The sequence below is a fragment of the Cuculus canorus genome, chromosome 4 (assembly GCF_017976375.1).
Source record: "Cuculus canorus isolate bCucCan1 chromosome 4, bCucCan1.pri, whole genome shotgun sequence".
NCBI lineage: Eukaryota > Metazoa > Chordata > Aves > Cuculiformes > Cuculidae > Cuculus > Cuculus canorus.
Window position 1 is genome coordinate 26,665,681 of NC_071404.1, and position 72,089 is coordinate 26,737,769.

The 72,089-nt window shown below is 38.1% G+C and overlaps 1 protein-coding gene across 1 annotated transcript; it reads left to right on the top strand.

The window, feature by feature from the left end:
* Positions 1-14,319: 14,319 nt before the first annotated feature.
* GRXCR1 (glutaredoxin and cysteine rich domain containing 1) lies at positions 14,320-52,104 on the top strand. The gene is made up of 5 exons (XM_054066076.1): positions 14,320-14,727; positions 26,603-26,609; positions 42,078-42,301; positions 49,544-49,609; positions 51,925-52,104. The coding sequence occupies exons 1-5, from the start codon at positions 14,320-14,322 to the stop codon at positions 52,102-52,104; spliced, it is 885 nt and encodes a 294-aa protein (XP_053922051.1).
* Positions 52,105-72,089: the final 19,985 nt, after the last annotated feature.

Below are 72,089 nucleotides of genomic sequence, written 5' to 3' on the forward strand. Positions count from 1 at the left end.
TGCTATGGTTTCCAAAGGAGGTATAGTGCAGATCAATTACCTCAAGATGCCAGATGGTGCTGAATAATTCTTGAATAAATGCCCCATCACCTCTGCCCCTCCTACATTTGCATAGTAAACAAAACATTGATAAAGTGGAGGGTGAGAATGCAGTGATTTCCCTTTATAGGTCTCCACAGGCCTCTGTTTGCCCTGAGCATATTTATGTTCTTCTGACTTTATTGTTTAATTTTCTCCAGTATGTGCAAAGATCCTAATGAACGAACTGCAAACAAACATGTAAGAAGACTCTGCTTCTGGACATCTTGACTGCAAATGCCTTATCTGACTATACCAGCAATTTTTTTACTGCCTGTCATAGCTGCGCCGAGGTCATGTTGGATCGAAAGATGCCTGATCCTGCCCACAGGGCAAGGAAGCTATAAGAGATGCTTTAAGCACTGTCTAGACCCAAGATTTCCCTTTAGCCTAAAAACTCACCACTTTGTGGATCATGGGGATATCCTACAGTGCAGCAGTGTAGATGAACATCTGTTTGGACTTTAGACCTGACCTATAGGGTACTTCACATAGCAGTACATACAATCATAGGTATTTAAAAAAATTGCAAATCTTAAAGGCAGTGAAGTTTGAGGTCACTCAGTCTTAGAGACGAGGCTTTCTTGTGGGTCTGTGCCTGACCATGTCTGCTTTCTTTTTCTTCTCTTTCAGTGGTCAATAGGTTAGTTAGGTGTTTGCAAACTCTTCCATTATACAGCCTGGGAGGCAGATAAATAGATAAACAGAACTCTAGGTCTGTACATGTAGTAAGTATTGAAGTATAACTTTACCATCAGGGGATACAAAACAATATGAGGCCACAAAAGAAAGTCTTTGGGATAATGTGGCACAGAGACACATGCCTTAGTCCAAAAATTCTGGATGTCTTGAATATTAGCCCCAAACCTTGTATCAGCATCAGGTCAAAACAAGTAAGTCAGGCTCTGGGTACAGGCTTTTGTTCCCTACTTTTGCTTAGCAGTGTAATAGGGTTGCCAACTCACTGCCCTAAGAAACAGCCTTTTAATTTAGTATAAACCCCACTCAGAGTTTAAATTCAGGTTCGTGATGTGGTTGGTCTAGGAAAACAGCCATAAAAACCCAGAAAAACAAATGTTTCTTTTCCAAATTCAGAACTTGCCTATACAGAATTTGCCTAGGCTTTCCTAGGTATTTGGTGTTATCTAATGGACATCTCCCCCCTACACAATTTCAAGAGCTTGCTTGTCTGTAAGTTGGTCCGAGCTGTTGGAGGTCTAGGTTTTCTAGCTTCTCAATGGGGTTTCAGTGATTCCTGTTGTAGGGACTCTCATAAGTACAGGCAACAGAGCCGTTTGTACGTCAGTTCTGCTTTGGAAACTGCTGGACTGTCTGGGGATAAAGTCCAGGATCACTGGCAAATGCCTGGGAAGCCTCTGAGAAACCTTAAGGATGCCTGCTGCTGTTGGTAAAGACGAGGAAAGGGGAGACACCAGGGTGTGATTGCAAGGAAGATCTAGCAGTTTCTAGCAAGCACGATTAGCTACCCTTGACCCGCAGTGACTGAAGCCTTTGTTGCAGCTGCAACCAGTTAGGAAGCATCCTTTTAGCTGGTGCCTGAGACAGGCCTGTATAAGGGCTAGTTGTCTACTAGTGGTGATGACACTTGGTAGAGCAGTTTCCCCAGGAAGTGTCTGGGTAGCTTGCCGTGAGAGGACAGAGGCTGTGGTATAGGCTGAGCTTCAGGTTGTAGATGGGAATTGTAGATGGAGTTCTACAATTCCCAGGTTGCAGAGGGTGCCTGGGGCCTCTCTCTGATGTCAGGAGAGATGGCCTTCTGTTCTGTAGGAGATGTGCCACCACTTGGAAGAGCTGTGCTGTGCAGCACTGGAGAAGAGAGCATCCTCTCTGACTTGCATCAGCTTGAATAGCCCTGGACCCTAACTGCAAGCAGAGAAGCAGGCAGTATCCACACCTAGTCTTAAGGTAAGTACAACCTTAGAAGAAGGGGAAAGATGGACATTGCTGACCTCTGGTACCAAGAGGAAGAATCCTGCCCCATCTAAAGGCTTACAAGTACAAAATAAGTCTCCTACACTCAAAGTTGAAGAGAAGCCACGTGTGCCCTTTAAACAAAGGATAATAGTCCACCTTTGGTCTGTACAGAAGAGTTTAGTCAGAGGAAAGGAATTTCAAGAATGGCAAAGAGGTAGCTCTCTATAAGTAGTAAATTGGGAATAAGGTGTAAAATCAGGCAAGGAGCACAGGAGGGGGTGAATTTCCTGAGGCTAGGAGCATAGATGTCTACTAATGAAGCTGACTTGTGGACTGGGATGCTGGCACATTTTGTAAGTGCTGGAGGGAGCTCTCTTAGATAACCCACTAAACTTTCCATCACGTCTATGTCTGAAAGGCTTGGTGTGGGGTATAGTGAAGGTGAATGGGCTTGCAGCTCAGCAGTGAGTGATGGGGGGAGGAGAGGGTGATAGAACTGTAATTCAATAGTAGCTGTACGTGTGTTTCATAGTACTTGAATGATAATAGCTTTATAATTGTATGAAATAATTACGCAAAATTATATAACTCAATCAGTAGTAGTGACACACTTATTTAATTATATTACTAGGCAATTACTTTCTTAGTAGAGTATTGCTTAATCAGTAAATGCTTAATCATTGTAGTTTCTTACATTAGTATTTTTTCAAGTCTGCAGGTTAGAGGGTTTGAACTAGACCTGTGAAATAACAATGTCCAAAGAAGGATATACTTAAAGCAGCAAATTAGTAAGTAAAACTCATACTTTTTTGTGATGTTGAACCTTGAGTAGAAAAATGGCTGCCTCATCAGATTGTTTAAATACTTAAACAAGAAATTATTTTCATCAATGTGAATTGCAGATTTTGCCTCAGCTCAAGGTCCCTTTCAAAAGATCTTTTAATTTCTTATTCCTTGCTTGATTGCAAAGGAAATAATAGTTGAAATACCCAGGTCAAGTGAAATACTATACTTCTTCCCTTGAAGTACTGGCTTCTTAGAAACCCTGAAAGCAGACTGCTTTCTCAAGTCACAGATTTTGAAAATAAAGTATTGTTAAAGCATCAGCCAGATCAGTTTAAATATGTTAATAAAAAAAGGGAAACCAGAAATAATGTTGGCCTATTGCTTGATGGACATGGATAACTCAAACAGGGATATAGACAAAACAGAGATATTTAATGCTTTTTTTTTTTTTTTTTTTTTTCCTCTGTCTTAAATACCGATGATGGGGTCACTCCCCTCCCTCCACTGCAGAGTCCTGGGCTAGAGGACCAAGACTGTGCAAATTATAACCCCCAATCAACTCTGAACTTCTGTGGGGTTTGCTACTCCATCTGGATCCCTGTAAGTCAGTGGTGCCTGATGGTACTTACGGTGGCGCATGTCATAGCAAGACCTCTCTCAATAATTTTTTTCAATGCTCTTGGGAATCTGGAGAGGTACCAGTGGACTAGAAGCTGGAAAATGTTGTCCTGGTCTTTAAGAAGGGCAGCAGAGATGACCCGAGTAACTACAAGCCTGTTAATCTCACTTCAGTGCATGCTAAGATTATGGAGAATATTATTCTGGAAACTATTGAAAAACATTTGAAAGACAATGCAGTCATTGGTCCCTAACAGCACGGATTTATAAAGGGAAGGTCCTTCCTGACAGACTTAATTTCCTTCTATGACAAGGTTCCCCACCTAGTCGACCAAGGAAAACCTGTTGATTATAATTTTTCTGGTTTTCAGAAAGACCTTTGATACTGTCTCTCACAGTATCCTCCTAACCAAAATGTCCAGAATACAGCTGGGTAAACACATAATGCAATGGGTGAACAGTTGGCTGACAGGTTAGGCTCAAAGGGTTACGTAGAGCTGGTGACCAGTCACTAGTGGTGTTCCACAGGGATCCATCTTAGAACTAATATTCTTTAATATCTTCATAAATCACCTGGATGCAGGACTTGAAGGTTTACTAACCAAGTTTGCTGATGACACGAGATTGGGGGGAGTTGGTGACATTCTTGAGAGCAAAGAGGCCCTGCAGAGGAATCTAGATAAATTGGAGAGCTGGGAAATCACTGACTACATTAAGTTTAACAAGGGCAAGTACCAGATTTTGCACATGGCACATGGCAACTCTGGATACACATAAGAGAGGCTGGGGAGAGAGAGGCTGGAGAGCAGCCCTGCAGAAAGGGGTCTAGTCGACAGCAAGTTGAACGTGAGCCGGCAGTAGCTGGGCGAGAGAGGTGCTTATCCTGCACTACTCTGCACTGGTGCAGCCCCATCCTGAGTACTGTACTGTGTGCAGTTTAGGGCACCACAGTATACAAAGGATATCAAGCTACTTAGGAGCATCTGGAGGAGGGCCACAAAGGGTCTAGAGGGGAAATTGTATGGGGGGGGGGAGTGCTAAAACCACTTGATCTGTTCAGCCTGGAGGAGGCTGAGGGGAGAACCTTGTAGCAGTTTATTGCTTCTTCACAACAGAAGGAGGAAAAGCTGCTCTTGTCTCTCTGGTGACCAGTGACAGGACCCGAGGGTATGTATGGCTGGAAGATGTGCCAGGGGAGGCTGAATATTAGGAAAAGGCTCTTCATTCAGAGGGTGGTGGGGCACTGCAAAAGGCTCCCCTGGGAAGTAGTCATATTGCCAAGTCTAACAATATTCAAGAAGCGTTTGGACAATGCTGTCAGACACATGGTAAATCTTGAGGTTGTCTTTTGCGGGGATAGGAGTTGAACTTGATCCTTGAGAGTCCCTTCCAACTAAGATAATTCTGTGATTTTTAGGAGTATGTGTTTCCTGAGATAACATTCAGCTGTACAATTTGTTTGAGGATAATACGTATAATTCTGGTATCATGAAATTATTTCATTATAGGAGCCAGAGAGGTATGAAATCACTTCTTGCATTACACCATCGTGAAACAGCAAATCACATAGTTTGATAATTTGTTAGGGACTGACTAGGCTGTATTCTATCTTGTTGCAGTCATAGGAACTATGTATTTTACGTATAGAGATAATAAACCAGGACTCTTCTGAACACAAATATTTATACTACTGAAAGTTTACCAGCTAGACATTCTAAATAATAATATTTTTTTTTGTTGTAAAAAGTAGTGTAGAGATTTAACTCCTGCAAGGAAGGATCCGAGAAAGTCAGAAATGGAAGGCAGGTGCATCAATGAGGCAGGTGAATGGTAGAGGAGGCAGGCTGAGCAAAGGACCAGAAAAATGGAGAAAATCAAAACCAAAACTGCAGAAGCTTTGCTTGATATACAAAAAGATTTCTGCGCTGACTGCTCTCTTTGCCATGACTTTTGGATTTGATTAAATGACTTTTAGAAAATTGGTCATAACAAAAAAATTTACTTCTAATGAAATTACTACATATGAAACTAAAACAAATTATTATACAAATTAATGTTTTTCTCATTCTGCTGTAGTTTCTAGTTCATCGTGCTTCAAAGTTAAAGGAAAATGTTTCAGGTTGGGAGAAGCTTGGACAGAGAAAGGGAAGTGCAAGGACAGCAACTATGGCACTGAAATGGGAACACTAAACACAAATACTTTGTCAGATCAAACAACATATGATGAAGTGATGTACACATGAAATATCAATATGTGTTTTTGCCTTTTTTTTCCTTTAAAAAAAAAAAAAGCAAGATCACCACCATTAATTTACTTTGAGGTAAAGTGATACTGTTCTGACTCCAGCCGATGACACCAAATTCAATTACTGTGCACCAAGGAAACTTACCAGCTCTTGAAATCAGCCTTCTCATTCATATTGCCTAGTGCGGTCTTATGAGATAAGGGTTAGAACAATGCACCAACGTGGAGGAAACAATTTTCCTTTTTGTCCTAAAAAAGAAAATAACAAAACAGATTAAGGCAATTCATTCCAGTGAGTGTGCATGTACTCCAGGTATAGGCAGACAACCAAAATTTTGACTTAAATTTCATGTTTGTTCCAATCTAGTGTTTATCACTATGAAGAAGCAATTTTACTATATGTATATATTTTCAGTATTACAATTATGTAACCTGTATCATCACACTATATGTCTGCTTTTATACCACAATGAACAATTTTCAGACCTATGAAGCATATTACATAATAGGTAGTGTCCTAAGTAGCAGAAATTTACGTAATAAATGGTGTACAAATTTCTATTTTTTTCAGATACGGTGTTTGCTTAAAGTAATCTCTGTATAATTGTGGGCATAATTCATGTAAGAATTAACATCCTTAAGTCTCAAAAATAGTCAATCTGCATTGCATGGGCAATTAATGGTCATAGAGCTTGTAAAAACATGGAAAGGCATTCTGTGAGAATTTCTTCATTTTTGCTCTAAGGTAGACAAATTGCTGCTTGCTTTTAGTGTTCCTGACATGACCTTTTTCCTATTTGCTCGTGCAAATACCTCAGTTCCCTGCTGCACCCTTTATTGCCTTCCAGTGTCAAACTGCCTAAGGGAGAGAGGAGAAAAAGTCTCTTGACCCACTCTTGTTTCAGTATGGCTTTAACTTTGTCTTATTGTGTGCTTCTGTTATCTTTAAAGGAAATCAAGACTGAAACAACGAAAATACAATTTGACAGGTGATCTAGAGCACGATCCTTTCATCAAGAAAGACTGCAACAGCCATTTGAGCTGTAATGGTGGGCCAGTTCAGGCCATACACTAGAACACTTGCTGTGCAGTTTGTCTTTTTGCTGTTCAGGAACTCCAGTTCCTGTCCGTGAGACTTTGAAATTGAAACAAGAAAATGAGGGTCTGGGTAATGGCATAACATATATAATTACTTTAAGATCAGAGTGTTTCTGCCATTATCTACTGACATCTGTATTGCATTTGGACCCATGTTCACAAATTCCATCTGCCCTTGTAAGCAGGCCTGCTGAAACAGGCCTGTACTGACCTGGTCTGTAATGAAATATCAAAATACTATCACTAAAATGCCAGTAGGACAATTAAGGCCATGCAGACTAGAGGTGCTGTTGTGTTCAGCACCTGTAAATAAGCTCACTACTGAGGTCACCCCAAAATTCAAGTCCTCCCACTGAACTGGGTGAGGACTTGTTCCCACTGCTGGAATTGGTGGCTCTCCAGAGATTAAGCAATAGGCATGACTGATGAACCACACTTTTGCACCCCGCAGAAGCATTGTGAAGCACCTGATCTTCTGCAAAAGATTTGTGAGGTGCTCAAATGCTGCAGTAACGGGGAACAGGTAAAAGCTGTCAGTAGAAAGCCCTGTAGGCAAGTGGCTGATGGATTAGCAGATACCAGGTTTTGGGGGCTCTTCACTAAAAAGAATAACATTTGATGTGTAACTTAATGACTAAATCTTCTACTACCCTGTAGCTTAGACAATAGACTGTACTGAGAATGTTCAAAAGATGCAAGGTGCTATATGCACCTGACCCTAAGAGAGTGCATTTACTAATCCTTGCAGTTTTTCTGTGTGTGTCACTACAACTCTCTTCAGCAAAAAAACCAAAAATTTAGAGGCATTCAAAACCTGACTAGACAGGGTCCTGGGCAAATGCACAACTCCTGAAAGAAAAGGATTGCATGAAAATCTCACTTTCCATAAAAAATGTGATTGCTTTCCATGTTTTTGCAGGGGAAGGTTTGAAAATACCAGAGGACTGCAATAACAGGATCAAGACCAAAGAGAAAATAAATATGCATATTTTAAACTCGCACAATGTTTACCCAGTCTGAAGATTTTAGGGGACCTTATTTATGTTTTTTTGAGATTTAGGAAATATCATTAGTGAGTAAGGTTCATTCTGGTCACTCCCTAAGACATCCTTAAATAGTCTGATACCTGTGCTAGAGCTAAAGCATGAAAATGCTTCACTTATTTAAACAGAATCTTCATCTGCCCAGCTCAGTTGTCTTTCATCTGGGATTTTGTTGCTGAACAAAAAAAACCTCCTGCAGAAAAGCTGAAAATCTATCTCAGAAAATGTAAGATGCAGAAACCTCACAAATTACCTCATCTGGAAACAAAGTGCCATCAGAATGGCAGAAGAGATATTTTTATTCCAATAAATGTAAGTCTTTGGAGACCACAATAAAATAGCATCCTAGTGACAGTACATGTCTATGAAAATTCACTGCAGTATCAGACATCCCAGGTGCCTATTTTATCAGGAATTGTTATGCTGCTCAGTGTTCCGAGAACAGTTCTCGACAATTTAGTAACTTTTGCATTCAAAAAGGTGACATTTAGTCACCGGGCATTTAGCTGTTGGGCATTAAGGCCACTGTTTGTGAAAAAGGTTTGTTTGAAAGAACGAAGCGCATATGTGTTTTATTAACTGGATACTAAGGGTAAGCTCTTTAATTAAGTATGCTACGGCTCAGTCAATACATTTTGCTCAACATCATTAATGAGGGAGTGAAGGGGAGGTCTGAGCTCCTCCTGACCTTAGGGTTAGGATTGCTAGTGAACCTTGTCAAAGATTTGGATTGAATTCTTGCCTTTGTGAATATGTATTTCAAATGTAAGAATCTAATAAAACAAGAGTGTGCATTTGAATTTGCCTCTGATGAATACACACCACAGAGGAAATAGTCATTTATACATGAGCATTCAACTGAAAGTTGCATCCTTTGGGGACTGATGTAATTCAGCAGTCTCATCAGCTCTAGTGAGCAAAGAAATAAGAAACAGTAAGCAAACCAATATGAATAAAAGTGAAAAAAAAAGGTGCAAAATAAAATGCCCCTCTGAAAGAGATTCTGATCTGAAAACCATTTTATAAATTAAGGACTCTAGCATTCATGGGAAGAATTTTCCAACTAAAAGGTGTAACTACCACGTGGTCAGTAATAATGTTATGGGGGTGAGCACACTGAAAAGCTCTGTCAGGCAGGCTCAATACACAGCCTTTACATATGCCTGCTGGAAAATCAATGTTTTATACTCTCACTGTCCCTCAGCTGTGACAAATAGTGGTAGAGGTAGGAAGGGAGAGATACAGAGAGAGAAAGACATATTTTTTTTGCTTTGAAATAGCTTTAAGATGAATTGGGGAAAAAAGTGTGACTTAGCATAAAAGCCTGTTGGCAAGTCAGTAATTATTTGTAGATTTGACCAGGAAGCCTACACAGAAATTCACATGCAATTTGATATTTACTAGAGAAAAAAAGCATTACAATTTTCCTTTTGTTTTCTTTTCCCCTTCCTTTACCTGTTTGGTCCTATTTTGGATCACAGGTATGAGAAAGCAGACTGATGCTGCACCAGTAGCTGCTGAGGTTTTTAAACCCAGAGACTGTTCTGACATTAAGGATTCCTGTGGAGACCCGCTATCTTCCCCTTTCATTTGCAGTCTGGTTAATGAGCCTGTAAATTGAATTAGCTCAGTCTAAGTACTCAAAACCCAAGCTGAAATGAAAAGAAAACAAGATTAGAATAGCTTATGGAGGCTATACTTGTTCTGGAGCCTTTGGTTTCATGAAGAAAGCAGTAAGACTGAAAAAAAAATAAGAATAGAAAACGAATACGTGACTGAAGACATGATTCATTGTAATATACAAACTAACCTATTAAACTAGGTTCATGTATCAGAATGATGGGTACTCAGCTAGCAAGTCAATGTTTCCCGGCTCCAAAGAGATTAAGGGTAGCTAAAGGAGAATTCATCATATTTCTATTTCCATCTTGATTTTAATACATTTTAATATATATAAATATTTCCTTAACAAAAAGCGATAATCTGCTGTATCTTTAATTAAAAATAGCACAGCAATCCAGGGATTGGATGACTTTTCTCGTCAGCCAGCGGCTGTATAGGAAGTCACAGTGCATGAAGATCATCTTCCTTATAGAGGAGTCAGTCTGCTGTTACATACATGAGCAGCAGTTGGAAAAAAAACAACTTCACAAGATTTTGGAGTCTGTTTTTTCTCAGCAATGATCTGAAGACATGGAGAACAATCAACATATAAGGATTTATCAAATTTTGAATAAAAGAAAACCAGAGAAAGAATGCTACCAGTAACATTAGCTAGTAACAATGAAACTAAATTAAAGTTGTTTATCTTACTTTCATCTTTCTTATTCCTATGTGTGAAATAAGAGCTAAGCTGCATTATTATATGTTGTTTATCTCTAGACTATGTATTTTCTACAATCACATGATTGGTTTCCTAACGATGTCGTTTCTAACAATTTGGTTTTCTAAGGAGAAAAAAAAGTGATAGGAAGAAAACACCAAGTATGGTTTTCTCCTGTGAAATCCAGAGAAGCAAAAATAAACCCAAAACCTCAATCGCTTGTAGTCATATTTTTGGCTCAAAAATATATGTCAAAAATACTATATAGTGGAAAGTTTGAGAGAGGCATGCAAGTTCTCTGATTCAAGTGACGTATAGGGTTTTGGTTGATATTTGCATGCTCAGCAGCAGAATTTCCATACAGTCTGTGTGAAGTGACTTGTACATACTCCCACAGAGGAATAAATCTGACAAAAAAAGGACCATTGTCATGTTGTTAGCATTGATCTCCTCAGAAATAAGGTCCCAAAATAAATATTACCCATCCAAAAAACCACAAGTTGGATATAAAATGACCTGAAAACCATATTCATCATCTAAGAATAAAATTTCAAAATTGTAAGCCTACTCAAAGTATTTATAAATTCTTTCAATTTATGAGATTCTCAGAGTGATTCCAGTAAGAATATAAAATTATAGAATTAAATTAAATAAAATTAAATCTTTCTTGTCTCCAAGGAACATCTAAGACATACGTTTAAATAAGGTCACTTAACTAATGAAATGTTAACAGCTCAGTAATAGGACTCAGCAGCTGTTTAACAGAACATAGAAATGTCAGTGGAAGACAACCACATCCAAAACTTAACAATGCTGCATGCAGTGATCTAGTTAGAATTTGTCCTGCTTTATTGAAAGCAACGTGTAGGCCTAACATACTTACCTTATAAAAAGGGCTATAATGATTTCGTGTCTGATATACATATGAATATTTGTATTTATGAGTCAAAAGATGACAGAAGTTTTATATAATTTGTTTTAAATGTTATTTAGTAGGTATTACTCATTTTCAAAGAAATGGCTGTGAATTTCAAGTTAAAGATATTGACTACCTTTCTGGATACAGTGTAGATCATTTCTCCCTAGAGAGGCTGGAAATGGAGGCTTTCTGCTACTCTTGGCAAAAAGGGTAGCAGAAAGATCCCATGTGTTCTCCTACCTCCTTGTACACTCCTGTGCTTGGCCTGAAATGTCTTGATGTCCTCATTCATTTAATTCATTCATTATTTAAATTGAAGAAATAACACCCTCAACTCACTATTATAAACAGAAATACAGACACAGAAACTCCATCAGTGTGTCTAACAATTTTTTAACTGAAGTTAAATGAAATCCATAAATAAAATGAAATGGCAGTGTAAAGCATTTGTCATATGAATAACTAGACATAATAGCAACGGCACGTTTAGTCTGTTCTCATCTGTAGTATTTTTGTTTAGCTGCTGGTATGCCTGACAAACAACTGCCAGACCCGAGAGTTCCCTGATGGGTACCCGAACACACTCCGTGTCCTCCTGAACTTTACTACAGTTAAAATGTAATTCTGGACCTGCAAGAAAGTAGACAGATGTTTAGCCAGCATTGCAAATGGAAATGCTTCTCTGAACAACTGGGAAATGCACTAAATCTGTCTCAGCTAGACACATGTTTAGCATTTACTGCTAATAATCTGGTTTTGTAATCTCTACAGTATAGAACATTTTTTTCACAAACTTTACTTACTTTTTTTTTTTTTTTTTAAGGAGTACTTCTTTTTTCAGGAGAGATCTCCATACAGACAACTTATTTTCTCTGTGTGCTTTGATTTTAATGCTTATTGGACTCCTAGCCTTGAATTAATCAGTGGCAGAACATCAGGACCAAAACATGCAGAAACAAAACCTAATAATAGCCAAGTGATTCAGGAAGAGTTATTATTATAGGTAAGAAATATCTAATTACTGCAAAATCCCTACCACATTACTTTTTAATGGATACCACTCATTAAATGAAATGGAAATAATTTGAATGAAAAGAAGTTTTTCTAGAGAGTCTAGAAAATTATAAATACAAATGTAAAAGCTGGCAGGGTGCAGCATCAAACTGGGTAAGTGGAGTTAGTGTCAGCATTTACCTCAAATTTTATTCTGCAGGAGGGACATAAAAATATTTCCCAATGAATAATGGAATTGCCATGAAACAAATGATGAGCTAATTTTCTACTAAGGGACAACAAGATGCTAACAGTATTTGGAGTGTTTTTGAAATGTGGTCCTGGTTAATTCTGCATCTTTTCAATGCTACATTAACTTTTTAAGTCACTCAGGTAGCATCAAATCCTTTTCACTATAAACAATGCAAGCTTTCCAATTGCCTGAAATAAGATCGTTACTATGTTAAAGAATAGAGCATCAGTTGGAAGAGAGAAAAATATTACAAAAGTATTGTGCAAAATGTTTCTATTACAGAAGCTCAGATTTCTTAATCTGTGGCAACTGATTGCAAAGCATAGGGTTTTATCACTGAATTAAAGAGAATATTACAGTATTCATTACTGCAGGTTTTGAAGTAATTTTTTAATAGTAATGAATGATCAAGCAGCTATGTTACAGTGTGATTCAACCTGGCCCAAAAATGAGTTTTCCAAGATGTCTTCTAGTTGCATTCAATATTAGTACAGGTTTTGATACAAACTGTTTTTCTTTGCTGAAAGATAAGTATTAATGCATTTTAACTCTTGTAATATTTTTACCTAATGTATTATGTGTGAATAACAGTGGTTGGTAATAGAGCGAATCGCCTCATTTTCAAAAGAAGTGTGACAACTGCGAACACTATGAAATGCCACTACTCATTTATGTTTCTCTTTTGTAGATGGAAAATAAGTATTTTCATGGCTCTTGTTCAAAGAAAAAGTTACCATGGCCCTTACCTAATTGCTGAAAGATTTGATCCTGCATTTTGAAAAACGTGGCCATAAAGCCTCCTCAGATTCTTGATGATCTGCAGGTGCTCATGACCACAGGCATTTCCATTATGGGTTGACTGAGTATCTAGGGTCTTGTTTCATGCTTACACCTGTCAGGGGGTCACAGGCTTCAGGAATCAATTCAGTATTCATGAGTCTAGAGAGAAAATGATGCTGTAGAGAGTAGGGAATGTTTGCCAGGAAAGTGAAAAGGGGATGCGTTTCTCGATGCTGCTCTAAGGAATGCTTTGTATTTTACTTAAAATGGAGAAATAGCACTGTAAGTAGTGATCATTACACAAACTCAGAACCAGCTTGGGGATCTAAGTAGCTACTACACGGTATTGGGTAGACATAGCCAGAAATATCATGTGTTTTTTTTTTAATTTTACATCTAGAACCAAGTACCTAACACTGTATCAACCTCTACTTGTGATTTGTTGGAATAGGGTAATTTCCTCCCCACTGTGCTTGCATCCACATTACCCCACCTTTCTTTGTTTGATCCTCATTGCTCCAATTATTTAGCTGTTCCTTTGTTCAGTTTCCCTTGTCCCAGTCCTACAGACAGAGGCTGTGGTTACTGTGTGGTACTAGCTGTGGCTTGGTTTTATTTAATAAGTTTGTGTTACTCTGTGCAACGAATTGTGACTAACTGCTTCCCCACTGCTCTGCCAGTCTTGAAAAGGCCAGTATCATGAAATACCAAGTCAGAGCTCCCTGAAAAATCTCTGTAAGCTTATATAAAATGCAAACTTTGGTGAATGAGGCCTGACCGTTAGAGTTATTAAGTGTTTTGGTGAAAGAAATGTGCCCATCTTTGACTCCAGTGCTGAATTTTACTATTTTCCCTTCAACTATAATGTATATAAGCAGTGTTGACTCCACAGATCTTTTTAAAAACTGGGTTTATCATGTGTGGTTTTCAATTTTTACTTTAATCAATGCATATAATTTCTCCCTTTCTTGGTTTCTTCCTTAGTGCTAGAAAGTATGCAATAGCTTTTAAATATTTAATTGATGAGATCATTTTACAGGTTTTAGTTTAAAGGTAACCATAGCACAAACACATCCATTATTAACTGCAGAATGGCTGTGTGGCTTCTTGGGAACCTTCTTTAGTTTAATATGAGAACCCCTGTCAACAGAAAACAGTACTGATATTGTTGTTAAGTGTGACAAACTGGCAAATGCAATGGGAACCACACTGGAACAATGCAAACTGCTTATATCAATGGAAGAGGGGATGTTTAAAAGTGAGATGAAGGCAGACAGCGAGAGGCTGTCGAGGAAGGTTCGATTCCGTGTTGCATCCTCGCACAGCGGGAGGGTGCTGAAGGAGGTGTATGCCGATGGAGAGGCTACTGACTCTCTGGACTCCGAGTATACCAGTAGCTCAGAGACCGACCAAACCAGCCGTCTGAGTGAAGTGGATGGACAGCAGAATGGACATGGAGGGTCTGAGTGCGATGAACACGAGAATGAGCAGGATGATTTGCTTATTTTAGTCAGAGCCACTAAAGAGAGGGGGCTTGGTAGAAAGCGAGTCAACATCCTCAGCAAAAATGGCACAGTCAGGGGAGTCAAGCATAAAGTCAGCGCTGGTCAAGCCCTATTTGACAATCTGGCAAAAGTATTTCAGGTAAGTGATACGGTCCTGTTGGCTATAGCCCCATGTCTGTCACTTTTAACTCCCCACGTTATTCTTATTCTTTGTCCAACCCTCTCTCATTTAGGATTTATCAGTATTCTGCCTCATTCCCATTGCTGTCCATTTGCTGTCGTTGCTCAGGAGGGGTTCATTGCTCTTTCTGGAACACTCTATATCCTGACTCCAAATTAACTGTGAAATTTTTCTTTCAAAATTGGCTTAAAATTTGCTGACTGTAAATGTATATATTGTGCTACCCATGTTTGGACCAGCAAAAAAATTTAACAGTGGAATTAACTGGGGCTTTGTTAGAGATCTGTAAAGATCCACTGTACACGGACGTGTCATGTTTCCACTTCTATTATATTAGTTCTAATGAGTTTACAATGTTACCTACTGTCCCCTGCATGTAAATATGTATACTTGCAAATTCCGATGTGCTGAATCTGCAAAGTAGATCAAATTAGATGCAGGATGGCAGCAATAACAGTTTTCCCACATGAAAATTTCAGAGGAATGAAATCTTAGTCAGAGGCCTCTTTTATTAATGTCTGTTTTCCATTTATTTTGTAGAAGGAGCAGAATATCTGTATTTGAAAAAGTATATGCCACACTGATGTCTTAGGCAGAGAAATACAGGCCTTAGACAAACGAAGACAAAATTTCTAAAAAACGTAGTTCATGTATATATAATCTATCTATCTATGCTATTTAAGTCTTTAAATCACTAATGTTCAAACAACAGAGAAACATGTATGGAACCAAACTCTTCCTAAAGGCTTTTATAATCCAGAATCATGATGGCCACCTAAATTAACCTATAATTGGCTTAAAAGCATTGTTTTAAAAGCATTCATGTGGTTCCAAAGCACGGGGAATTTGATATTAGTAGCAACTGTTCTTGTGTATTGAAAGGAAATTTTCTTTAAGTTATTTCTTGTGTTGTCCAGTAGTTTCATCATATGTTTAGATGACTATAGATTAACATTCTCTTGCTTCTGAATATGAATGTATACTGTATTGCACCTAAATTATAACAGTCTTTTTGTTAATATTGATGTTCCTATGGAAGACGAATATTTCATAGTTGAATTATATGTTCATTTTTGTTCTTTATGTTACATAGTACTCAAGTATTTTGCTTGCTTTCAATCCACCCAGTAATGAGTTTGCCCTTGATTTCCTTACTCCAATAAATTTTGAAACAAACTCACTTTTTCTGAGTAGAAGCGAGTTAGGAAGCATTAACTGGGGCATGTCTGGAGTGTTTTCCAACCTTTATTCCAAATATTGTTCTGTGTTGTTTTGCTACATGCTACAAACCATTTCACCTTTCTAGTCTCATTTCCTCCTGAAACCTTCCTTTTGGTGCATGAATGACACCAAGCTGAGAAATTTGAATTACCTAAATAACTGGACACATCTGAAGACATACATACCTTAATTAGTGATCCTGTTATCTTGCTACTTCTAGCTCCAGTTTTAGGCTAGGAGTTCTTTAGGAAAGATTCATGGACTGAAATCAACATATTTAGATTGCTATGAGGTTTCTTTTATTCCTAGCGGAATCACAGCTAGGACAAACGCTATTTCCATAAAGTGTTTTGCTGGAAGAAAAGAAGGCTTGAAAGGAGGCATATCCATCTGATAACTTCAGAAAATGATATGTAGCCAAGTCTACCACAGAAGACCATATTTAAAACGAGTAAAATAATTAATGGTTTTAAAGTGATAAGGATGTTGTATTCTACAGCAGAAGAAAGTGGAAAAAAAAATTATGAGGTGAAAACAAAAGTTTTTCATACAGTTAATAGCAGCTACAGGCATTGTAAAGGGCAAAGGAATAGGCATGCTTTGAAAATGGATGAGGAAAATATATGGAGAACTGAGCAGCTTCTGCTTAGGCAGTTCTGGAAGACTGATTTCAAGAAATAACCTTATATTCTTACCTTTAACGTCTACTGGATCAAAGATATGTATTCAATAATACAGAAAACGTTGTGATTTGAGGATTTTATGCAAATGAGTTTCTGTTTCCCCAGAGATAAAGTTTGAAATCTAATGTAGAATGATTGCGTATCTTTTGTGTCATACTGTGAGACAATTTTCTATGCCACATGATGAGCACAGAGGAGAGCAAAGTACAAATGTTGGCTATGAGATGGATTGGGAACTGCTTGATGTGGATGTGAAATATGATCGAAATCCATCCAATTACAAATGGAATAATGATGTTAGGGTAAGATTAGAGGATGATTTCTAGTTTTCTGTAGGTATGTTCCAGTCAATTAATTCACAGTAATACCACTTAGAGAACAACAGGAATCCTGCATTCAAAGATACGATAAGATAGAAATATGTCTCTATTAGAAGATATAACTCAAAGTCCTTGATCTGGGCATTTTTGTAAGTTCCTCCCTTGATTAGTAGTTTAGTCATCCTCTCTTGATTAGTAGTTGAGTCACCATCCCTGGAGGTATTTAAAAGACGTGTAGATGTGGCATTTAGGAGTATGATTTAGTGCTAGGTTAATGGTTGAACCTGATGGTCTTAAAGGTCTTTTCCAACCTAAACAATTCTATGATTCTATGTGACTTCATCTGCTTCTCTTAGGTAAGCAGTAGTAGATGTATAACAACATCTAAGATGTGTATGAAGTCCTTTATCCCTGAGGAGAGCCCATCTCTGGCCCTTTGATGATTCAGCAGTAGATGACCACGATATACATGTCTCAGAGTCAAACACAAAGCAGGTATTTGTACACTCACAGACTATGTACATGAACTGTTGACAATCCTAAATCCTAGGCAGTGTCGACATTCTGATTCTTCAGACTGTATCTGCAAACTTCTCTGCTATCCTGTTATGCCAAATCCCCAGATGATCCCTGTGATAGAACAGAGATCCTTTAAAATAGCCGTTTTGCTCAGATATGCTGGGGTTAAGCAGGGATTCATTCACTGGGCTTTGTTAAATTCTGCAGTCAAGACCTTTGGGGTTTTCTATTCAGATATCTGTACTAAAAGCACATCTGTGTATTTTAATGTTCCATGGAATATTTGGGTTTTTGAATGTTTATTCCACATTTTCTAGCTACAGCCTTTCTACTGAATTGATTCAGACAGTTTCTTCCCACAACAAACTCATCTGAAAAAAACCCACACCTTCCACAAGTTTTGGGAATGTGAATAGAGTAATGTAATACAGGAAGTATTTATAGAGGAAAAGGCAGGTTTGGTTGATGTATGACACAAGCCTGGTCTGAGAATATATATCTATTGCCAAGTAGATAGGCATCCCTTCTACATCTTCCCACATCCATGCATTGAGCAATTCCATCACCAGCACAAACAGCAACTTCCGATTTCCACCATTGCCTGTGAAGAGAAACTCAGTCTTTTGTATTAGTCTGCCTGCTGACTGACTCTGTCCCTGGGCATGAGCTGCAAGACTGTGACAGTAAAATTTCTTCTATCAGATTGGCCCTGCGAGGCTGTTGAAGCTGTCGCAAGGCTGGTGAGATCTGGGGCTGGCACGGCCGTGGGAATGGAGTGGGACAGAGCAGTGCATATTTAGGGGTTGTCTCAGCTTCATGGCAGAACATTTTGCAGGCAGACAGGCAGGGAAGAGACCAGTCCTATTGATGCCTCATGGAAGCATAGTTTCTATGGCAACCCCTCCAGGCTTTCCCTCCCAAGGGTGGATGCTACAAGGAGAGTATGGACAAAGCATCCTGGGGGAGGGTGTGTGTGTGGTGGGTGTGCGGGGTTGGGGGGTGGGGATGGGGTGGGGGTGGTTGTGAGGAGGTGTGTTTTTGAGAGAGTGTGTTGCTCTGGCAACGCCTTCCCAGTCCCAGCTTGCAGGGAAGGCAGGAGGCCAGTGGGTGGTCATCGATGGAGGTCAGGGATGGTCACGCATGTCAACCCAGCCTCCATCGACACCTAACGTGGAATGGGAGAGGTGGCCTCCTACAGGACTGGCAGTCGTGAATATGTTATTTGTGAGAAATGTCCATTACTCAAAGTCCTGAATAACAGAAAGGATCTGGAGCTCCCTGTCTCCCTGTTTGTGTACCTCCTTGATAATAAGTGAAATTATCTCTTGCTGAAACACTGACACTGACAGCGTTGACAGCTCCAGAGCTGGGGATGTGACCTGCTACTTACATCAGGAACAGAAGCTGTTTTCCTGCACATCCAAAGCAATTGTGGCCTTATTCCACTATATTACTAAAATTTTATGCTTAGAATACTGTTAAAATGTGAATGGGTATTATTTCCTATATTTTCCCATAGAAAGTAGTAGAGAAATGGTTCTTATTTCCTTGAAATAAATGTAATTCCCTTCATGATGGATTTTTATGAATAGAACATCCTTATGATGGCTTCCAGGTGACACAGCAAAAATCCTTGGATTGTCTATATTACTAAATAGCACAATGATCATTTCATGCCAGACCAAGTTTCCATCCCAATGTTCAACATAATGGAGCTGAGCTGAAATTTTGACCCAGGCCTCAGCTCAATTCCACTCTTTCCTCATGGGTCCTTTCCTCCATTTCCCCCACTTACACACTCAACACTGTCTTTCCATCCTCCTCTGAATGATCTCATTCTGCTAAATTAGCTACATATCCCATTCTTAGGCAGTACCTGCTGACGTCTTTTATGAAAAGGGCAGGCCTGGTTAACAAGCCTGATTAATGCCTTGGTGAACATTGCATCAGAGGGCATACGGGTGAAGAGTCAGACATAATGTACTTGGCCTTTATGGTATTTTCTAGCATGGTATCTCAGGTAGAGTTAACATTTAAGATTGCAAAGTAAAACTCAATATTCAGCCTAATAAACAGTTAGCCTATTAAAGTTTAGAGACAGAGGTGGAAAGGAGTTAAGAATCAGGTGGAAGTTTGTTAAGAGAAAGGAAAGCTTCTGGCGTGGTTAAGTTCACTTTCATCTTTCTTTACTTGCAGGTAACCTAGAAAAGCGAATACACAGCAGGACATGAAAAGCTTACAAACAGTAGTGTTATCTAATACCACAGAGAAAATAAAATTAAAGACAGCAGCAAACCCAACTGTTTTCCAAAGAAAGCATATGCTGCAAAGTGCTGTTAAAAAAAGTGTCTGGTGCAATATTACCAACAAAGGTTTTAGGATAGGTGGCATACTATATGCCACTCCAGCCCCTGAAGTATATATATCACTGCCATCCCCAAAAGTCTGGGGAGAGGGGAGGTCTGCGCTTTCACTGCAGAAGTCGTGATGTTACCCTCCTTACTTCTTTGGCAGATGATCTGTGCCGACACTCCAACATCATTAAACTCTGAACTCAAAGACCTCTGCTAGGACTGGACTAAGACTGTAAAAGGTCTCCTGAACTTTTCCTTCACATTCTCACCCAGACTACCCTGCGACTCCCAAATAGGCACATCCTGCAAAAGGGACTTGTACCTACTAGTAGCAATGTTAGGAAAATCTGCTGGTAATCTAAAGCCATAGCATTTGCTATAGGAATGCCATTTGTATGGATGAAGATGAGATAAATCCCAGTGAGCTGCATGTACCTCTTCTGAAATATAAAGTTCTACTGCATGTTCATGGTGTTAACAGGTCTTGAAAACTAATTATTGAACAGCACCACACCGTGTCATGCCTTAGCCCCTCCACTGAAAAACAAGAAAAAACATTGTGACACAGAGGATGAAGTGATTATGAAAAATAGGTTTCTGTTTGTGACAGAAGAAAATTCTACATTGGAAGGACAACTGGATCATCACTGGAATGGGCATAGTGTCCCTTTACCACTTCTTTCGTACATTTCCTAAGTGCTTTGGTCTGTAAACACAGTTCATGGGACAGTGATTCAGCTGATGAAATCACGGTTAAAACAGGTAGTTTCCAGAGCTGGTGACTGAATAGCCACACTGATTTAAAAGGGAAAACATTCAGGTCTGTGAGCTTTTAGCTAGAGCCTGGGGTTGTTAAGTACTTAAAATATCAGTATTTATTGTTCTCATGTTCTTGTATAAATCAACTGTAAAGCACTGAGCTCAGACAGACACTGTTCACGATATTTTAGGAATAGGAAAGTTTAGCAACAAAACCATGTTTAAATGTAGACTGAATCAATAACTGAATTGAAAAAAAAGTTAGACTTCTGTGCTGGCAGTCTGATCAGAATGTGCTGGATATCGGTCCAACTGGTTGGACTGGTGTATGTGTGTCTGTTTACAGCACTATATGGCCTCAAAATTACACTTGCTCTGATGTGTCTTGGTCCTTGTATAGGATCCATAAATGAGGACACTATTCTTGAGACTCTCAGGTGCACTTTATGGGGCTAAGCAAAGGCAAGCCCTGGGACAACAAATATTTCTGTTCTGTCTTTTCAAGTGTTTCTGCTTCACAGGATATAATAAGCAGGTATTTTGACTACTTCTTGAGTCACACATTTGCAGGTGAGTGAAAATTGTTATGACCCTGAATTAATATTTCCCCACTGGCTCCAATTTTTTTATCAGCTTAGAGTAGGTAATGACTACATAAAATACAAGACAGCTGAGAACTGACCTTTATGCATTTTGCAGGAGAGTTCAGACCTTAGTGGCATGAACAGTGCAGTTTTGAATCTGTGCACACCAGTTTTCTCTGAGACAGAGACTGAACTGACACAATTCATAACAAGGGTCTGTGAAATGCACCAGCATCTAAAGGATAACTCAACTCTGGTAGATGCAGAGTGGAAACAGTGGTGAGAAAAGGATAATTTTGCACTACTTTAGCACCTTCTTTCTTCTGCTGACAGAAAATAGCTTCTAACAACTGAGTGGTGCTGAATAGAGTTGTGTCAGGCTTACCCCAACTAGGGTTCAAGTGTCTATGGTCCAGGCAGATAGTGCAGCCCACAGAAAAAAGCAGACCTACTGCCCTGAGCTATGTGGGAGAACAGAATTAAATTGTTCCCTCTCTGAAGTCTACATGATGTGGGTACTTTCCCAAAAGAGTGATATGTTAATAAGCCTCATACCCTGGTCTTTTGCATGACAAAGGGCACAGCAAAGAAGCTATGGTAGTACTGCAGTAAAAATGTATATGTGGAATATGGAGTAGTAGAGTGAATCAAGACTATAGATATTTATTCAAAAAACCTGTAAGCTTCTGAAGAACTTCAACGTCAAGCTCCAAAACTGTGATTCTCCAAACCTCTCTTTGCTGTCAACTTGTCTCAAAGGCAGTAAAAGCTTTTTATTGATGAAAATTTGACTAATGATCTTCCTTGGCCATGTGCCTCAGCATCTAACTGTTGACAGGACATGACAGTTATCTCCTACTCATGTCAAATGCAAACCACAAAATAGGCATTCCTTTCCCTGTCTCACCTGCAGGACTTGTGGTAGGTGTCCTCTGAACATGCCTAGTGGGTCAGATCCTACACAAGCTGTACATAAGCAGATGCTGCTTTGTTACAAATCGTGTTTGCAGCAGACAGTTGTGGGAGTTGTGCTTTGAATTAGACAGTCACAAGACAGCATGAATAAGATGCTGTAGCGGGAGAGGAACATGCCTCTCAACTCACCACATCAAATAATACTGTGGTACAGCATCATGCTTGACTTCCATTTCTTTCTTTCTCACTCTTAAGCACTGTATTGAAGCATTACTTCAGCATGCAGATATCCTAGAAAAGATTGTAGCCTGTGACTTTCTTGTTAGGGACCAGAGGTAGAGAGGAGATTGAATTCAGGCAGCCAAGACACAAAAGGCTGTAAATAACCATGTTCTGCAACTTTATTTCATCCTTTCTCTTTACATTTGAAAATACATTTTCTTTCTTTTTTAAAGAAGGAACCAGTGTGCTTGTTCTGAGGCAATGAATATGAATGTCAAACAGAAAAATGTGTACTAAGTGGAATTAGAAATCATACTGGCCTCAGGAAATACTCTGAGCTGAAAATAGTCATAAAATGAGAGAGTATTGGGAGGAAATCCCATACACATTTGCCATTCTCTTACTTTTTATTATCTGTCTGGTAGATGACCTGGAATACTAGATGAACACTGGGTTCAAGCCTATGTAGTGCTCTGCAACTCTTACATAATGTCCCTTTGTGGAACTGTTCAATAAGGTGCTCAGCCTTTGAATTAGCAAGGAAAATGGTTCATGTTACTTCATAATGATTTGAAAAAGAGTACTATTATGATTCTTCAGGCATGTACTAATGCTTTTGATTTTAGGCCATAGAAGGCATTGGCAAAAATACTTTCTTAGCAAGTTAATTGCATTACAATTCTATTTAGTTTAGAGATCCCAGAAGTGTTTTAGTTCTGAACTAGGATTTGCAAATACTTACGCTAGTAAGCTTGCGTAAGCTAGATAGATATAAATGTACAAATACCATATAGGTATTGTGTTACAATGACCTGGAAATGTATTTTAGCAGTTGACCAAAACCATGTCCCAGGAGTTGCCTGCTGCTAATTTATTATAAGTGGCATGTAGGTGTCATTGAGGACTATTTCCTTCCCTCAGAGAGAAGAAATGAACTCGTGGTTTCTTTGCAGATAATGCCTACTAGAGTGCTCTGGCCTGTCAGCAGCCTGCTCTGACATTTGTCTAGTAGTGTTGGCAGTTTATTACACACTACACCAATGCCAAGCACATGATTAACAGCCTGAAAGAAAGAAGTGGCCAAAGAGATAATGCTTTTGCTTTTTTTTTTTTGTCTGGAGCTTTAATCTCTTACTGCAGTGTTTGACAGCATCATAGTTTTGTAGCTTAAGTGCAAGGAAACAGGTGTCAGAATGGAATTTGCAGTCAGAGAGTAAAGGGTATGACTTTCATGCATGAAAACCTTCCTCATTGCTGCAACATCCAGTATGAGGTAGTACAAATCATGAAACTCATATCTCACTAAACTCTTACAAAACTTATAAGATAAATAATAATTAGGACAACATCCCAGCCTGTTGATTTTGATAAGGAGCTGGAAAAATACAACTCCCCATCTAAACAGGTAGTCTTGTGGTTTTGTTTTACACAGTAGTTACGTTGCAGAGAGGCTGCTACAGCACAACTCTACAGCCCCCATCAACGAAAGCAACAGAAATAGTCACAGATGAGCAGCTGGAATCAGTGAGGTAGAGACTCATTTCACGCATGGCAAGAAAGAAGACAGAAAACCCATCCTTCATTTCTAGTATGAATTGTTTAAAGCATTTTAACAGCCTTAGTATAATTTTGATTTCAAACTGTGTCTAGAGACACTGTCCATCAATAATGTTAGAGGAGCCCATCTTCTATACCACAGAAATACCACACACAGACTTGTTCTTTCTTCTCTTCTCATAAAGAAGTATGGAAAAAATTACTGGCCAGAGTTTGCACATGTTTATAACAACATGTGATGCTATGTTCTGCATTGACAAATCAGTCAGTGCTGGTGCAAAGGCAAAGAAATTTTGATTCTTGATAGCTTTCTTTGGAATACTACTGATTGCTAATTATCTAGCAAGTTTCAAAAATATTAAGGATTGACAGCAGTCACACACTATTATTTAAGAAAAATCTATTTGCCCTTGCAACTTCTGTGAGACAGAGAGCAGTCAGTTTCTAAACCTGCAACTGAAGCTCTAACTTTATAAAGAAAACAGGATCTTTTCCTGCCTAGCTGCTCATGTCCTGTTCTTGGTTTACACTTTTAAATGCAAAGGACTGTCTCTCCTAGTCCCACAGGCAACTGTGAAGCATTTCATTGCTGTTCAAGTGGAGAATTGCATTAGAGTGATAGACATAGTGAAAGATGAGACCTTCAAGCATTATTATTGGAGTTCCTTCCACCTATCGCAGGTCTTAATCTGCATCTTGAGAATATCCCTTTCCAGGTGTTTCTGATGCTTTCAATCAGATTCCCAAACATGCAGTGGGAAAGTCCAGTTGTTGCTCCAAACCCCACTATTATCCAAAAATGTAACCACCTTCTCAGTCCTTCCAAGTCTAAACTTAAGCTGTCATGAAGATTTAAAAGAGATAGCAGTTTCTAAATGACTTGTTCAGGAAACAGATTCTGTTCAATCAAATCTGTCTGCAAAATTTTGCCATTGCAGCTACTGTATCTGCTGGGTGATCAAGCCTTTAGCAAACCTGCTTGGTGCGTGACGTTCTTGTGGATCCTCAAGTGAGAAATGGTGGGGTGAAAGGGCACTTTTATAAGCCAATATTGGCAGCTGTATACAGGTGACTAATACTACATTTTTTTTTTCTGCTGCCACTGACTGGGAGCAGCCTTGAAACATGTAGTTCCTTCAACCGGGTAGTCTTATCCTCAGCTGCTCCAGCAGTTCTCTGTGAAGTAACGACAGATAAGGGCAAGAGTTGTCAAAAAAGGAGAGATGTCTAGTAAACTTTCTAACCTGTTTTTCATGCTGCCTCAATTCTCATTTTTGCAGAACATTTTGCAACTGGAAGAAATATAATCAGCATGGAGCTTCAGCATTGTTTGAAGACATGATACAATGTTATACTAAATGTTGTTATTGATCTTTCTTGATGCAGGGGATTAAATGGTATCTATACAAAGGAGCCATTGAAATGTTGCTCCAAAAGAAAAGCAGATAGCAAGTTTAATCATCTCAGCATCTGCATTTGTAACTACAGTTCCTGAGCAGAACACATTTAACTCTACAACACGTTACAGATTCTAGCCCTATTATAAGAATGGCAATTTATCTTTTATTAAAGCAGTACTCAATGCTGGGCCAGATCCTGAATCAGACTAGATCACGAAATTGCTTACACTGACCTTGCTAAAACATTACTCCAAACACAGATGTGATATATACAGAATAACTGACCTGGCAGCTATTTTGACGAACAGGCTTAGGACCTGGTACAAAGTATACAACATGCTATATTCTAGTTTTCAGTCACTTAACCTATTTGATTTTAAAAGCCCCTAAAAAGTTTACACTTTAGATTTTTTCAGCAATGAAGTCTTCTATAACTCTCCTTAGGGGTGTATTTTATTTTACTTGCACAGAAATGATGGCTGAGTCATCTGTTCCCTTTTGTACATCAAGACTAGCAGCCACAGTAAAGGCTATTTTTATGGCAGAGCTGGTTTATGTGTGCTGGACAGGGGTTGCATCCTCTACATCTGCATAAAAATCTCAAGTCCTCTGCCATCGATTTTGGATCCTATTGCATAAGAAAAGGAATGAAGAACTGTATGTGTGCAGTACAGACAGGTGTTTAATTTAAAGAAATGGAGATTGAGGTATAGCTAGTAATTAACTACTTAAGATTTGAAAATGAAAGTACCCAAGTTCTAATTATTATTAAGTAACAGGATAGCTGAGAGTTAGTTCCCAACCAGGTTAAGTAATATAGCAGGGAAACAAGGTCTTTATTCCCTCAGTGCTAATATGGGACAAAGTAGTGCTATTAGAGATTCCTGTTCATCGCTTCCATGTATTGAATGATAAGACTTTCTATCATTGAGGAGTAAAGACTGAATCAGCACTTCATCTACACTTTGTTGCACTAAGCACAGCTTAGCTGCCCTTTGTCTCATTAAAAGACCTGTGTAAAATTCATTACTTGTTGCAGAGTGCTTTGTGACCCTATGCGAGACAATGCTGTGTGTCCACCTGAAAAATAATTGGCCTTTTCCTTGACTGTACAGTACAAATGACAACTTTAACTTTTTACAGAATAGTATGGTTTTATCTCATCTCAAATGAGTGACATTTTCAGGTACTATTTATGTTGTGTAAAACTGCAGGAAAGAAAAAGTACATAATTTGCTACATGTTTGGAAATGAAAACTAGGCATACTGAGAGGGTAAAGGTTTCTCAGTTTTTGTTCTTGGGAGTTCCAGGATCTCAGTGCATCTCATTCCAGCTTCCATTCACAGGAATACAGTAAAAGTTAAAATAACTTCTGACAGAAACCTTGTTATGTGTCAAACATGAAAACTCCAGGGTGCATCCCAAACCAAAACCAGACTTCATTTAACTCTTTCCCCTGATTTTATTGCTTAGGAAGGTAAATCGTGAAGAATGGATTGTGATTTTGAATTTTCTCTGCTACAGATTGCAGTTGAGAACCGCATCTTATTTAATTTCTGCTATTACCTTTTAGTTGTTTTCTGAGTGAGAAAGAAGTGTAGTTCTATTGTATAAGACAGACTGACTCTACAGTGTAATTAATCCATGATGAAAGGCTGAAACATCTGCCAAAGGAAATGCAGTAAATCTTCAACTGAACTAAGTCTAACTGTTAAGAGCTTTCCTGAATACTGGCTTTTGCTTGCTATTGTCTTTGATACTATGAAAATCACCACTTGCAGCACTGGCGCAAATATGAAAGAACTCACTGACTATTATGCTGTTTCTTATGATATTTTGGTATATTGAAAGTAAATCTTAGAAAAACAGCTCCATTCAGCACACAAAGCGTAGCCTGGCAAAGAAGGAAGACACATATGATATCACAATCAGGATCTCACAAGCTAAGCATTTTATTCTCCAGTCAGAAATATGATGAATCATATTTGTAAGAAGCTCAACAGACTAGAACTCACTGCTACGTTATTATTAGCATCTATCAGTCTCTCTAGGAGTCTAAATATACAAACGGAATATTTTAGAGAGAATAAGTAAGGGACTAGTGAAACAGAGGAGAAAAGAGAAAGAAGGAAGGGTAGCAACCTTCTCTTTTCTTTATATTAAACATCATCTGCTTGACATAGAACAGTAAACAGGGTTTTCCAAAGCTGCTGCCATGTTAAAAAGAAATGTGCCAGAGTAAACATAGTAATTTTTATGACAGCCATTTGCTGCAGATCAACAAAAGTCAATTTCTCTGCAGTGTGAAATGTCCTTTTGGGTGAAACAGCAGTGATTACAAACAGGTGGGGCCCGAGTGCTCAAGCCAGGACTCTCTTGGAGCCATGCTGTTTGCTAGGTTTGCCACTTGATGTGAGATATCCGACACCTTCATCTGCCCACCCTCGGAAAGGCCTGCTCTAGTTCATTTCTTGCTAAAGCCATCCCTACTTACAGATTATTCTCAAACAGAACACAAGCTGCCCAATGATCCTCCCTGGACAGGCAGCTATAAGTTCAAGCATCTTGAACAGTGTGATAAATAACAAGCAAAAGTAAAAGCTTCTTATGACAAGAGAAAACAGGATTTGGACCCCACAACTAAGGGTGCTGCTTGAGACAAACATATTGTGAGTTTTTTAATAATTCAGAGTGGCACTATAGTAAATAGTGCATAACTAAATAGTAGGGTTACCACCAGTCTGAGTAAGTAGCAGGACAAAACATTCCTTCTCAAGAAAATTAAATATATTTGAAAAATTCTATTATTATTAAAAATAATAATTATTATTAAAAAACAAGCTCCAAAGTAACTTCAAATGTGAACTGAAGGTAAGAAAAATTATGAAAGAAAATTAACTAGTCATTTATTAATTTATTTCATCCATATGTCCAAATATAGGCAAGTCTATATACATTTAAGAGGTCTTTTTGGGGGAGTGACCAAAGTGCTGATTAGAACTCCTTCAAGTTGACCTACATGCTTTCTTCTTTTGTTTCGAGCCTTTCTTCTTGTTTTAAGTAGAACCAGATAACAGAAAGGCTCAGAAAATCAAATGTAAAAATAAAACATTTTTTAAACTTGAGAAAAAGTTCAATTTTATTGAAGTTTGATTGTTGTTTTATTCAGTATTCTTACCCAAGCTGCTAACAATAAAGAGACAGAAGTGAAATAAACATTGATCAAGAGTTGAATAATTATTTTTCTTACTCCTACTTATAACTGTTATCACCAAGTAGTAAGTCATAACTGTTAAGCAATAGCAAACTAAATAGTGTAATGTAGGACAAATCTTATAAGAACAGAGACTTATTCTCAGATTTCCAGGGCTTGCACGTTGTTTATAATTGTATAATTAGCATTCTTTTCATAACCCATCTGTGATCCATTGTTTCAGTTCTGTGGTCTTCCACTCTATTTACAGGTATAGCTTTAGGCAAGCAGATGCTATGCAGTTCAAGTCATACATTTTTAATTTACTCATGGCAGCATTTCTTCAGGTGATATGCAGTGAACTTCTTTTTTTCTCTCTTACTTTAATTAGTTTTGGTTTGCAAGGTATGTTGGAGGAATAAGAGTGACTTTCCAATTTGTCTGTTCTCTTACTTCATGTTCACTTTTACAGACACAGAAAATGGGTAGGAATTAGTTTGCAGAAAATCTCAGGTAGTAGTTACGCACGATCTGTGACTGTTAATTTAAGAGATAGGCTAGAGAGGAATAAGAAGGGAACATTGATATTGTAGAGGGAATTCAGGAGATAAATTGTATACTTCTGGAAAGAAGGTGAGTTTATCCATGGGATGCTGGAAAAGGCTTCCTGCTATCTGGATTCATAGAGGAGTCTTGAAGGGAAATGGAAGAGCTAGGATTGCTAGTATTTGGAATGTTACTTGGGAGCCTGTAAAGCTGTTGTCAAGGCTGTGGAAATGCTCTGAAGTTATTTTAAGTAACCTGCATTTTCAGTGTTTGTTAAGATGATTAGGTAAATATCTTCACTTGGATTCACAGAATTTCTCAACAAACCTATCAGAGAGGGAAGGGGTGCTTTGAATTCATCACATTCCAGACATAAACAGCAACCAAAATAAAGCATTCAAAGTTCTGGATTGTTCTCTTCCTGGCTTAGCTCGTGGCACTAGGTTGCACCAGAAAGGCAGAGTTCATTTGAAATGCAGGCATTGTACATGCTCTACTGCAATGAACGATGATGATCTTCGTATGAAAGGATAAATTATGTGTGATGCTTTCAGTGAGTAAGACACTCCCAGAAAAGTAGAAACTCTGCTCATTGCACATGCTCCTAGCTTTGATTTCGGGATGTCTATCTGCTTAGTGATGTGAGTCCTCTAGTGCGCTTCTGTCCCATTTTGGTTGATTCGTTGTATGCTCAGCAGTACTGAAATTTAAAAAAGAGGCACCAGCTACTTCCAAGCTGGCATCGTGGAAATATCTGGTTCCCAGTCATACTTGCAACCTGCCCGTAGCACAGGCTTATGATTTTGATCTTACGTAAGTGAAAAGATAAGGGCTGCACTTAAATGAGTCCCTCAATAGTTGCCAGAAATGTCAAGTGTGGCAGTGAAGTGCTCTGTCTTGAGAGAATAAAGCAGAGAGCGAAAGGCAGGAGAAGAAAGGCTTCTGTGTGCTGGTAATGTTGGAGAAAGTACAAATCTCTCCTGGAGGCTTGGGGAAAACTAGAAAGTCCTGAGAGATGACTTTAACCTGGAAGAGAGGTGGAGAGCATGTGAAGAGCAATCAGGCTTACTGAAGGGGAATGGAAGCTTGGTCTGCAAACTGATCAGTTCTCTGAAGTAAAGAGAAAAAAAAAGAGGCTAGGGAAACATGAGTTTTCAACTGTAGCTTGAATTCAGAAGGTTTGGCAAAGCCAGGTGAATGCAGGGACATAGGTAGTTTTTTAAACTGTACTGCAGCAACACGTGTTGGTGACCAGAATTAAGAATAATCCTTTTGCTAATTTTTTTTTTATTACAACTTAAAAATACCTGTATTTAAATGAAATCTATGGTGAATTTTCTTGCAAACTTTGTTTTAGCCAGAAGAACAAACTAGTACAATTTCCCATGAGAACTTCAGTTGTGACCACAAGAGAATTCAAAGTGTGCAAAATATTTACAGTGTTTACCATTGAATTTTCCTGAATTTAGCTGCTCATCTGTATCTGCCTGGCACAGCCTACTTCTTAAGAAGTGGTATTAAAATTTAACAAACATTTCTCATTAGCATTTGTTTTATGCAGTCAAAAACCCAAGAAGCAAATCAGAGAGCTTATATCTCCTGTAACACTGTAACACAATTTTGCAGAAGTATAGGTTTCAATTTCCTGATCCAATGATTGCATGCAACAAAGAGAAATTGTTTATATTGCCATTCAGACTATTGAGCTGAAACCCATTTATCAAGCATAGCAGATAATCAAACATTAGTAAAACTAGCTTAGAACTCTCCTACTAACACCGCACCTGTAGAAAACAATTGTTTCCCTAGTTGGTTGCCAGGTACACCATAATCAGTCTTTCAACACAGAGTAGGCAGAGAGGGTAAATAAGAAATAACCCATTGCTAAAGAAAATTGACTGTTAGGACAGCTGATGGCTGAAGTTTACATGCTGTGTTCTGTATAGGTGAAGGTAGTTATTAAGTGTGTTCATTTTAAAGGTACCATAGAACAGCTATGAAAAGTGAACACTACTTATCAGAAACAGCAGCATTTCCTCAATGAAAAACAGTTTGTTTTGCTGGAAAGAAAAAGCCTTATTGGTTTGTGTTGTTCATCGTCTTGAAAAAGCCATTTTGCAAATACTGTGTTTATAAGTAAAGTAATCCCAGCACCTTTCCTCCCTTATAGGAAGTCTTGTTATTTTGAAATGAATTGGTGGGGGAAGAGAAGGGTAATAGATTTACAGTTTGTTTGATGAGCAGCTTCAGAGGAGTTTCTAACTTTCCTTACTCTCTCCTTTCCTGATCAGTTAATTTCAGAGCTGACTTTACAGTGATTAAACTAACAGATGAAAGAACAAGACTGGATTACATGGTAACCCTATCACTGAGGGCTGAGAAGCAGTCAGGTTCCCAGTGAAGATGAAGATCTATATGAGAAAAAGCAAACGAACTTCCCATGTGGTTTGAGGCCACTCTGCTCACTTGACAAGCAAACAGTGGATTTGGTAGAATGCATACACTGTGGAACTCCCATGGAACTTTATCCAGCTGAATTGTCACTGATGCGTGCTCAAGGAATTTTGGTAGAAAATCACTCTATGAAATTCCTTTCCAGTCAACCTTCTTAATGACAAATATTTTCTCTTTGCATAGTGTATTCTTGGAAACACTGTGGTTTCATGCACTTTATATAGAAAATGCCTTGTGAATGCCAAGGGATTCCTTCCCTCATGTTTACTCTTACAGAGCTAAATCTTGGTGGTCAGTTTGAGATGGGTAAAAAACTCCAAGTGTATCTATATAATTAGTCAAACTAATTGACATAAAATAATCATCCTAGAGTAATGTTTTCAATGGCTTATAATTACTGATACACTCAAAGAAAATAAAGCAATGGGGCAACACCCAAATCCTGATTTTAATTGCTACTCTGTCCAGGAAATATTTGACTATGGAGTCAGGTGAGATTGTAATAAAGCTGAAAAATAGTATATCAGGTTCCAACTGTCAATGTTGGTGTAAGATCCCACAGCACACTTTGCAAATGGTTGGGAAAGTTATCATACACCTTGCTGAAACTAGGTTTAGGTAAGAAAGTAAGAAATATTCATGATTTGTTTCTTACTACCATCACTAGATCATCTGAAAAAGATTTTTCATCTGCAATTGATGGACATTGTAACAGTGTTTTGTCAATCTACACGGTAATTATATTTCACTTATAAGCAACATTTTAGGCACTTTCATTAATAAAGATATAAACAACATTTGATGAGGATTTTATAATTTGAAGGTTTACCACAATGCACTCGGATGGTGTTTGAGGGCTTTGCATGGAAAATGAAAAAGAGAAACCACATTTTGGCAATTTTGCCATGTCTTTTGTTTCCAGAACAATATTTTGGACATTATTACTCTTTTTGTAATAATTTATTCTATTATTCTCCATGAACAGATGCAACTAGCTACTCCAAAAAAAGAGATATGAGGGGTAATACTTTGCTGAGATGTGGTTTGATCCTCTAAATGCTTACATTTTATCAGCTATAAAATACATTACTGTGCTGACTGTGCAGCATAAGATATTTCAGGGATCAAAAATACCCTACAAATTCTTTCAAGTCACCATATTTCCTTTAGAAGGAAAAAGAAAGGTGAGGTCTGCTAGACTGATGATGACTGTAAGTTATAGAAGAAAGAAATACTCAACTCTTGTAAACAGCTCAGCTTAACCCGTGCTCCTTACGCCAGACTGCCATGAGTAGCTTCTTTAATGTTACAGGTGGTCTAGGTACAACCTGTCTAGCTTCAGGCTTCTTTTCTGAATATAGGAATAGTTCAAAGAACTGCAAAATGTGAAAGAAGGTTGTTGGACCCTCCTTTGTCAAAGAATTTCTAGTGCTTCCTGTAAACTGCTGAAGAAAAATCTCTTTCCAGTAGCTCTTTCTTCTTCGCCTTCAGTCTTCGTAAGCAGTGTCCTTGCACAATAAAGAAATGCTTCTCCTTTCTTACAAACCTGTGTAACATTTCCAAGGGTCTTATCAGAGTGTCTCTCTGTTTTTTCTTTGGGAAGAATTTCTTGGAGATGTCAAATTGGTAAATATGAGGAGAAACAAGGAGTGAGCAAACAAAAGGAAGAAACAAGTATTATATCACAGTGTTGCTTCTTCCTGGGAGAATGGCACACTATCTTAGAATTACTCACAGGATTATCTTTTTCGTCTGATGTTCAAAGGTTTCATTTATCCCTATCATATGCAGAATGGCATAAATAAACTAATAAGAAAATACTGATAGACCTTTGAATGTCTGATAAATAAAATCCAATTAGGCATGGAAAGATATGGATCTCCTTTTGATTAATTTGAACACCATCATAAATATTGCCCTGGCTGACTTCCACAGCATCACTGTGCCTTGTTGAATAGCAGCTGCTTTTTTTTCCTCAGACTCAGTGCCACACACGTAGCAGGCTTTTACAAAGTCTACATAAGCAGAGGCATCAGGGTCTAGCAGAGACCGTGAACCCTGCTGTCAGGTTGGGTCACCTGACAGCAGGCTGTAACCTGGTTGTATGGGTGTGTGCTGGACAAACGGTAATAAGGACATTGAGAGGTGAGCTCAGTTGTAGTCTTTGTACCTTCTGAACCTGCTGATAGCTGAAGCATTTCAAAGAGCAGGGAGAGGCAGGGTCATGCCCTGTACTCCTTTGCTGTGGTATTGTAACTATTTTATCTGCTTTGAAATGAAAACTCTTTGATATCCTCTGAACAGTGGTCTGTGCTAGAAGATATGTGGGAAAGCCTGCAGTAACAGAAGAAGAAAAAAGGTATCGTGTTATAGTGTATAATTCGAGAAATGAAAAGGGTAACAACACCCTCAGAGGTCCATACTTGGACCAGTGCTGTTCAATACCTTCATCAACTATATAGACAGAGAGATTGAGAGCACCCTCAGCGAATTTGTGGATGACACCAACTTGGGTGGTGCAGTTGTCACACCAGAAGGATGGGTTGTCATCCAGAGAGACCTGGACAAGCTGGAGAAGTGGGCCTGTGTGAACCTCATGAGGTTCAACAAGGACAAGTACAAGGTCCTACACCTCGGCTGGGGCAATCTGCAGTTTCAGTACAGGGTGGGGGATGATGTGATTGAGAGCGGCCCTGTGGAGTAAAGCTTGGGTTGCTGGCTAATGAGAAGCTTGACATGAGCCTGCAATGTGTGCTCACAGCCCAGAAGGCCAATCGTATCCTAGGCTGCATCAAAAGGAAGCGTGGCCAGCAGGTTGAGGGAGGTGATTCTGCCCCTCTATTCTGCTCTCGTGAGATCCCACCTGGGGTATTGTGTCCAGTTCTGGAATCCCCAACATAAGAAGGATATGGAGCTGTTGGAACAGGTTCAGAGGAGGGCTACAAAGATGATCAGAGGTCTGGAGAACTTCCCATATGAGGACAGATAGAGAGAGTTAGGGTTGTTCAGCCTGGAGAAGGCTCTGAGGAAACATTCCAGTGACCTTCCAGTACCTGAAAGTGGCTACAAGAAAGATAGGGGGGGAACGGTTTACAAAGGCTTGTAGTGACAGGACAAGGGGAAATAGCTATAAATTGGAGAAGGGCATATTTAGACTAGACATAAGGGGAGTGGTGAGACACTGGAACAGGTTGCCCAGGGAGGTTGTGGATGCCACCTCCCTGGAAGTGTTCAAAGCAAGGCTGGATAGGGCCTTGAGCAGCCTAATCTAGTGGGAGGTGTCCCTGCCCATGGCAGGGGGATCGGAATTAGATGATCTTTAAGGTCCCTTCCAACCCAAATCATTCTATGATTCTACAATAAATATGCTATAGCAATGCCTTAGTTACAATGACATCCTACGCCTAAGTTACACTGCAGCTGAGAAAAAATTTTGAGGATGCTAAACTTCAGGAACTAAAGCTGTGCTATTTTACTATCAGCAGTATGTGGTGTGTGTGTAGATAGGAGAAACAACAGTTCACCAGGAGTCAGAAGATCAAAGAATTCAGGTGCTTGCTGGATCGCAGCCCTTCTCTTGTAACTGACCAGCTCCTCAGAGTTATCTAACTGTATGAAACTGAAACAGCAAAAGATGTCCCTATGATGGGACACTCAATCTGGCAGAAGAGCCTGTGCACATATGTGGCTTTTGAAAACTGATGTCTTCTTAAGGCTGCTGTTTGTGGGGTAGGCGAGCGCCAGCGTACAGGCAGAAAAATGGCATGAAAGTATTTGTGCTATTTTAAAAGATGAGAAAAACAGTAACTTGACCACTTTCATGGGAAAAGCAAAACTGGTATCTATATTTCGGCTGTCCCAGACTCTCGGGCTACCTTACTTAGGAATCCAGATCTTTATGTCCTTACTTGTAAATTGGTATTGATAGACCTTCCCACCTTGCTGATGGTTATGAGGATGACAACTGGTAATATGATTCCACCATCCTAGGGGTTCACAGATTCCAAGTCCTACAGTTATAGTCCCTGTAAGGTCAGTACAAATGTATCTGGCACAGTTGCAGAAATCTAGTCTTTATTCTAGTGAACTTTACTAAAATGCAGTTTTCTGAATTTAATAAATTTCAAATTCTAAATTTTCCCAAATAGTGATATAGTCCCAGGTCCTTGAAGATAATGGAAACAGGACTACAGCTTTAACGTAATAAAAAGCTTCAGAAATTTAGGTGTGTGTTTTTCTTTGCTGTGTGTTCTTTGTGTGAGAGCCCATGGAGGGTTGGAAATGCAAACAGTGAAGTGCAAGGGAATGTGATTTTGTACCAAGAGAGCACACTGTGGCTAGAGGACCAATTGCAATTCCTCCTGTATGTGTGAATAGTTCTTACCCACCAAATGAAAACGTTTTACTTTGGTCCATGAGGTCTGTTTGTTGAAAAAGGTCTTCTGGCCAGTGAATCATTTTTCCCTGAAAAATGCCATTAAACTTTTAATTTGAACCAGGCAACCAACAACAACAGACAGAAGTAACTTGTTCAGAACTCCATTAGCATTTTACTGTGTTGTGGTAAAATGGCAAATATTGTACTTTTCACTAGAACACAAGACCTGTATCATTCAAAGAATGTTGCACATTTTCATCTAAACAGTGACATGATTCTGAAAATTGTGCTTTTCATTAAACGAGATGTTGCAAAACATGTATGTTTGGATGAAGTGTCATGTAGAAAAAAATTGAACCAATTTGGTGATAGCTTTTTACTTTAAAGTAATCTTTCAGGAAGTATTTATTACTTTTATTATACATTTTAAAAGGGTTTTAAAACTGAAAAACTAGTAAAAGCTTTGGAATCATGCAGAAATAAAATGTTTAAATTGAGGATTTTTTTTCCGCAAAACTTCTTCAACAAGAAAGTTGTAGCTGTTTTCTCCCCTTCTGTTTCTGACTGGAAAATGAAAAGTCCAAACCAGGTTGTGGTCAGAAAGTTAGTGTTAGGTCATAATTCTTCTTGCCACTCTGTTATTGATACTAATTCAAGCCATAAGCTGTGTAATACTAATTACAAAGTGAGAAGCTTAATTCAAGGCTTCTATATATGTAAACATATATAAAAATACATATGCATGCACTTGTATGCATACATACATATATATGCACACATATACTTATTCTCTCTTGCTAAACATTTTCTGTATATCATGAATGCTGCCTTTACTCACTGAAGCATCTTTGTCACAGGGTTTGTAATGTGCTCTAGATTCCTGCCTCAGCCAGCTCAGTGGACAGCAGATACTTCTGCCAGTCTGATAGTGTCTAATTACAGAGCCAACGGGTGCGTATTTCAGTAGAACACTCTGAGATGTTGAAAGATGATATTCTGAGACAGAGACGGGCATATCACCCATTGATTTAGGTCACAGAAGCAATTCACTACTGCATGAATAACATTAGTTGAATGTTATATCCTAAGTAAAAACCTTTAAGAATCTCATGTGTGATAAAGGTTGGCATTAACATTTCAGCTTTTGCCAAAGGACTATACCAGCTCATTAATCTTAGCAAATAAATATTCCATTTTGCTAGAATACTGTTACTCACATAATATATATATGCTGCTTTTTTTTTTTTCTTTATATTTGTAACTTTGTACTTTACACGAACCAGGTTTAAATTTGCGGGCGATGCTACAATTGAAATAAACTATACATGGATAGGAATGCAAATGATTATTCTTTCCACTTCTAACCAGGGAGTTAAAGCATGTGTTTATGCCTTCTATCCAGAGAGAGATTCCTCTCACTGCTGGGCTTGTCTGTTTACCTGCTTGCAGACAGGTCATGTAAAAAGGTTTTAAAAAAGAAAATATTACTACTATATTATGAGCAATGGCTTTATGCCCCAGGGTCTAGCAGTGGTCCTTACATCACAAGTAGAAAACATTGGCTTGGACCTCTTCCTCTGCTCTGAATTTGGCCAGTTCTTAGCTGTGCTGCAAAAACATCCACATTATGTGTTTTAGTCCAAAGATAAAGAGCCACTCAAAGTCAGCAAGGCAGACATAAAAATGTCATAAAAGATATTAAAGAAAATCCATAGCCCTGGGAAAGCAGTTCATGACAAGTATACTGAGGAAATAGTCTAGTGTTATTATTCAGTAATTAATTTTCCAAATTCCCCTCACAAATGGGAGTGTGAGTGACTTCTTCTCAGACTTGGGCAACTGGTTAGGGCCAGGGTAGCTATGGGACCAGTAGAGAAACATGAAGTTTTTGCTGCCACTTTGTTTGCATCCGTATCCAGTAGCCAGGGATAAGATAGATAGAGAGAGGAAAGTCTGGACCCAGAGATGTCTGTGGGAGTTTTATGGTGTACCTATTTAACTGGCTTTCAGAAGCACCATGGAAACACGCAACTGTTATACTATATTTCCAGAGCTACTGAGAAGTCTGTTATTATTGCCATGACAGCTGTTATACAGAAAAGGTAAATTATCAAACACATATTTTAGGAGTATGATTCCCAATTATTTCATATTTCTGCAGCTCCAGTACTATACAATTTAAAAGAAAAATACCCCAAAATCATGGAAACAACTTGGAAAGCCTTACATTCTATAATATATTTGTTGTTTTGCACTCAGACTGACTATCAAGATTTCTATTTAAAGAGGTTCAAGATGTTATATTTCAGTAATCTTCTCTCTGTTTTATCATTTACTTTGTTTTGTTTCACTGTCTTTTTTTTGGTCACATTTTTCATGTTTCTATTTCTACACTTAGTTTGCATTACTCTGTCAGTATCCTGACATTTTTGTTTTTGGTTTATTACCTATTTTTAGTTATTTCTGTCTTTTCAGCCCTTTTTTCAGTCCCTTGCATCCCTTCATTTTGTTGCTCATCTTCTTAGTCTATTAAGCCTTCTCTTTTTTTATCAGCAATTTCTTACTCTGTTCTGTGCTCTCTCTTTATGCTAAGATACATGATGACACCCCTCATGAGTTTTGCAGAAGACTTACTCAGTTAATGATTACATTTAGTTGCAACTATGTCTGATAGATGTCAGTCAGATGACAGAGGGATAGGTTTCCCCCACTTGTACACCAAGGGGCAATGAAATCCTCATTTGCAAACCCCCTAATCCACCTGATAGAGGAGCCTAGGAAAAGAGAGCCAGGCACAAAATAAGAAAGATCTGGTTTTCTCATCTTCAACCATGAAGAGGGTTGAACTGGTGCAACAATTACTTTTTCTCTCTGGACAGAAGAAACAGAGCATCTGTTCCTGTGTCACTGAAAGTGGCCTCTGTGCCATAAAATGGTGCAGGTCCTGCTGCTGGTGGTTTTCCCTACTTGATCCTCCCAGGCAAAACGTAAACTCTTCAGGTTGATGTAGTAAAGCAGATACTGCCTTTGGACACTTGGGGAGATGGTAGGACTGTGCTGTTAAGCTAGGAGCTGTAAATGATGTAGAGGATTGTTACTAAAAGAACTTTATTTCTGTCTGAAACCTTAAATACCTTCCTTTGCACTCTGTCTATGCAGACACTTTAACTGAAGCACACTCAGCCCATGTGCATGGGGTTTTCTGAATCTAAGACACAAGTTGCCAACTTGGGTCAAATGATTTCCATAAGCTTCAGGATTCAATGAGAAACTCATTTACAGGAAGTGTGAGAATGTAGTCAACCTAAGTTGCTCCAAATCTTTTGATTTGTTCATCTATTCAACTTCCACAGCCCACATAAAGTTTTATCATGCCCATTAACCAGAGAATTATCTTCTGGTTAACTTCAGCTAAGATTTTATGAACATTTGTGAGTTACATGAGATAATTTGAAATTTGTTATGTAAGGTTGTAAAAGCTCAATTTCTAAAATGTGTCTCTATTAATTTGTTTGCGTTGCTTGTCATTTATTCTGTTTCTGCCACAGTTTCAACTAGGAAGGAAAAGCACAGTGTTCAAATGTTGTTCTGCTGATTTACCTCAAGAGCGTATTCATAACTAAATAATACAGGCTATAACCATCGAATTGGGTAGCAATATAAGAACTAGCATAGATTCTCATTAAAAAAAAAAACCTGTAAATCTCTCTGTCTTCACTCTTATATTTAACTACCAGTATGACTCCAGACAGGTGATGGGAACGTTTGGCTTTCCTGGTGTGAGAATTTCTTGCCAGAGACAAGTTCTATGTGCCTATAGCACAGAAAACAAGGTGTTTACTAAAAGAATTAGTCAATGCCCTTGATATTTTGCAGGACAAAGAAAGGTATTTCATCACTCCCACATTAGGAAAAAATGAAGGACTAAACATAAAAGTGACTCTGCACATACACCATCCACTTGATATCTTTCCAGATCATTTTACAGCTTTCCATTTTTCCGTCTCTTCAGCTGCTTATTTGTATGCTGTAGGGATACCGCAGACCTGATGTTTCACTAGATAATGACTCTCTATATCTGTGCTGCCAGCTTCTGGTGTCTGGGAACAAAGAGCTCTAGAGATTACAGCTAAGAAGGAACAAGATTTTCCATCCTGTTGAATACTTTTGCACTTCAAAATGTATTTTCACTCCAAAGAGGAGGAAACAGGAAGTATAGGAAATTATCTTTTGACGAATATTTTAAGAATCCTTTTTGGTTACTTCTGGAAAGGTTGAACTCCTCTTCCTTCCAGCAACCCATGTGTGGCTGTTAAAATATTTGACAGTGTTTATGTAGAGTACTTGTCTTTTAGGACAAGCTAATCCTCTCACTTGAAATGTGTGAACAATGTGCTGCAGAGGAATCAGTGCTGCAGTAGCAGTGTAACAGATTTTGAACCCAGAAAACAGTAGAATCATAGAATCACAGAATCATAGAATAGTTAGATTTGGAAGGGACCTTAAAGATCATCTAGTTCCAACCCCCCTACGATGGGCAGGGACATCCCACTACATCAGGCTGCCCAAGGCCCCATCCAACCTGGCCTTGAACACCTCCAGGGATGGGGCAGCCACAACTTCCCTGGGCAACCTGTGCCAGTGCCTCACCACTTTCATAGTGAAGAAATTCTTCTTAATGTCTAGTCTAAATCTGCCCCTCTCCAGTTTATACCTCTCCTCTGGTCCTATCCCCACAAGCCCAGTTTTTATTGTGTTTGTTCCTAAAATTGAAATTCTGAGATCCATTCAAAGAGAAATACTGACCTGTCACAATATGCTTCCTTCCCAGAATGGGAGATGGAAAACTGTTACAGTCCATACATTTCCAAGGCTCTAGAAGTGATCTGTGAAACGTCAATGTTTTTCCTGAGAACTCTTAACTGTATGCCAAACCTTGTAAATACCTCTCTAAGCAGAATATGCTTTTTGCAATGACTTTGTTTCTTTGCATTTATGTAGTATGATAAATCTTGACTTCATTATGTGGCAAAATATACAATGGCATCTGCCCTATTTTGTAAATGTATCTTTACAGTTATTGCATGACATATTAAAAAAAATTATGTATTCACCCATCAAGGTTCATTTTCCATAGCTTGCTACAGCACGTTACGGAGATCCTTGCTTTTTATTTTCTAACTTGTGTTTATTCCTCTGCAATATTGGTCAAATAATTCAATATTATTTGCTGAATGTAATGGATAATTCAAAAAACTTGGAAATGCCTTACCACATTTTTAAAAAGCTAGGATTTTAGCTATTTATTTGAAAATAATATCATTGTTTAAAGCAATGATTCTCAGGCCTTTTGAAAATGCACCAATCTCTCTTATGCAAATTAATCCTTGTACTATTTACAGTCCCTTATTGTTTTCATCCCAGAAAGGAAAGATGTGGCATTAACTTTTACATACAAAGAAACGTGGCAAAAAATAAAATCTCAATTTTAGTGTGAAGCTTTTTACGACCAAGGGACCTGCCTCTCTTAGCTGGATTGGGCTTTGAATTGGACACTGAATACACACAGAATGTACTTTTTTATTGCTGATTGTTAGAATAAGTTGAAGTGAATGCACACTAAATATTAAGGATAAGTGTGTCCCCTCTGCTGTCATAATTTAGTTCAGTGTGGAGAGACCTAATGTATTCTAAGTTATTGTTGGCTCATAGGTGTGATGAATCTTAGCTAAGGCCCCCATCCTTTCTTAAAGGAGGCTGTCAGCAACACCTGAGCTAACAAGTTTAAACTTAATTTGGGTACTATCAGACTGTGTTTGTGCAAATGTGAATCATTGTTATAAAAGAATCAGACATCAACAAAACTGTGATGATTTTGTCATGTTTGGAAATGCACCAGGCTTTAAAATATATCTGTTTTTTGACAATGCTTAACTTGATTCACCATCTCCAAAACTTTCTAAAATAAGTACGGTTGTACCTTATTTAGATAAACAGCTTGAATTGCCTTAAGCTGGTGACTACAAGAACTTAATTCCTCCCTTTCCGTCTTCACATTTGAAAATAGTAGAATGTTGGATTGTGTTTTCAAGATGCAATTTTTTTTTGTGTAAATAATATTTTTAATTAAATTATTCAGTACTTGGATGTTACTAACACCTTACTTAATGTAATGGGTACTATTTGTTTTTTTCCCAGGTATCGACAGTGCCAGAGTTTGGTCGCATAATAATTTATACTACCAGTCTTCGTGTGGTGAGAACCACTTTTGAAAGATGTGAACTGGTTAGAAAGATCTTTCAAAATCACAGAGTTAAATTTGAAGAAAAAAACATTGCACTGAACAGTGATTATGGAAAAGAACTAGATGAAAGATGCAGGAGAGTCTGTGAAGTTCCCTCACTCCCTGTTGTGTTTATTGATGGCCATTATCTTGGGGTAAGTAATACACAGGCATATGTTTTATTCTGCAGTCTGGAAGAATAGATGAAAACTTTGATGAACGAGAAGAGTGTTTAGAAAATTGCCTGCAGTGCTGGAATGATAGAAACAATCAAAGACACAGATTCTTTTGTTGTGTGAGCTGAACAGATCCACACAGATAGGTTTAATCTGAAGATGCAAAAGACAACTGGGGAGAGGAATAAGAGACAGTAATACAATCTAACCTATTCATTGTTTCTTAAAAAATAGCTTATCTTTGTAGCTGAGGCCACAAAAATCCAGAGAAATATTTTTGGTTTCTTTCCCTCATGGGAACCTGTATGTATGATTGACCCAGTAAGACAAACACACATAGCATAAGCCTGTCATTTAGCAACATCTTTGTTGAATACGAAACTAACAGCTTGGGGTGTCAGACCTTATGCATTGAATTTCGTATTGTGTAGTCTGTATCAGGATCTGTAATCAGCTAAAAATTGGCTTAGGTACAGAATTGGTTAATGCTTAGTTTTAGAAATGTCTAGCAGTAAAACAGAGAAAACCAGCCCAACTCTGCCCTGTTGTAAGACATAAATTCCAAATGAAAAACTATAATCCAAATTTATACTCTGGCACTCTGGGTCTAAAAGCCTGTTGATATTTGAAATTACCTTTTCATTAAGTATGGCCTATACTTTTAAAATGTATTTCTCAGAAACTGAAAACCACAATGTTTTAAATAAAAAGATTCTGGGAAGTGCCACAAAGAAAACAGCTTGAGAGGAGGTATTTGCCTTGAGTGGTAAAGAACTAGCAATTAGCACCAACAGTGAGACAGTGATTTGTGAAGGCAAACTACATTTAAGCACAGTAGGATTATTATGTTTTTATTGCTTAACACTTTCATCTTCACAAAAGATTTAACTAATGAAATTAAATGTAATCAACCAGATGTAATTGATATCGGGCCTGTATAAACACTAAAATACCCTTTTTCCCAGTTCCCTTCCTAGCTCTCCATGTGCTCTGCATGAGGCAGGCTTCCCTGAGCATGATAACAAATGCAATTGCTGGTACAGGGCTCCCCAGACCACTATAACAACTGCAAAATCACCTGTGAGCAGAATATTAGCGTGGCGATCCTCAGAGCAGAGGATGCTTTAATCAAAAACTGAGTTTTCAGAGAGTTCTCCAACCAACAAGGAGTAGAAGTGTTTCATTCAAAAGCAGCTTAAAATTCAGCAGGATTCAGACTAAAATTTGCTCACCTAATTATCACATTAAAAATGAAAGTAGTGAGTTATGAGTGACTCCAAGAAAATCTCAGTCCATATGCGATCAATTTCTCAAAAGAATTCAGTTAAAATACTGAAATGGATTGAATAAATTATTTGCTCAGCTGTAGGAGATGTCTGGTTACGGCAATTTTTATATGATGGATGGCCCATTAATTCAGTACTTTTTTTTTAAAATTATAGGAAACTTGTCTTAACAGAGGAGCAACAGTGTAACAAGCAATTCAATCTCATTAATGCTATTTAAATATTGTATGAGAAACTTTGGAGAAGTATAGAGTGGAAGGCAAGTGAATAAGGAAGGTAGCTGTCTGAGGGAGAGACAAAGAGACAAATCTAGCTGTTTGACTACCTGGTATCACATCACAGGTAGTGAGCCAGTTTTACCTCCTGTAGGTAAAAAAATGAAGAAAGAATTTGGTCTTCTGGTCTACAGATATTTATTACTGCATGGCAACTGCATTTACATTGTTTAACACAATAAAACAAAAAGTATTGATCGGCTAAAAAATAATGGAAAGTAATCAGACCTGGGGAGTCCTTTTTCTTTTCTTTCTTTCTTTTTTTTTTTTTTTTCCTAGTTAAATTAATGAGACACACTGTGGTTAAATTGAAGAGACTTGAGGTCCAGGGTAGGATTATAGTTATTTGAATAAGAGGTATATCATTTCTGGAGAACCTGCTTTGCTGGCAGGGAGCAGTGCAGAAGATGCCTGCTCTGCTCCCAGGGAGCTCCAAGGCCAGACGGAATACCGCCAGCCCTTTGCTCTGCCACTGTGTGTGCCCCTCACCTGTGTGCACAGATGAGGTTTCTGCCCTCCGCTATTCTCCCCTGATCATCAGCGTATTAGCAGCACCACTGCTTGCTACAGTATCGCTCTCTAATGTGCATTAGTTGAGACGAACCAGAATGGGAAAACCAAGCTCAGTGTGAGCAGATCTCAGGCAGCCTATGGCAACTGCCAATGGGAGCGCTGTCGTGGGTTGGGAGATGGGAAAGGAGAGCCCCAGGGCGAACCTGTCACTCACACTAGCACACCTATGTCCACACACTCTGGTAAATGTGGCAAAACCTCCATAGTTTTATGGCAGTTTTATTTCTCTGTCTTACTATGTCCTTGTAAGAGAGGCTGGCATTCATTCATTTAGGAAGAGAAATAAGGGTGGGGCACTTGGCATATTGAGAAGATCTAGCAACAAAGTTCTCCCCCATCTAGCTATTCAATGCCAGGTAGATGTAGTATCTTCAGAAAATAATGCATCAGTGGCTCCAAAGGAAGTAAGTTAGCTGGAACCTGTGCTGGGCTTCTGTTTCATTAAAATGTGATTGAAAACTAATTACAGAATTTGGTCTCGTTGGTAACACTGGACATTTCTATTATATTTTTTTATCATAATTGTCTTCTGATATGCAAATGCTACACAGAAATCCAGAAGCCTGGTGTGTCAGTAAATTCATAATGCAATATTTTTTTCTCTCTCTTTTTCTGTCTCTCTTTTTAATATTTTGAATATTTATTTCCTGGCAAATACCTCTTTGAAAGAAATTGCATGCAGCAATACAAAGGAGAATCTATATTGAGCCATGCATATTTCAGTGAGTCATAAGGAAAAAAAAAACCCAACCCCTAATTAAAATATGAACAGTTTTGTAAGGAGACAAGATTATTTTTAATGAGAGAAATGTAACAAAAGCACTATAACACAGCACATGTGTGTCTGGTGGATTATAGGGTACACAAATGGTTGAGAAGCATGGACAAGGTTATTAGAGCACTGCAGGCTTTATGGATAAATCTTCACAGAGCTGTGGAATTTATCATTGCCTGCACAGGGGGGGATGAAACAAACTTGCAGATTGGGCAGAAGCAATAGAAAAAATCATATTTAGCCTGTGTCAAGCATAGTCCTGCGTGCTGCAGTCCAGCAGATTTCTTAATCTAATATTTTCAAGACAGAATCATTGCATTTCTTGACAAAAACTCTTTAAATATCAGTCTCTTGGGAAACTGCAGGTTCTTTCTGCAGCATGCTCTTTACTAGCTGATCTAATCCATTCTTTTCACCTGAGGCTGTCTGCATCTGAAATGGAATTATGCCATCTGCTGGGACACCAAAGCAAAATAAAAAATGCCTTTCAGAATAGAGAAAGCCACACAGAATAAAAATTGCGGCATTCATTTACTCTTTTAAACAGACACTGAGGATTGTTACAGTTATGTAATGATATGAATGGCTCTTTGGCAGTAAAACTATAATGTAATAATTGCATTGAGTCACCTAGCATTTTCCCCTTGTTTCCTCCATTTTGCAGTTTAACATTTCAGAAACAGCAGGGTTCAATTAATCTGGTGGTTCCTTTTCACATCAATCTTTCAATTCTTTGCACACCAAAGCCAACATTTGTGCTGCTGGTACTATACTGCAACATCCATTCTCTCAGTTTATGGGCAAATTTCCAGGCATTTAATCACACCTTTATGCACATCTGCTGTCAAGGGGCACCTTCTTGTGAGAAGTGTAGTGTTGCAGGCTCAAGAGCATCTGAGCTTTAGGAAAAGACAGGGGTATATACAGCCTGTCTTCTTGGTAAGCCACAGTGAAAAAACATGGCAGGTCAGTAATAGTAAAGCGTCTGACTGAATTCTGCTTCCTTAGGAAGAGGCCTTGTCCATATACTTGGCAAAGGTTTGTTTTTAAGGCAATAAAGGATGCAATTTAACTGTACAACAAATGTATCCACAAGAGAGACATTGCAGTGCTGTGCTAATTGTTCTCTGTGTTTAAGAAAGGATGTGGATAAGAGGTTGCTTCCCAAAATCAGCAGGTTATCTAGTACAGTCAAATGCAGAGCCATATATCTATGCATATTCCTTGATGAAGAATTACATTGTGAAAATGTTAGTGGTTTACATTCGAAATATGTGAGCAATGGACTGACTCAATGACATAACAGAGCTGGGGCAGTAGGAAACTTAATGAACCTTGGATTTGTCCTAGTTCTGCAATTAGGGGGATAAAACTTGAAATACAATGTTAATTTCTGGTCATTCCCAAGAGAAAATTGAGAAAATATTTTGAAGAATGAAACAGGCTAGAAAACCTGTTGATTCATTTAGCCAAGGCTATGGCAATTCTCTTCCAAAAGAAGCGCAAAGACCTGACTGCAGTTCCTCGGCTCCTCAACCGTAATAGAGAGCTATAGAAGTTAGCAGATAAATGACTCACAGGTTGCCACCTTGAAATTTAACTGGTTAAGAAAACTGAAAAGTCCCTTCTCCCTGCTGCTTCTCTAAATTTTATGGCCACTGTCCTTGATCCTTATGCAAGTCTTAGGCAGGACAGTCCCTTTTAATGTTTCACACCTCTTTATGGGTGGACTGAGCACAACCTTGGAAGAAAAAGGCGTCACTTTCTGGTCAGAAAGCAGCTACTGGACTTTTTTAGCAGCTGCTTTAATTACTCTATTAATTACAGACTCTGTGTGTTACAATTCACAGATCCAAAGGGAAGGTTAACCTCTGCAAAGTATCTTTTATTCAAATTTCTCTTGAGGCAGCTGTTAATCAGAAAAGACATGCTGAAACACTTAAAAGAGTTGATAGCCATTTGAATGTTTGGGTTTTAATTTTAAAGCCATAGTAATGAGACTTTTCACTTTGAAAGTAACACAGCTGACTGACTGTCATTTGACGTATAAATCCTTTAAAACATGAATCTATACTGAGAAACCTGTCAGATTTTTAATTACATTTCTGCAAAAGCCAGTGAGCATTATCATACAACATCACTGTAACACAGGGCAGAAGCCTTGGGAATGCTTTTGCCAACCATTGCTGCAGAGAAGAGATCCTGCCCTAAAAGAGGGCAAAGCACGGCTTGTCTCGCTTAAGGAATTTACAGTTCTACAATTACATCAATACAACTGCAAGTCCTTAGTGTCTCTGCATCAGTTGGGCAGCACAAAATTTTCTTAAGCTGCTGTAGTGTTTTCAGGCCCTGAGCAGATACTCTGTGGGTCACCTTGGCAAGCCTTTGCTTTATTGTGCCAATTGGTACTGTTGCCCATTCTATGTTAAAGCAGAGAAAAATTAGAAAGTAAATGAGAAAGAGACCAACAGACTGCTAAAAGCTGCTCTTCTGGAGATAGAGAGGGCTCTAATGTATATGTCGAAGTTGGTTCACTCTGTGCCCATGATCTATAAGAGATTTCAATAGAAGAAGCACCACAAGGAAGGTTGGCCGGTCCACATCTCCTGTCATCTTCTGTGACTAATTAACAACAGCTAATTAACTTGTAAATACATCTTTTTTTTTTAAAAACAAATCTCTTTGAAAATGTAGCACTATAAGAGTATTGCTCACTGAAAAAGTGGCACTTGCATCTCCTGAAATATTAATATTTTGCTTTTTATATCTGAAATGAAAATCACCAAACAGAGTCAAAAGAACATTTTTGTATAAAGCCAAGCAAAAAGGCTTTCTATGGGGAAACTAACCTTTGTAGGGAGTCATACAAAATCCTTTGCAACATTTCAGTAGTCTTTAGCTGACTTTTGGGCTGTAAAAGTCATTTGTAGCCTCTGCTCTCCCCAGTAGGACATTGTGGATGGCTGGACACTAACATGTACATTACCAATCCATACGTGTCTCCTGTGTTCTCCAGCAGCTTTTTCTTTACCTCCCAGCAGCAAGGATAGCAGTGCTGATGGCAAGCTGGGGCTGAGAGACCCTTCAGCCAATCATGGGCAGCTCATATTAATGGCATGTCCAAGCTGTGTGCCAGCATCCCACCGCACCTCCCAGCTTGCATCAGAAGGAAACCCAAAGATGAAATTTAACAGTCTGGGCCTGCGGAGACTAGCAAATGGGGGGATTGCGATGGCATGAACTCCCCACTCAGCCTAGATGTGGCCAGTCACCCTTAGGAGTAAGTAAGGGCTGCGTAATTCCTTCTGTCTGCACCACAGTTTCCTCACGTTTTGTTGGCTTCTTGTGATACACTGATCAAAAGTGTCTGTGTTTGATAATATTTAGTATTCAGTGAATTTGGTTACATAAGTGAACTGTAAGCACTGAAATGTGGTCCTCTAATTAGAAGAAAAGGGGAAAAAAAGGTTTACATCATCTTTGACATTTCATTTTGCCTGCAATTATCTGTTAGCATTTACTTTCAGAAGGAAAAAGGAACAACACTTTAGTCGTGCCTCAATTCCGACTATAGAACCCCTCACAGGCCTGATGTACTCAGACTAAATAATGATTATATATTGTTATGTGTGACTTTTGTGTTGTTACAGCATTCATAGATTCATAGAATAGTTTGCTTTGGAAGGGACCTTAAAGATCATCGAATTCCAACCTCCCTGCCATAGGCAGGGTCACCTCCCACTAGACCAGGCTGCCCAAGGCCCCATCCAACCTGGCCCTGAACACCTCCAGGGATGGGGCAGCCACAGCTTCCCTGGGCAACCTGTGCCAGTGCCTCACCACACTCATTGTGAATGATATTTTCATTACCCTTTTTCTCCTTGTGTTATACATTAAACAGTTTATGTCTTAATCCAACTCTCAGCTGCCAGAATATTTGAAATACAATTTCCTTCTCTCATTTTGCTGCATTCTTGGATGTGTAGTATATTTATATATTTGTAACTTTTGATGTAGTAACTAGACGTATTTTTTATTTTGTCTGGAACCATACTCTGTAAAATAGAGATTTTACACTTGTCACCTTTTACAAAAATGCAGTACATGACACCTGGTGACAAACCTCAAACACTGCTATCAGAACTGTGGTTAGATTCTCCTCTCCTAGCTTTCCTGAGGCTGACCTAATTACAAAATACTTAATGTAAGTCAAATTTGTCCTCAGCCTGTTTAAATTTTCAAGACCTCATCTCCTGATTATCTCTGGTCGTTTTCATGATAAACTAGCTGACCTTTTTCTTCTTCCTAATAGGGTGCCGAGAAGATTTTGCTAATGAACGAATCTGGGGAACTGCAAGATCTCTTAACCAAAATTGAGGTAATTTTATTTCTGCAAATAAACATAAAGAACATACATCGAAATTTGCAAATGAGACTTTTTTTTTTTACCAGCTCCTTTTCTTTTGTTATAAACTTATGATCCTGATTTCTTTTTTCTTTTCTCCTTTGAATGAATGATATCACAGTATTGCAGCCCATTAGGTTTAAGAATACACGAGCGGCAGTAACATCAAACCAAAATGTTCATCTTTATGTTCTCTTGGTTTTACCACAGAGGGAAAGGCAAGTAATTTTCCCTTTCCTATAACTTTGACATCATCTTTGTTATTTAACCTTCATTATGCCCTGGAGGAGCCAGGCCTCTTGTGTGGATGCTGCCCTTCTTCTCTGTGCACTGCAGTAAATGCACTGGGAACCTGCACATCTGCATTCTCATTAGACCTAAAATGGACATCTACGAAACCTGGGCAAATGCCAGTAGTTTCCTGTTGGCATTATCTCAAATTACAGGTTATCATGTCTTTCTGCAGCTCTTAGTTTGCCTTGTCCATTGAAGTTCTCTGAGTTATATAGATAGCAGGGTCTGTAGAAAAGGAATGTATTGCTATTAATTATCTTGTTATTTTGATATCATCCCTAAAAAAATTAAGATAACACATGAACTTCAGACGTGCGTAACATCAACGATAAAAAAATGTTAGAGTGAATATGATATTTGTAGAAGATACTGATGAAAGAGCCAAACAAATATACATCTAGGTCATAGAGTCGTAGAATCATTAGGTTGGAAAAGACCTCAGAGATCATAAACTCCAACTGTACCTGTCTACTACTTTTAACCATGTCCTCAAGCACCTCATCTACCCACCTTTTACACACCTCCAGGGATGGTGACTCAACCACCTCCCTGAGCAGCCTGTTCCAGTGCTTGATAAAGCGGTTTTGCATTTGGTTATTGTTGTATTAACTATATGGAAAGGTAGTTACTTACAAGCATAATGAGCAATATTGAATGTAAAGACTACAAATACTATTCTTTTAAAAATTTGAGAATATTTGCAATAGTGTCCAATGAAGTAAACCACCATCATAAATTATGAAAGCAGTGGCCACTCTTGAGATAAAAAGAACGTTAATTCTGCATTAAATATTTCCAAACATTGTCCCTGGAGAAGTTAGTAGTAATAGAAGTTGTTTGCCCATTAAAATTTATGAGCTATGGGACAAAAAGAAAAACTGCCATTTTTTGCATGTTCACCTGATGTGTCAATAGATAAATGCCACTCTTAATGGTTTTGCAGAAATCTCTTCAGTTTTCTTGATGAAGCTACAAGAAGGATTATGCTATCTGTACATATTTTAGTATACTCTGATAATAGCTTGTGATTACTTTTTCAGTGCTGCATAATTCCTCAGTCTAACACTAGCAGTAATTGTATGGATTTTTGTTTTTCCCTTTTAAATAAATATGTAAAGTCTTTATTCAACAGTTCAATATTAAAGCCATACCTCTGTACTGTGGTAAGTACCTAATGTGATGTAGCTTTTATTTCTATAATACAGAACTTTAAGGCAACCATTAAACAAACTAGGAACATTTTCAGCAAGGGAAACTTAAAAATGTCTTTGAAGTATCTTCTTGTGTTTTCAATTGTCTTTAATCCAATACAGAATAGAGTAAAATTTTAGTTTTACTCAGGGATTAGGACAATTGCAGGAGCCTAAATCTTGATTGCAACAAATTTCTCCAGGTGTAAATGTGGAATATTGATGTTCTTTCTTCTTTAGAGTTAAAGCTTCAGCATTCTACACCCATAAATCTGAATATGCAACTTATTTCCTTAAGAACTGCTTGTCAGATGCTATTTTGATAAAATTAACTCTAGCTGTGATAGGAACAATATGTTCAGAATGAGCATGCAAATGTTAAAAGTCATGATATGTTAACATAAAATATAGAAAATATAACATCAATATAAACTGCCTGGAGTTTAGATTCAATCAGTTATGATACCTTCTAGAACTGATCTAGACCTAAACTACATCAAAGTAGAGTATTTAAGCTATCCTTTTGTTAGTTATTTCTGCAAGTATAAATAAAGGCTACTGAGACATGAGTTATGAACCTGTGCTGAACCTCTCTCATCATTGCATGTGGATCTGACCAAAGGAAATTGCAGATGTACCAGTCTTCAATGGTAGTCTTCAATACGTCAGGATGGGGGATGGGTATGGCTCAGGATGGGAACCAGAATGATTATTCTCAGCTGTGCTGGAGACCTCATTGTCTTAAAGCTTCCAGTGGTTTGACAAGGTAACATTTTTGTCTTTCTCGTTTTCTTCTTTGAACAGAGAGTCCAGCATCCTCATGAGTGCCTCTCTTGTGGGGGCTTTGGTTTCCTGCCGTGCTCAGTGTGCCATGGAAGCAAGATGTCTGTGTTTCGTAACTGCTTTACGGACTCTTTCAAAGCCCTCAAGTGTACTGCTTGCAATGAGAATGGGCTACAGCGCTGCAGGAGCTGTGCAGGCTAAGAATGGCATCTCCACATGTACAAACTGATTTTATGGTACTACACCAGTTTGTAATATGATTTTTTAAAATTAATCTGTTTATTCAATTCAGTCAATAAACATCCATTTGTAGTATACTTCTCCTGGTTTGATCATTTAGGCTGTTTAAATTAGGTTGCTGACCATAACATGAACTCTGAAATAAATCTTTCTACATTCTTTATAGAGAGATTTGTAGTCTGGCAAACTTAGCATATTAACAGCCCTTCAGATATGAAGTCTTCCTTTTTTTTTGGAGGGGATCATTGCCAATGGTATGTGTTTCTAAGTCACGACCTCGAGATTACACAAAATGAAATTTAACCTTCAGATTATTTAGCAGCTGCTGCTTTCAAGATCAATGAGAATAAATATTTTGTGATGTTGACTTGCCTAAATCCATTCCAGTTAGCACTACCCTGAAAAGTCACTAGGAGTGAGTTCTGGCTTGAATTCTAAGTGACAACAGAGTAACAGAAACATTTCTTAGAACTCCCATGAATCAGCTTTCTCTTTCAGTATTGCTTTGCATTCAGCACTCAAGTAATGCTGTTAAACAAAGTTACATAAACATTTGACAGAGTAGATGTTGATAACCATTGCTGTACTACCTTAGAGCTTTGTGGTCCCACGTCACAACATATCTTACAGTGATCAAGTGAGAACGCCAGATAGTTTTATAAGTTGCATATAAAGTAATAGAGGATGAGACTTCTGCTTTTTCAGCTTAGTAACTGCTGTGGTTTGACAGCTAGCCTCGTGAATGTTTTAGGGCACCCATTGTCTCCAGGAGGGCCACTGGTCTATGTCCTGGAAACTGCAGCACTGTATACACCTTTGTCATTTTTGGGGGGTTTCGCTGATGCAAGCAAAGAAAGTAGGAAACAGCCAGATTTCCTTTACATTGTTTTAGACACAACTGCAATATAAAGCAGGATAGCTACCCCTGCACAAAATGTAAAGCCCCTTCAGATAACATTTGTGTTTCCTGATACCTTATTTCCCTCACCCAAATCAACGGAAAGCAGCATTTCCTCAAACTTCATTCCACCTACTACAGCTACAAGTGGTAGCTGGTGCTGCAGAGTTGGACAAGTTGGGCTAACTTCTCTATTACAACATTTGAATCTGAAGGTCTTGTGCATATTCTATGAGATATTGAATGTGCAGGCTTGAACGTGCTTATAAGATCCTACTGCTCCTACAGTGAGTCTCAGAGGGAGTGTCTGGGTCGTCTGCATAACATGAGAGACATTATGTTTTCTACAGAGGCCATCCACAATGCTTAGCAGCACCCCAACTATAAATCTCTGGATTGAAGAAGTTAATGCATGGGTAAGAAGAAAAAAAGATGATGTAGTTCCCTTCTTTTATTTAATACTGTCATATAACCTCCATTTCTGACTAATATTACTGTCCAGAATGGGAAAAAATACACCATAAAACAGAATATTGATTCTTAGAATGTCATCATTTCTGAGGCATGAAAACTTACTTTTTTTCAATTGTTAATACGCTATGGATCTAGGGAGTGAGCGCACTCAGAGTAGTGAATGCTACACTTAAAATGCCATAAGCAACTTGCCCTTGACATGAAGCAAATGTCAGTCTATTTGTGATACTGTAATTCTACAGTCTTCGCCCTTGAAAAGACATTTTGCTTGAAGAGATAGTCCATATCACCATTCTTCCACTGAAGCACTACCTGGTCAAATTACTTTAACTCGTCAAAGTATGTTAAATAATTTAAGTTCTACATTGATGGGGAATAAGAGTTTGAAGATAATTTTTCCCACCAATCAGAAAATGTCTTATCTTAAAAGTGAGACAAATATCCTAAATCCAGTTTTTTTCCTGACTTATCTCCAGAGGCCATGCAAGAAATCTAGAGAGACTGTCCTAGCCCAGGCACTATCCTTCTAACAGAGGCACTTAAGTCCTACAAGCAACAATAAGGCAAAACCTCCTTTGTTTTCTTTTTAGAAAGAGAAAGGATGAAGACAAAAAGCCACATTTTATAGAATAGCTTTTTTCAGAGGGTTTTATGGAAGACTAGTACATAATAAAATAAATTAATAAAATGCTGGACACATAATTCTCACACACAGAGCACTCTTCAGGAAATACATATTTTTCAAGAAGCCCATGACAAATTTTCATTACTAGAAGATTTCTTTTTTTCCTCTGTCATCAACTGAATTACCAGATTTTTCTCTGCAGTTTTATTTTCCTTGTAGCAGCCTGCATGTAAAACAAAACAAAAAACCCACCTTTATTTTTTACAAGAAGTTGTTTTAACTGCAGTTTACTGTCTCTGCCAGGGCATTGGGTCTGGCTTCTCAGCTATCTCCAGCAAATCTAGAAGCACTGAAGGTGACAGGATAATAACATTACTAACTGAGGAGCCAGTTCAGGGGTATGATATTTTCTTGTATAAAAGATGTATCAAACATCTAGTAATACAACTTTTAAGTCAACCTGAGAACAGACAAGGGATACAGCTCTGTTCTGATTTACACCAGTATTGCATCTTTACTTCCAAGGAGTCAGCAGTGATCTCCTCTGATATGACAAATAAAACTCATCCAGCTTCATCCTGTACAGGAAATTTTCTATTTGTAAATGTGTCAAGCTCTTCTCCTGTTTCTGGTTGTTGTTGCTACACTGTAGTAAGGATCCACGTAGATGTTCTTTAGCGGCTGAGCACATTAAAATATATGAGATCAAGTAACAGAAAGCAAGATAATCCTTAGGCTTTCTGCTTCGCCAAATAATCTTTTTGATCTTGAGAAAGAGAATGCTTTGGAGTTCTCAGTCCTATAGTTCAGAGCATGCTCCAGAGTGGGCTACGTATCCCATGTACTGATATGCTACAGCTCTCAGGGGGCTTAGCTGTACAAATATTCGTGTTCTGGGACAGGGCATGATGCAAGTCGTTCTCTGATTTTTCTATAAATTTAACGTTCATTTTCTTTGTTCATGGGCTCTAATTACTCAGTACTTCCATGAAAAAGAACTGAAAAGTAGAAAATGAAATGCTGCAGGGCACTGGCTCCCACACCAGGACCATCTGAAATCACATGTGCTTGAAACTTCTTGGCGTGCCTTCCCATGGCAAAGGCTCCTACTGGTTGACAAATAAACGTGTATTTTCAGGTATAAGCAACAGAGACAGTGTGACTATTGCTCTGGAGTTTCTATATATCACTCTAACTAAATGGCTAGAGAAGTAGTCTGTGTCAGTACATAATGACCTTCAGAATATACGTGCTTCTGTGACCTCATGACACTTCTGGAAGGAGGAAACTTTGGAACTATATGAAATAAAAAGAATGATTAGAACAGAGGGGAAATGAAGTAGAATAAGACAAAATACTGGACTGCTACAGGTAACATTTTCTGGTTATTTTTTGGAAAGGAAACAGTTACTCACTATGGCACAGATAAAGGAGTATATGAGTACTTTCTAAAACAAAATCAAATGCTGATGTAGTAGAGACTAACAACAGAATTCACACTTGGCATGAGATCTCTGCAGAAGTCAGATGCCTGTTCAACATTTACACACGTTTACTCAGGTGAGTTCAGACCCATTTGAGATGAATAAGTGCTCTGAGAAGTTGTGTAGGTGAATTAGAGATTCTTTTGAGCTTTCTTTTCTCCCTGCTTGCTTGAAGTTTGGCTTCAAGGCTTCAATAGCAGGTTTTCCTCCACAAGTTTTGACCTAAACCCTTCTTCTTCTTTTCCTGTTATTAATGTTGATCTGATGGATTTTAAGAAAGGGATGAATGTCCATAAAGCATTTGGCACTTCCTTCCAAGTAGAAGTCCATGTCATACTGAATAAAATAATAATATTTTAAATTTCAACAGATGGTCACATATTGCAAACCTACATATAATTCCATTTTATGAAGTCTTATGTGGGAATCCGAGGTTACAAGTAGTCTACCATGTAGAGGATTTTACTGGTCATAAGGGTAGCATAAGTAAATTTGTTACTCTAAATGGAGAGGACCATGTTAAGCAGGGTGTTCATCCACCTCACTTCATTTTTTTATTTTATTTTATAATAACATTGAGGGATTTCAGAGTAGTGCATTTCTCACTTGTACTGTTCAAAAGTCTAGAGCTATTTAAACTTACACTACTTAACATTTTTTATTCTGTTCTGTTGGGAAGTAGCTTACTTTTTTAACACACCAGTGGGTTTCTTTCACTGTGAGAAAAATCCAGCCATTTTTAATAAGAAATAGTGTACCTGGGAACTGATTTCCATTCAATTTCTGGTTATGTCTTTGCTTTACTATCTCTAAAAATACAGAAAAATAGGTAGACTGTCTTACCTGTCAGCAGCCTAGTATAATACAATATTTTATATTAATATGGAATGAGAATAGTTTCTACAAGGAATCCTGCATAAACAAGCTTTGACTTTTAATTCATATCTAGAAACATTTTCAAACATAGATCTTACGGAACTCCATACCCGATTCTAAAGTTTTGTGATCTCAAACACTGTCCTCTCAAATCAATGAGAAGCGTTCTAGTGATTTAAATACTTGTTTGATTGGATCTAGCCTTTCTCCTGTTTTCTAGTGAAATACTGTGAAATATAGAGTTACTGAACTGGTGCTATGTGGCATATATTATAAATGTCTCTTTTAAAATAAAAATGTGGTATGTCTTGAAACTCTCCAAAATGTTCACTCACTTTATGAGTTAATGTGCAACACCTGGTAACTCACAATAATGAATGAAAAGAACCTGATAGGTCTTCAAACAAGATAATTAATTCTACTATAAGTAAACACGTATTGGAAGAAAACTTACTACTTTTGAATTCAGTACTGTGTGGAAAAAAAGTAAAAAAAAGTTCTTGAGACTTTTGGGTTTTTTATTAATGAAAGTAAGAAATGAATTTTACCGAGCTGGGTTTTACATTTTTCATTAGTAAATACATAATGAAAGTAATTCAGGTAATCTTCCTAGCTCTTGCCTTTGTATTATTGCATTAAAATTAATTTTATTCACTTAGCCTGAGATCCATATTTGACCACAAAAGCATTCAACAGGAAATATTTATGCCCTGAATAATTTAGTAAGAGAAGAATTTAGATTGCTTAGCTTACTTTAAATAATTTAGAGATGATAGTAAAGGACATTGTAATCTAACAGTAATTTGAAAGGTAAAACTTATTAGAAATGATTCTTTATGCTTAATCCTATTTTTCTTTCTTCTTGCAATAATTTGTTTAGGGATGATGAATCAAGTAATAATTGCATTAGAAAGAAGTGGCTGTGAAAAAAAAACCTTGCAGTTTAAGCTTCTACTAAATTATCAGCTCTACTTTGAAAAACTGGTTTAAAATGAGTTAGAAGATTTATGAAATCCAATGTTTTCCACACAAGAAAAGCCACACTGCAATAAGACACATACTGTCTGTCTCTCTTTGAGGCTTTGTATGTTTTTCACTGATAGAAGGATAATCTTACAGAAAACAAAGGGGCTTTTTAAATGAAAAAACGCCTAACAATCAGACATTAAGTACAATAAAAATCATTATCCTTTAGCGACCTGAAATTTGAAAGTATATAAAAGAAATATGCTGCAGAGTAATGTCCTCTGGCAGACAGAGTTATATTTTGGTCTCAAGAAAACAACTTGTGACTAAACAAAACAAGCAAGAATCATATAACCAGTCAGAAAGGTTCACTACAAGTTGTTATTTTCATTAGTGACCATGATCTGTTCAAAACAGACAAATTATGATCAATAAAAAATAATCTAAAGTCCTCATTTAAATTTAAACACTTCTCAAATTACCACTTAAAAATTGCTATTTTACTTTATAAAATTAAATCTGGTAGATGTGTTCTTGCCTGTCAGATATCAGCAAAATTCTCAACTCAGGTAAATTATAAATGAGCAAAGATGAGAAATCTATAAAGCATCACCTAAACTTGAGTATTCTTTGAGCTAACTCCCAGCACCAACTTTATACTCTTTCCATTTAGGACTCTGCCCCTAACTTGGGTCAATGTCTGAGACTTTAAAGAAGATCTAGACTTTGTCTTACTCCCAAAGTTCATTTGCATATTAATTTTCTCTGTCATATGACAAATGGGACTAGCATACACTAGGACTGATATGTTATTCTCCAAGAAAAAGCCTCCAGACTTTTGGGATGATGTACTTCTGTTAAATCTCATGCATCAATGGAGCTGCATTGGCAATGAGTACTTTATACTGTACTGCTTTAGGGATCTAATCAGACAGAAAGGAGGTAAGATCAATACCTTAGTCTGCAAAATTAAAAAGCTCAGTAAAAATTTGTCATTTTTTGTTAAATATAAGCAAAAAAATAAACAAGCACCATCATTATTCATAGGTTTGAGATATTGAAATCATTACTTTTAGCATTATAGGAGAATCATGCTGCCTCTCATTACAGCTTGATGGTAATAGCTGATGCTGATAACTTCCTTTTCAGCATAATCACAGAATAACATTTACTAGAATACTATCGAACAGCAGAACAATGCTTTTAAACTTAAGTAGAATGTTATTAGCATTATTATTCTCTCCATCAATAAGGATTTTAGGAGAAGCAAGAATAACTAAAATCAGATTAAGAGAAATATATTAGAAATTTTAGTCTATAATCCCCTTCATTGGTGTTTTAGAGAGACCCATTAGTGTGTTTTCTGTAGGATGCAGAGTTTCTTTTTTTTATAGCCACCTTATCTGATCTTCCGGGACATAATTTATGAGCAATATGGCTTGAAACACCCCATAATATTTTTCCTCATTTACTCTCCACTCATCAGGTCTATGATGGCGTTAAGCCTTTCCTACTGCAGACTATATTTCTAGTGGAGCATCTAATCCTCAGTAACGCCACACTTTGTGCTTACCTTTGGCTAACTTGGTATATCTACTTATTGTAGGATTTATAACCTCATGGCCTAGCCACAAATCCTATTGTCCTGTCTTGGAGATTTTCTAACATCTGTCTTTGCTATACTATAACTTATGGTTCAAAACATTTTGCTATACCTTAACTGGGTTTTAGAATTTGATCTCAGATTCACCCATTTCACCTTTTCCTCCCCCAAACAGTTTATCCCCTCTGCTTATAGAGGGAGTTTATTCTCTCCCATTCTCCTAAATCTTCAGCTGGTGTCACACTTTGTTCTCCACTCCTCCTGGCAGCCACCTTAAGAGGGACTATTAACCTCCAGTAACCAACTCTTTTCATCCAAAGTACACCTGCAGAGAAATAGTACATCTCCAAAGCAGTGAATAACTTTCAGATTAGCATAGTAATTCTGAATGGTAAATCAGATTTAACATTCCTGTTTTAACACCCCAGGCTGCCTTGCACGCACTGAAGGAAAGAATATTAAACTGAATCTCTAGACAAAACCAATCTTTGCTAATGCCCAGTTTCATTTAGATGCTATTGGGCTGTTGCTGGGCGGAAATTGGAATACTCTAAGTCTTGTCTCCCTAAAAAAATTGTTTGAAGTATCCCTCTCTCCCCTTTTTTGTAAGTATAAAGTTTTTCCAAAAGCTTTATATCTGAAAAACTAACAACTCTGACTTTCCTTTTTTCTTTCCTCAGATGATGTTATTACATAGCTAGAAATAATTAAATTGATACACATAGCTATGACACGTCTGTTCTAACTTTCAAAATCTCAATTTGTATAAAAATCAAATATGTTACAAAGTAAATAAAAAAAATGAGCTTTCACTTGTAAATTTGCTCCCTAACACTGATCAGGAGATTCACTATATCATCATTGTTCATTAGAGTTAGGTGTCAATAGTGACATGTTGGTAGCGAGCATGGGAACATTTTAGTATCTTTATTAGTATTCATTTCCCTGACTTAGGAAAATACTGTTTATATTTTCAGAAGTCTTTACATTCTGACTGTGTTTTACATCATAGATCAAAAGGACCAGAAGCAAGGATTTGTTTTCATCCTAGAGTAAGTAGACAGAAATTTTTCAAAAACTTTTTCAGTTCTAAGCATTGTGCTTAGTGATATTTTTTTCTCCTGTAAACTGCATTTGAAACTGGCTACAAATATTTTGGCATTTCACACAGCGATATAAGAATTTTTAAGTACTGTTTCTATTGATCAAATACTGGAAAATGAATTATCCATGAAGGACTGCTATTACCGTAATTGCAAAAGAAAGACCTTAATGATGATGTAGGAATTAGCTGGAAACTTTGTCTACATGAATGAAAAATAACAACCACCCTTCGTGGATGAAATAATTTATATGTTTTGCTATTGAACTAAATCAACCAAATCAAGATTATTAACTAACTACATTTAACCTTTCCACACTTAACCATCTAACATATCTCCATGAATTGGCCAAAATCTGTGCTGTAACTGGGAAAACATGTGTCAGGTCTTAGATAATGCTTCTGAGTTTTACAAAACAAACTTAACTGCCTGTCATGTTACTCTACCCAAAAACTGTTAACCACAATTTTTTGTTGCAGTTTTAAAGTGTATTCTTCTCTTAGCATTTTACTTTATATTATCTATTTTATGGTTAGAAATTTCTGCTTTTAGGTGTGTACAGACCCATAGCTAATACAAATGTTTCATAAAATACATTTCTGTTCATACCTGAAAACATAGAGGTAATTTTAAAGCTTTCGTAAGCAATCTGTTTAGAATGGCAGCCTGGATTTCTCAAGTTTCTTTTTCTCATTAAAACTTTCTTAATTTCATTAAAACTGAGAAGAATGATAGTCTAGTCAGTAGCAGTGTGCATATTTAGTCCTTAACGGATGTCTAGTAATGATATTACGTGCTTGAATAAGGTCTGTCAGTTTAGTTCAGTGTGGAATAAAAAAGGTAAGATGAACTTGTTTAAGGTGTTTTAATACCTAAGGGGTCAATAACACAGTGAGAGCAGATAAATTACCTCTATTAACTTAAGTCATATAGCACAGACTATAGAGTAGTATTGGTACCTCCACAAAGGAGTGTGTGTATGTATGTATCTGTCTTTCATTTAATTCAAACAACAATTATATCCTTCTCTGACTCCTGCACCAAACATTTAAGATACTATAGCCCAGAAACAACATCTGAATTTGAAAACTTCTTTCACTTCCAGGAAAAATCCTCTACGTCAGACTGCAGATGTCAGAGCAGATGAATAAAAATTTGAATTTCTTAATTTTTTTTCTCATATGCTAAAAGCTGTTCAGGGACTGATGATTTTTAATAACTGACCTACTTATTGGAAGATGCTAAGTGCCTCCTCACCACTTTTCAGCAAAGATACACATTGCAGAACATTATGTGCATGTCTAGACTATCTTTTGGGGATCTCTCCAAAACTGCCCTCAATATCAGATGCAAGGTTTGTCCTGACAGCGATCTGAAAGTCTGACGCCATGCAGCGGTTGAGACTATCCTCTAAGATATAGCTTATCATATGCCTGGCACATGCTTGTTGTCAATGTCACCTTGAATAATGAACTACAACTAATGTCTTGGAATGTTTTTCCTGTTCTTGTTGTTAAATGTTCTGTGAAAGAAAAATCCAAGTGTAGTAATTCATGTCTTGTTGTGGAAGCTAGAAATAAATGGAGTATTACAAACAGTAAACCCCCCATATATATATATATATATATATATGTAAATTCTGATAGGACAACAGGTATTGGCTTTAAACTGAAAGAGGGCAGTGAGGTTCTTGAACAGGTTGCCAAGGGAAGTTGTGGATGCCCCATCACTGGAAGTGTTCAAGACTGGCTGGAAGAAGCTTGGAGCAACCTGGTCTAGTGGAGGGTGTCCCTGCTAGTGACAGGGGGATTGGACCTACGTGATCATTAAGGTCTCTTTAACCTTAACCATTCTATGATTGTATGACAATCCTTCCTACAAGGTCCTATGTTCAGCCACTTAGTCACCCCTCTTCCTCTCCAACAGCATTCCACCTAGTAACAGTCTAAATACCAATACTTACACATGAGAAAGATTATAAATTCCCAGAATCATAGAATTATTTGATTGGAAGAGACCTCTATTATTGTCAAGTCCAATCCTTAACTCTACCAACTCCACCACTAAACCATGTCCACTAGGCACCATATATGTGCAAGTATTTTAAATACTTCCAGGGACGGTGATTCAACCACTTCCCTGGGCACCTCTTCCAGTGCTTGGCAACCCTTTCAATGAATACATTTTTCCTGATATCCTATCTAAAGCTCCCCTGGCACAACTTGTGGCCATTTCCTCTTGTCCTGTTGCTTGTTACTTGGGAGAAGAGAAAGATGCTCACATTCCTTCAGCCTCCTTCCAGGTTGTTGTAGAGAGTGATAAGATCTCCCCTCAGCCTTCTTTTCTCCAAACTAAACACTCCAGTTCCCTCAGCAGCGCATCATAAGACTTGTTCTCTAGAACCTTCACCAGCTTCTTCGCCCTTCTTTGAACATGCTACAGAACCTCAATGTCTTTCTTGCAGTCAGGAGCCTAAAACAACACAGTATTTGAGATGCAGCGTCACTAGCACTGAGTACAGGGGAATGATCACTTCCCTAGTCCTGTTGGCCGCACTGTTTCTTATACAAGCTGGGATGCTATTTGCCTTCTTGGCCACTTGGGCACACTGCTGGCTTATATTAAGCTGGCTATTGACCATTACCTAAAAGTCCTTTCTGACAGGCAGCTTTCCAGCTGCTCTTCCCCAAGCCTGTAGCACTGCATGTGGTTTTTATGCCCCATGTGCAAGACCCAACACAACACTTCACCTTATTGAAACTCTTACAGCTGGCTTCAGTTCATAGATCCAGTCTGTCCAGATTCCTCTGCAGACCTTCCTACTGTCAAGAGGATCAACACTGCCACCCAATTTGGTGTTATTCAGGGTGCACTTGATCCCCTCATCCAGACCATTGGTAAAGATATTAAACAGAATCAGCCCCAATACTGAGCCCTGGGAAATACCACTTGTGCCTTGCTGCCAACCGGATTTATCTCTGTTCACCACGGCTCTTTAGTCCTGGCCATTCAGCCAGATGCAAACTGCTTTTTCCTCCAGTGTATTCTCAGAGGCATAACCTGAGAGTGTCCTACCTCGTATGATAGACCTCATATATTCCTCTATGCAGCCCTGGAAGGCTCCTCACTACATTTCATTGTGTCTGCTAACTTCTCAGATTTTATTTCTATCATGGAATGTCAGTAATGTTCTTTCTTTTATACCAAAGAACTTTGAGTTGTTCACAGAGATCTGGGTTTTCTCTTATTGAAATAAAATAAAAAGAAACAACTGTATTTCTGATCTTCCTTGAGGGAGAATATCTTCACACTGTCACTCTTTGGATGGGGGATTCAATGAAATTTTGAGTTCACATCTGATTTGTTGTTTGCCAGACGTTTTCACGCTCTGGAAGGCAACTGATCATCTTGCTACTCTGAACAGTGTTCTTTTGAAGTACACAATGAAAGTTAAGTCTTATCCCTTGGCTTCTTGGCTAGTTCCTTTTAGATATCCTTGTTTCATCTCTAATTTCTACTGTGTCAGTAGTCCAGCTAAAAGAATTACATAAGAATATATTTGTATGTGTAAGTGTTAAATTATGCAACAATTAAATTCCTAAAAATTAGAAATAGTGAAAAGGTATTTTTGTGGAATGCGCTACTGGAATCATAGTCTCCTAGTGCGAGGAGGGATTTTTTTCTTTCCTTTAAAATAAATTGATTGTTTTAATAGCAAGGAAACTCAACCTGATTAAATCTATCATGTCCTTATAACAAATGGAAATTTCTGTCTCAGTTCAAAGTCGGTTGTCGTATTAAATACGCATTGAAACTAGTGGCAATCCCAAAAATGATATGTAAGTAGCGCTGGTATGTAACTTCACTAGAGTCAGGCACATCTTTGATGATGCTATGATCTCATGTTGCCTGTAATAAAGAAAGAATGAATTGACTAGTACTCTAGCATTAACTGTGAATGTCCTTTCTGTGAAATTATTATGTTGTCATTTTTAATTTTTTTTCCTATGATGTTGGAAGAAATCACCATCCAGTAACAGCTACACTAAAAACCATGTGCTTTCTTCTTAATACAAAGTAATTTAGGCATGAATTTAATTTCTGAGGAGCAAAAGGGCTGAGCAGAATAGACCTAACCCAAAAGTAGTCTGTTAGGCAGACCAGGGCAGACAGTGAAACTGTGAGATCTGTAGCAGGAAATATAGTGATACATAAAATTATAGTTTCTTTTACTCATGCCATGTGGCCTTTTATAGAGATTCTAACAAGTTTAGGATTTTAGCACTGTACCTTCTGCTGCAAATCCTTGTTTGTAATGCTGAAGGACAGTAAATAAACTCATCAATGCATTTTAAAGATAGCTTGTTTGCAGCACTTTTTTTTTTTAGAACAGGAAAGGATGCAAGACTGTACACTGTCTTAGCTGTAAGTAGAACAGAGACTGGGTAGAAACGTTACCTAGATGTATTCAAAGTTATTTGATCTGGAGGTAGCAATTTGTGGCTCTATTTTTACTTCACTTGGAAAGGTCATGAAATTTTGAAAAATATTGCTGGAAAATGGCAGACTGCCCTCAGTAATCATGCAAAGAGAACACGTCTTCCTGATTAAATGCAATAGAAACTGTGGTATAGCAAAAGGGATATTGAAGGACTTTTAGAATAGTCCTGAAGAAATTGGTATTAAATTGGTATTAAAACAGGGGCAGAAGTATTATTTAATTCTAGGGAAAGTAAAGATACTTTTGAGAACAAAAGAGCAGCCAAGAGATGTCATTGCTTCTCTGTACCCTTGCGTAATGATATATCTATATAAATGATGTAAATAACACGGAGGTTATTGTAAATTAGAAGTATGGTGGGCAGGACTGAACAAGCAATGAATCCATTCCTATTTTTGAAAGCAATGTAATATTTCCTTTGCATTTTAAGTTCTTTCTGAAAAGTACATGCTGATTGTTAAAGTACCTCTCTTACTCCAGGGGTTTACTCACTCTAATTTAAGCTGCTCTAACCTCATGACTTAAGTCCATATCATATATCACAAGAGATCAGTCAGATGAATTGGCTGACTTTTATTGATGTGGTGGAAGAAATCTCGGTTTTGAGGATTCTTGGTGACTCAGTGTAATAGCTCAGATGCCAAGCTGCACAAATATATCTTAACATCATTTGACCCTAAATCCATACATTTACTTTTGGCTTAGATGTCTCACACCTAATGTCACATGCAGCAGTAGTATCTGCAGTGACAACAAGCCTTGACCTATTATGTTACGCAGTATATCACTCTGAAATTTGACACAAGGGAACTATGTAACCTCTGCAATATGACACACGTTGGAACCATTATCTCAGCACCTCATGATCTCTATGGAAGGTGAATAAAATGTTGACTGTCAAAAAAAGTGTTCATGGTGATCTCAGTTTGTAAGGAACCTTGACAACATTTATTATAGGCCTGGAAGTCAACAAGGATGATTTAGAATATATTGGGGATTTGGCTCATTTTCAGTCCTCAGAGATAAGACGGTATCAGTCATGGAATGAAGATAAATAACTTTTCTGTTGCTAAATCCTTGAAAAGTCATGAAAAAAGCAGATTTCCAAAGTCAAGTCTACTTCTTTCCATCTTGAACTGAGGAATAATAATCAACAAATAGATATCATTTTGTTACTAGGGCAATACAAGAGGTTGGTTGCTTATGGGAAAAAGGAGAGCATATATATACATATTCTGCCACTAATCCCAAAAGACTGTATTTCATTTTTGAATTCAAATGATCATTTGTAATACATTGCCTAAGTTAACAGGCTTGAAGGAAGTGGGGAAAAAAAAAAAAAAAAAGATATACCTAAGAAGCCTCAAAGCTGAGACTGCTACTTCCTTCCCAATTCTTTAGTCTCATTTAACAAGTCCATGCCTGCTGGCAAAGCTGCTCAGTGCCTTTAGCCTGAGCACCTCTTGAAGGACTTCTTGAAGTTCCAGAAGAGACCAAAAAAGAGGGAATAAGACAGCTGAAGTGTCTTCCTTTGCCTTCTTACTGCTGTAGTGAATCATTGTGAAAGACAGGAAAGAACCTGCCTTTGACAGAATGGAGCCTAATCCCTCCTTTAGGTCTGCATCATTCTTTATGGGTGCCACATGCTTGGTGTGCCTCACCAAGAAACTACTCAGTCATGTGTCAGTGGAACATATGGTTGTGCTCTGAACTTTCACATCTTGTTGACAACCATTTCTAGGAGTACAAAGTACACTGTTTGTAATATCTGCAACGAACTGCAAGGATTAGAAGAAATATTGCCAGCAGTATACTAGAAAACAGCGACATCACAACTTTGATAAAAATATTGGAAACAACAGAGGACAGCAAAGGAAAACGTTCTTCCTAACATCATTGTAAATCAGAACTTAGCCAAGTTAGTAGTGGGTAGAAGTCTGTGTGGGATATGCTGTATATTATCAGTGAACTTTTCTCCTGAGGGCATTTTATTGTCAGCAGTTTTACAAGATATCAGGATTAATTCAAAACAATTAGAAAGTTACTTAATGACCATATTATTCAAGTGTTGGGCAAAATTTGTAGTCACATCGAGACAACTAATGCTACTGAGGACACGTCATTACACAGACTTACAATACACATTTATCATATTATTGCTTTTTCTGATAATAAAAAAATGCACAAGACTGGAAAAAAAAACCCCAAGAATTTGGATGAACTTGCTGGTTATTCAGAAGTGTTTTCAGCACAGTTGTTTCTGTCCCAGAAAATGCAGGTCTGCAAGCTCAGCTCCAAGGTCTCTTTTATCACAATGGGAAAAGTGTTAACTATTTTCCCCAGAGATGCTCTTGCTCCTTGGGGGCTCAAAGATAATGTTCTGTACTTTGGTTTAAGAGAGAAAGATCCGTTTACTTGCCTGCTGCTTTCTCCACTGGCAGCACAATTCCCTGTTCCCCTGTTCTTTTGGTCAGAAAGCTTGTGTCACATTGATAAAAAATGAATCGTAAGAAAAAGACAGTAATAGGAGATAAACAATTTCTGTTTGAATAAGAAACAGAATCACTGTTGTGCCCAGTATCATCAGGACAATGTAAGGTTGAAAGTGGGGGACAAAGTCTCCAGCTCTGGAACAGTGGGTTTGTCTTGTCACAATAATTAGTTGCCTGTGGGAAAGGGCTGCATTTTCTCATAGGAAATACACTCTACAGAGAGAATCCAAACCACAGTGATGTTCAGTGAGCATCAGCAGAATCTGAGAACCTTCATTCACAAGTGGTTACACTACAGAAAAGGAGGCAATCCAGGCTAAGATTAAAGGGACAAATAGCAAACTAACACAGACAGAGCCACTTATTCTGTTCTAGTGTCTCTAAACCATGACTTAAAAGAGTCTTCTTCAAAGCCACTATCTTCTTTAGCAAGTCAGTCTTTTCCAGACCAGAGGAAAAATCAAAAAGATTTTTGCTGTGGTGTTTTCTCTTCTGACCGTTGTGAATACTACTGCATTTTAGCCAGTAAAAATACTCAAAACCAATTTTTTTTAGGTGCTCATTAGTATTTGGATGATATAAACAAGTTTGAAAACATAAGAGTGGATCCATACTGTTCGGAAAACTGTAAATATATGCAGATAATCTCTTCCAAAATGAAACCATGCTTAGGAATAATATCTTAAATAGGACATGGGCATATTAATCATATATACATGTGTGTGCATGTATATATGTAATACATATACTATTAATAGAACATCTATTTGTACACACACATATAAACAATAACGTTTGAATTACGAGCAACCATACAGGCCTGTTTAAGCCTTCCCCTCCCTGCTTTGATATACATCATCATGCTTGTATTTAAAGTGTCTGCTTTTTAGGATACTGAATCATCTCTTAAGTCTTCTGTGAAATATATTTATTTTGGGAAACTACAATAAATAACAGGAGTATTTACAAATAACATTATTTTTATATGAGCTTATCATTTTTCTAAGGTCTCTCAGCAGCTTTCAGAGTGCAATAAACAAAACTGATTGTAATTTAGTAAGACAGAGCTTATTTCCCCCCAGACATGTCTTTGAAAGAGAACCAAACTCAAACATTATATTTACATGGCATTTCTGCATTCTGTCTGGAGATAACATATTAGAAAGCTTTTGATGAGTTCATAAAGGAAGTTATCAAGGTAGAGCCGTAATTTTTGTGATACAGAAAAAGCATGAAAATATATTGATCATTGATGATATTATGAAGTACAGATGGAAAGGTAAAATAAAATGTGTTTCCATGGAATTAAAAAAAAATACTGTAATTTATAATTCGCTTTCCTAACACCAAATCCTGCTAACACAGATTTCATTTGGCAGTGATGAGAAATTCATATCAGATAAATGTTTTAATGGTAATTACTCAGCTTGGGGCATATAAGGATTTTTGGGCTGGATTATGGAGGTAGGGGGAGGAGAACTTCAGTTCCAGATTTCAAAATAATATTTTTTCTCATTTCCTTTTCTTTCCTTCCTTCATTCACTAACCCTCCACTGGCCAGACACAGCACTTCAAATGTGAGATACAAGATTACTGTAAGGCATACTGGTCTCCTGTAATTCCCACTGAAACACCACTAACTAAAGAAAAGTTGTTGGTTATAAAACCTACTGATCCTTAGGGATGACTTGGAGGACATATTGCCTTTAATAGCTTCATTTCTTGCCAGGCTATAATTCACTTATGTTTTGGTCAACAGCATCATCAATGCATGACTATGACTTTCATGAAAATTACTGCATTATAAGAGTTTCTTTAGGTGTGGTCTAAATCAATAGATACACAGGAGCAAAAAGACAATAGAACCACAATGCCATTTTATTTTGCTCTCTACTCTCAATAACTCTGTCTGCTAGGAAATAAAATGATAGGCAGCATGTCTGAAAATGATTTTTACATTTTTTTAAGAGGCAGTAAACCAAAGGGCAAGTGATCTTAATCAGCAGAAATCTGCAAAGATATCTTAGAAAACAACCTGAAGTGAAATGTGATGTTTGGGCTGGGGTTGGTCAGTCAGTCTGACACTTGCACTTGTGAGTAGGAGGGTTCATATGCCGGGGACTGCTTTGAAAAATAAGGCTTTGCTTAGCACTTAAAGACTAGCATTTACGGGATGATGCTGACATCGATATGGCAACCATAACTGCGATGCAGGGAGAATCAGGTATGATGTACACAATCAGGCTGTGTACATTAGGTTGTCTGGATCACACAGTAAAACCAAAGAAGACTGAAGATGTTTTGAGGATGGCCTTGGCCTTACCGAAGGCAATAGCATTTTGATGAAGGAAGCTCATGGGAGCAAGACTGAGGCTGCTGTGTGCAAGTTGTACTAGAGAGGTGGAAATAAAAGCTGCCTTGCCCCAATACAGAAAGCCCAGCTTGCACTGACTGAGTCAGTGTGAGATTACATTGGGACCAGCTGGTTATGAGGGAATTTAATTGATTTCGGCAAAATCTGGGGAAAGACAGATGTTGCAGGGCTGGCTATGTTCCTGCAATGTGATTGTCATAGTGTAATTTCCCACTGGTGTGTTTCACATCCTCAGAAGCCCAATTAACCAAGCAAGCTTTTCTTGCAGCAAGCAGAACTAGGAATGCACTGGTTTCCCCTGTGGCAGCTACTTTCTTGTTTTCCGCATGCAAAGAAAAATAAAAAGTTGTCTTTTTCAGTTAACTGAGCCAGAGCACCAGCACTTTATTCTAGCAAGGCTTTAAAAAGAGGCTATCCTGTACACTCAGAATGTCTTATAGCTCCAGTGCTATACTAATGCTTTCCTTTTGAAATGACACACTCAGGATTTTTCATCTCTTTTGATGAGCAGCAGATAGCTTTATACCCGACTCACCCCACACCTCACTCCCCCAAAGCCACTTCCAAAACACACCATTTATTTATCTGAACAGCTGTATGATCACTCTTTTCAGGACCTTAGACCTCTCATCTAGGCTATTCTGCCTACTTTTCTTCTTTGAATTCCCCTGTTTCCCTTATATCTACGAACCCAGCTGTGGCACAGCCAACTCCACATACACAGCATCCTTTCAGTTCTTTAAAGAGTTCAGGAAGGCACCAGAGGTGCTCTGCCCTATGCAAGCTTGTCTGTGTGCTCTGCATCTTCCACATAGGTAGAAATTTGTTAAATGCCCTATCTATTAAAGAAAGAGTCTGATGGTAGAAGATTTAGATTCTTTCTCTTATTGTCAGAGAAACAGTCTCCTAGTTTTCTGCTATCCTTCTTTAAGACAAGCTGTGGCCTTGAAAGTCTTGCCAGTGGTGGTCTGAAAGAAAGTGATTGTCCTCATTTGTGTCAGATACATATTTAGTCCAGCCAGCAGTGTAAGCCTTATGCATTGCCAAAGATACTGCAGAGATACTTTTCATTCACATGTGGTAGAGAAGATGGCCTGACTGAAGTGTTTTGCAGAATGCTGTCCATTAACACAGGATCCATACCTATCCTATGGTTAAAAGATTTCAAGGTCAACATTTGAAGACTGATTATCATCACATAGTCAACATGAAGAGTCTTTACTGGAGTTTTGGATGACTTGAAAATGCATATGAATAACACTGATTTCTTATTGCAGAATCTAGAGGTCTCAAGAGAACAGAACAGTTCCTGGTCTTGGCAGCAATCCTAGAGCAAGGATCCATAGTGAAACAGAATAAATGCACACACATAAAGAGCATACACATGAAAAAGAGTATTATAAAGGAGAGTTGCTAGCTCTCCATAAAATTCACATAAGCAGCAAAGAAAACATTTTATTTTTGATGATTCATCTCTATTAGTTGATGCCCAAGGCTTACTAAAAATCCAAACTGAAAGTTACGTATTAACTTACAAAAAAATGACCTATTACAATAAGCACTAAGAGTTGGAGGCTTGCAAATGGGAAAGGGGACTTCATTCCAACACAAGATCAGATCAGATATGTGAATTATTAACATTGCCAGGTGTTCTAAGATATCCCCAAAGAAGCAAGAATATGGCCATATATTTTTTTTTGTGTAGATCAATAGCTTCAGTGGAGGAAACAATTACTTTTACAATGCATAAAGGACTTTTCTTTGCTCCTTTTATACATAGAATCATAGAATTGTTCTGTTGGAAAAGATCTTTGAGATCATCAAGTCTAACCACACCTTTCCTCTACTAAACCATATTCCTCATCTACCTGTCTTTTAAATACCTCCAGGGATGGTGACTCAGCCACTTCCCTGGGCAGCCTGTTACAGTGCCTAATAACCCTTTCAGTCAAGAATTTTTTCCTAATGTCTAATCTGAACCTTCCTTGGTGCAACTTCAGGCCATTCCCTCTCGTCTCTAGTTACTTGGGAGAAGAGACCAACACCCACCTCTCTACAACCTCGTTTTAGGTAGTTATAGACAGTGATAAAGTGTCTCCTCAGCCTCCTTTTCTCTAGGCAAAACAAGCCCAGTTTCCTCAGTCACCCCTCAAAAGACTTCTCTGCACATTCTTCAGGACGTCAATGTCTTTCTTGTATTGGGGGGCCCAAAATTGAGCACAGTATTTGAGGTGTGGCCTCACATATGCTAAGTACAGGGCAGAATCTCCTGGTCCTGTTGGCCACACCATTTCTGACACGTGCCAGGATGCCATTGGCCTTCTTGGCCACCTAGGCACATTGCTGGCTCATGTTCAGCTGGCTATCAACCAATACCCCCAGGTCCTTCTCTGCCAGGGATCTTTCTAGCCACTCTTTCCCAAACCTGTAGCGCTGCATGGGGTTTTTGTGTCCCAAGTGGAGGACCCAGCACTTGGCCATGTTGAACCTCATCCTGTTCATCTCAGCTCAGTGATCCAGCCTGTTCAGATTCCTTTGTTGACCCTCCAT

Excerpts from the sequence above, each read along its gene's own strand:
- GRXCR1 (XM_054066076.1), top strand. The coding sequence starts at position 14,320 with ATGTTTAAAAGTGAGATGAAGGCAGACAGCGAGAGGCTGTCGAGGAAG. Across the intron at positions 42,302-49,543 it reads TTGATGGCCATTATCTTGGG|GGTGCCGAGAAGATTTTGCT; the intron begins GTAAGTAATACA and ends TCTTCCTAATAG. Across the intron at positions 49,610-51,924 it reads ATCTCTTAACCAAAATTGAG|AGAGTCCAGCATCCTCATGA; the intron begins GTAATTTTATTT and ends TTCTTTGAACAG.